The 72,089-nt window shown below is 33.2% G+C and overlaps 3 protein-coding genes across 4 annotated transcripts; 2 read left to right on the forward strand and 1 right to left on the reverse strand.

The window, feature by feature from the left end:
* The first annotated feature begins 785 nt into the window (after window positions 1-785).
* Window positions 786-3,626, forward strand: LOC134719332 (acanthoscurrin-1-like). Its single transcript, XM_063582341.1, has 3 exons — window positions 786-990; window positions 2,248-2,394; window positions 3,157-3,626. Exons 1-3 carry the CDS (start codon window positions 786-788, stop codon window positions 3,624-3,626), a joined length of 822 nt encoding a protein of 273 aa, XP_063438411.1.
* A 14,004-nt stretch (window positions 3,627-17,630) lies between these two features.
* LOC134719333 (uncharacterized) lies at window positions 17,631-20,392 on the forward strand. The gene is made up of 3 exons (XM_063582342.1): window positions 17,631-17,847; window positions 19,069-19,215; window positions 19,962-20,392. Exons 1-3 carry the CDS (start codon window positions 17,631-17,633, stop codon window positions 20,390-20,392), a joined length of 795 nt encoding a protein of 264 aa, XP_063438412.1.
* Window positions 20,393-38,778: 18,386 nt separating this feature from the next.
* On the reverse strand, window positions 38,779-42,545 carry LOC134719375 (uncharacterized). 2 transcript variants are annotated; one of them, XM_063582382.1, is made up of 3 exons: window positions 42,328-42,544; window positions 41,228-41,320; window positions 38,779-40,912 (listed from the first exon to the last, which is right to left on the reverse strand). In XM_063582382.1, exons 1-3 carry the CDS (start codon window positions 42,476-42,478, stop codon window positions 39,171-39,173), a joined length of 1,986 nt encoding a protein of 661 aa, XP_063438452.1. In that variant the 5' UTR covers window positions 42,479-42,544; the 3' UTR covers window positions 38,779-39,170. The 2 variants fall into 2 exon arrangements, with proteins under 2 accessions (XP_063438452.1, XP_063438451.1); XM_063582381.1 differs by having other exon boundaries at window positions 38,779-41,320; window positions 42,328-42,545.
* Between the last annotated feature and the right edge of the window lie 29,544 nt (window positions 42,546-72,089).

A 72,089-nucleotide genomic window follows, 5' to 3' on the forward strand; every position in this document is an offset into this window, starting at 1 on the left:
ATTGTTATTTTTTCATATTTTTTTAAACAAAAAATGTGCCAATGTTGAGAGAAACAAAAATCTAGAGAGAATTATTTCCCACACAATTTTCATTGGCTTATACCACGAAAACAAGCACACGGACCCTCAATTTTTTTCTGCTTTTTTAGATTCTCTATTTTTATACTTTAAATTTATAACAGTCTTTTAAAAAGCTTTTTATCTTTTAACAGAGTAGCGAACATCCATAAAGTAAACTCATAAGACCCCCGAGAATATTCATAACGTAGAGTGAACAAAACAAATGGGTTGGGATTTTAGGAAATCGTCAATTTGTTAAATTATCCAAATTCACTGGTTAGTGATTTGTCAAACATCTGATTTTGTAAATTACTGTAACATATATACTAACTCAAGCAAATATATGCCGCTTGGAAAATGCACAGATTTTAAAATAAGCCAGTAGGTGTCATAAACATGATAAAGACCGCTTCACCGTCCCAACTTCACCTCTACGTCCTTCAAATACTTGATTTTATCTTTTTTTTCTCTAAGAAAATACTGACAATGATGTAATGGACTTAAAAGTAATTAGGAATACATATTAAGAAAAAAATCAATCTTACTTTTTTATTTGATAAATGATTGCTATAAAAGCATGTCGATTCCCCAATGCTCTAGTAAGTTTAATTGATTAGTTATTATCAATCTTGATCAAAGCAGGTATCAAAACATCGAATAGTATAAAAACAGATATTAGCTGTTATACCACCACACTGGTTTAACATCGTCAAACCTCAGTCATCATGGCAATGATAACTTTGATTCTGGTGAGCTTGGTCGGAGCTGCATTTTGCACAAAAGGCGGCTATGGCGGCGGTGGATATGGCAGTGGTGGTGGTGGTGGCGGAGGTGGGGGAGGTGGCAGATCAGGCGGTGGTGACGGAGGCTTGACATTACTATTAGGAGGAGGTGGCTCCGGAGGAGGAGGGGGTGGCGGTGGAAAAGGAGGTCAGTCGGTATTTACGTAATTCTTTTTTTCTAATTGTCAGTACTTATTATTAGTACTGGTTGTTTGATTTATAACCAGAAAAGTAACTCCAAAGTGTATAACAGGAGTAATTCTCTTGTCATTTAATCATTTATCAATGTTTATTAAGACAATCATAAAGCAATGACATCTGTACTGTCTTGTAATAGATAAGGTGTCTTCCTCTACTTGGATTTTGAAATCCCAGAAAACTATCGGTCTAGATCTTTCATAAAATGTGTTAGTTTTGAGAGTAGGTAATACTATAAGATATATGGTTCGCTACTGACCCCGTACGGATCCATAGAGGGTTAGTAAAATCCATAGGTGTGAGGCCGGAGGCCGAGTCCCCTATGAATTTTATTCACCCTCTATGGATCCGTAGGGGGTCAGTAGTTAACCGTATAACGAATTTATCGGACGCTGGACTTTTTCTGCGGCGTTTTGTTGAAAAATAAACAATAAAACACAACAACATTAATGGATGACGTCGCCATTAACGCGTCATTAATCCCATATGAAACTTACTAACCCCATACGGTCTCATAGGGGGTCACCACGTGACGGCGTTTCACCAATCACAACGTGATAATTCATCTGTGGTCCGATAAATGTGTAAGAATTTTTATTTCAATGACATGTTTTATCATATTTATGGTTGTACTATACCAAAAAAAAACAACCCCGTTAACATTTGTTTGATTCATTTTATCCAACTTTGCCACATAAGGAGATGCAACCCAATTGTAAGGTAAAACCATTCAGCATGATCAGATAAAGCTGGTCTTACAATAGCATGAATAGAATATGTATGCAATTACCTATTTTATCATCTAGTAAGAAAACGGGTCCCGTGAACTCATATTTTCCTGTTCATATCTGAAAGCATAATATTAGCTGTCTTCTCATATTTTATCTAAATATAGGGTGTAGTGTTCATTTTATGGCAGAAAATTGGGGTGTCCATGCATAATCCGTACAAAACCAGTCAATTTTGCACCACATGTTTGTGCAAAAAATCCCCGGAATCCATTTTTTTTTTTTTTTTTATATAAAGTATGATATAACCTAATTTTTGGCAATTTTTTACAAAAAAATATGGATTATAATTCAGACTTTATCTTCCTTAAGAAGGGAAAGTAAACATTTTAATGAAAGTCATGCATAATTATCATACAATATCAAGACATGTTTACTATTTTACCTTGAAAATAAAAACAGGTTTTATCGTATAACAGGCTATGGTTCTGGATATGGCGGAAGCAGCGGATATAGTGTTGGATATGGCGGCGGTGGAAATGGTGCTGGAGGCATTGGTGGGGGGCTCTTATTATTAGGAGGAGGAGCCGGAGGAGGCGGTGGAGGGGGAGGAGGAGGAAAAGGAGGTAAGTTTGTTTTAAAGTAATTATTTTCATGAATTTAAAATGATTTAACACGGGTTGGCCCTTTATACTAAATAATTTACCTCGAGCAATATATATGTTCTAATAGGACAAATACAGCAATTTGTATAGTTTGAGGCGCATTAGGTGAAACCAAACATGTGATGTGCCCATAAATAAACGCACTTTTACATTGACGTAAATAACAGATCAAAAATTAATTAGTGACATGTTTGAACTAATTGTACTTGCATGTTTTATATGTTAAAAAAATGGCCTTCAACACAATTTAAGATCACTTGAATACGTTCCCTGATGATTTTCTGTTTCACAAGTGTGTATTTGTCCGTAAAAATGCTAAAATTTGGACATTATTATTCTATGACGTCGGGTATCTCATTCATAACAAATCGTATGAATTAAGGGTACAATCGGAACAGCCCAAATTATATTCTCATATTTTACTACATGTGTGTACTTGAAGGGTATGACAAACGATTTGTTTGATTACTTTATTAGTTTGGTATATAAGCAGACATCTTACTCTAAATAATATTCCTGATGTTTAACAGGAGTAAGATTTCCGACAAACGATTAATTGCAGCATTCAGATAGACATTTATCAAGCAATTGCATATGCTTTGCCTTATGTGAAAAACATCAAATATGTTCTTGTTCACAGACTAGTCAAGTAGTGTCACAAATTTATAAACATGGTTAATATATTATCGTAGAATTGAAATTGAAATCTTAATATTAATAAAGGTTATGGATACGGTGGTGAAAGCAGTGGAGGATACAGTGCTGGGTATGGAGGTGGTTGTGGTGGTGGCGGTTGTGGCGGAGGATTTGGATCAGGTCGTGGTGGCGGAGGATTGGTAGTAGGACAACTTGTATCTGTAATTAGTACTGGTGGTGGTGGCGGATCTGGTGGCGGTTCTGGATATGGTGGTTCCAGTGGTGGATACGGATATGGTGGTTCCAGTGGTGGATACGGATATGGTGGTTCAAGTGGTGGATATGGATATGGCGGTTCCAGTGGTGGATATGGTTATGGTGGTTCCAGTGGTGGATACGGAAATGGTGGTTCCAGTGGACCTGCAGTTATTGTTGTGTCAGGTGGAGGCTCCGGAGGAGGTTCCGGTGGAGGTTCCGGTTGGGCTTCCGGTGGAGGTTCCGGTTGGGCTTCCGGTGGAGGTTCCGGTGGGTCAGGTGGAAAAGGATATTCATACTAAACAATTGTTGTTTGACCGGACTTATCATGTTTAGAAAATGTTCGCGAATTTAACTGTAATTAAACATAAAATCATGCAGAATGTTCTTTGATATTCAATCATTTTTCAGTTATTTTACTGTTTATACATCCAATCGGTGAAAAAATTGCTCAAATAATTATGGAAAGCACTAATTTTTGCATGATGGTACATTTTGTGAACTGAGTAATTTAAGCTATGGAACCACACTTAAAATTCAATATGGCAACTTATTTCACAATGGCTGCCGTACGTTCTAAAATATTTTCCCGTTTTGCACAAATCACACTGGATTTGATGCTTAAAGCACAAAAATCTAAATATTTGAATGACTTGGTGTAGCAAGATTTAATTTTGATCTATCTTTCAAAATGGCGGCTTTTTTTTCAAAATGGCCGCCTTGAAAAAAAAGCGAATGATCATTATTGAGAATAGTCCTGAATATCATCATTTTATTGATGTAAAGTGTCATTTAGTATCTGTCCCAGGTCTGTCCTTTTTTATTTTGCCTTGCTTGTCATTTCATACATAAAGAAGAAGCTTTCATAAAACACTGCAGTAATAGCTAAATAAATGAAGAAGTTTCTGCAATGGACACATCATCTAAGCCAAATTTTGACCTTAGCAAGTACAACGCAAGTTTACCAAAAGTACACCAAAAAATCCATGCCTTGGGTCTTTCCCCAATTGTAGTTCGCATGAACCATCAACCGCACCAGTTCTGTTGAAAGTGTCTTTACCTTAAGTCAAACGTCATATGCAAAGGTCCTTGCCCTGCATGAGACAGTTCAAATTATTCAACAACAATCTCCATTTAAAAACATTCTATAAACCTGTAGTTCCAATCAAGGAAAGAAACAAAAGGCTTATGTGTCTTCTCACGCACACTTAGTATCTACTATGAGTCAATAATATGTAGTTCAGAGCAGCACACCATTAAAGAAACAATTGACTACAAATAGATTCTATCAAATTTCTCCAATGCTGAATCCAGTGCCTATACTAACGGTATCATCCCCGTCGAGTACCACATTTATCACTCCAATTATGACAACCTCGTCAGCTCCTGGAGCTCTAACAGACTTCCCATAACAGCAAGCTGTCTCCACTGACCGATCGATCCAGGAAAGGGCAGAGGAAATCAAAATAGTGTAACATTTCTTTTTCAGACTCCTCTTTGGAGAGAGAATATACCCAATGGCAATAAAATATTGATGCGAGAGACAGGAGCCTAAGCCCACAGCTAAAAAAATGCTAAAACTCAATTGAAGAAAATCTATGACTTGGGAGGATTTCATTTACATATTTGAACAAACTACCGGTAGATGACAGTTGGAAAAATATAAACAAATGTGTGTAAGCCCCAGATTGCCAGGCCAATGTTGGCTTTGAGTACGCTCGCAAGGTAAACCCAGATGAATATTCCAAGGCCATTACAAAATCATTCATTTGGAGCAGCGCTTCTGCAAGAAAGACGATCAAACCAGATTGGAACCGAAGCATTACGTCGAGGATGCAAAGCCCAAGAGTTTTCAAGGCATGTAATAGAGAGGAACCCAAAAACATTCAATAAATCGTTAAAAGAATTGAAAACCTTAATAGCAAACCAGATTGCGATATTTGTTAACAGTGCAAACGAGATTTCAACTCAGTACGTTTGCATAAAACGAACCATCACAGACCCGACAAACTTAAAAACTAATAAAAGTGCTGACGAGGAGTGCATTTTAGAACCATATTCGCTGAATTGTTGCGAATTTGTTTCGCACGTAGTTGGAAAACGAATTAGTTGCCCCTTAACCGTTTTAAGTTATGGCACTCATCTGATCCTCCTGCGGAAAGGTACATCTATTGATTACATAGAATAATTTGACGATGTAGTGGCTACGGCAGATAAAAACGCGATAAGTGACGAAAGACGTGGCATTGTAGTGACACGAAACAAGGTGCCATTCAGATGAGTTACCTACTTTATCACCAACCTATATTAATGTTCAATCGACTTGTTGCAACCTATATCAACCATTAAAACCGAAAGCGTTTAAAGAACAATTACAATAACATGTAACATATTGTTTAACATTTTGAATTTCACTATTTGTTTTTGTATATGCAGCCATATTTGCAAATGTATGTACGTGTTATAGAAATAACCAAGTTTTATATTTTAAAATTAATTGATAACAAATTAAAGAACATGAAGTCCATTTTTAAAGAACCATTACTTTAATTTTCGAAATGATATAGAATACTTTAAAACGTTTTCCGCCATCTTAAAAATGGCGGCCCTATTGGATTTTTCAGAGTGGGTACATAGCTGAAATCAAAGGGTATACTACCAAGATCTACTATGCAGAGTGTCATGCTTTCCTTATCAAGTGAATAATTCTGCTCCATATCTGCACAAATTTATTATGTTCGACGATTTCCAAGCTGTTTGTGAAACGGAAATACATTGGTATAACTTAGGGGATCGATCTTTTAATTACAGATATGCTAACTGTACTTTATTTTTCTTTTATTAACTTTAACCTTGTATTTCACATTTGAACTGTATAATTTGATGACGACGATTGTATTTACCCCATTTCCTCTCCACCTGTCCAGCCTTAAATAGGGCTGACAAATAAAAAAAAATGATTGAAAAAGCAGTATCTTTTAATCATACTCATTTATATTTTCGCCCATGGAACAACATTTATTTTTAAAAAAGAACTGATCTTTAAAAAATGTAAAATATTTTTCTCGAAACAGAAGAATGAAACTGCAGGAAAAAATAAACATTAATACAATAAAGAATACCCCGTTGTGAAAAAGTCCTCCTCTTAGGTCATCGTGTAAAATGAATGAATGAATGAATGAATCTTTAGTGCAAAGTATATACATGCTATGGCAAAATTCACAACATATACTACATAATATAAAACATGAATAGACAACAGAGAACAACAGTATAATACAATGACATATAAATTAAGTTATGAGACTATATAAGATCGAATATTCCATGCAGCATTAACATAATTACATTATTTGATCGTGACAGACTTACTAGAAGCTTGTAGTAAACTTAATATTTCAATATTATTAGGCCAATGACAATTATTATAGTACTTTAAAAAGAAACCACAAAAATACTGATCTCCCAGAAAAATTCAAATTAAATGGCAAAATCAAATGATACAACACACCAAACTAATGGACAACAACCACTTACATTAGTTGAATAACAATAAGCCACGCTAATACTTTAAAATACAGACATTAAGTGGAAACTGCCATTTTTATAACGTTTTCAAGAGTCTTGAGTTGTTAAAAGTATTGAAATATCATTTAAAGTTTACAAAACTTTATGCTTTTAACTGTTTAAAAAGTACAGTTTGAGAATGGTTTGTATTTCATTTTTAATTTAAAATGAAGTTCTGGATCGTTCTCTCTCAACCTTTTCATACTTCCAAGGGTACAATTTCTATATATTATATAGCCAAAAAAATGAAACCGGAAAAGTCTTCGTCAAAAACAAAGCTAAAGAACATGATTGCCATCTCTTTTCAAGACGTTTTATTTCATATCAAGGTAGACAGTGTGCATTAAAAAATTACTATAGTCATGAAACCAAACTGCTATACTGTCCTTTTCACCTGATGACACTTGTAACAGTGGTATGAAATCGCTGCTAATTAATATACTTGAATAATTCAATTGTGGATGTAACGCGTCTTTTGATTGACTGACATTGTTATGGTTAACAGCTGATAGACATATTTGTTTCCTGTTACCCTGACGTAATCAACGAATTTTCATGATTTACACCGGTTTAAAATTGAATTTATAATTAAATTACAAGAAATGACTGTTATATTTTTTTCTGTCTATTCAAATTACATAAACAATGTGGTGCACACTTTACAATAACACGCTATGCGGATTTTTCAGCTTTGACCAAGACTTTTATGTTTATTCTTCGTAGTAAAATTAATACATTACAGTCATTCCTAAAAGAGTTTGTTACGTGCAATAAACCGATCCACATTCTGACGAATTTATTGAGTTTGTGTCGCAACGGCCTGTTCAAGACCACAACAAACACATTTGATGAAAATGCAAATAATGTCAAACTGCCTTACATAACATCTAACACCGATTCGTATTAAAGAGTAGACATTGTATTTGACGCACTCTCAATGATTAGTTTAACAGCTATGACGAGAGGTACTGGGGGTAGACTGAAAGTTGTTGTATCTGGCAGAATGGTTTTAGAGTAGTTTTCTCTAGGAAGATAACAAAAAAAATACATTGTTAAAAATTCTTGCTTAACAGAATTGCATCTTGCCATTATGAAATTTGATGACAAATGTATTTACTAACTTTCCTCTCCACCCACATCTACCTGTCCAACCTTTAATAGGGCTGACAAATAAAAAAAAATGAAATTGATTTATTATTGTGTCAGGAGGAGGTTCCGGTTGGAGTTCAGGTGGAGGTTCCGGTTGGAGTTCTGGTGGAGGTTCCGATGGGTCAGGTGGAAAAGGATATTCATACTAAATAATGTTTGTTTGACCGGAATTATCATGTTTTAAATATATATAGTTTCTCCTTTTAGACTACAAAATGTACAATAAACAAATAATCATGAAGAATTTTCTTTGGTTATTAATTACAAATCAAACGGTTATCTTTATGTCAAGGTCAAATAACATACATAGAAATATAAACACTAAAAAGATTGCAGTACGTTTAACTCACACACTTGATTAAATGAAAATGATGTACTTCAACCAAACTTCAAGTTAGCTTTTCCTGTCGTGTTCGATGTACACATCATTTTATGTATACCATTTACCATTTGCTTTCCTTCATCAGATAGACTCAGTCAAAAACAAACACTACTAAACAGTGGTTTTTTAAGAGTCCTATTTGACTTAAATTATTCATCAAATTTTAAAACAGTTGGTCCTTAAAGATGCATTGAAAAAAAACCAATAAATAATAATTATAATGAAATTATTTTGTAATGATAATTTTCATTCAACGTTGAAAAACTTTTTGAGGGATTATAATCCACGTTCTACCAGTTTTTAATTAAGAAAGCCACCATTTATCAAAATATAAACATGATAGTCACATTTTGAGCCTCAATATCTTCTTTTTGTCTATAATGAAACCATTGTGAATCATACGAAAAGTAAAAATATGTTTAGTATTCATGTTTGACATCAAGATTAAACATATGATGTCAAATTGTTTAGATGCTAAAAACGATGCAACAGTTTCGCGAACCTTTTCAGTTAAGCCATTTTAAAGCCAAACGATGTATTAATTGACATGTAGTTTAATATGTGGCACTATAATGACGATGACTACATGTATATTGTATTTTAAGCCTGGCTTTTGTAAAAAGTGATTTTACTCTCGCAAATATCCGTTTACCTATCTCCGCTCCACGTCGCTAGGTAAACTCAATTTGCGACAGTAATATCTAGGTTTTACGAAGGCCAAGCTTTAAATACAATACAGTTATCTCCTATATATGAAAAAAAAATCATAAATTATCCCTGGTTTTCGTGAAGTTCGGTCTGTATTTTGTTTAGGTCTATGCTGTACATGTGTAAGGTAAACTGGTTGCGACCTTTGGTAATTTTTTTCCCCGTTAAATGACGTTTGAAATATGATAACAGCGTATGAGTTGTATTGCCTCTTTTGTTATTTGTTAGTCAATTTTTTCAAGTTTGATTTTATCATTGTATGTTATGCTCTACATTCTACAAATGAACGCCTTTGGACAATTTTTTTGGGACGTAAATTGTAGTTAATTATTACATGAGTATTAACGTCAGTCCTACCATGATTACTTGGTAAAACTATACAGTGTAACGTGTATCGACTCTTACAAGAAAGGCATGTGTTCAAATTCTTAGATCATTAACTGTCAAACACTATATAAATATGTTTATTTTACAAATAGTAGTTATATAAAAAAGAAGATGTGGTATGATTGCCAATGAGACAACTATCCACAAAATACCAAAATGACAAATACTGTAACCGTTGCAAATCATGAAAAAAGGTGAGTCATTACAGGATTCCTGCAAGCAGTTGAAGGATGGTTATTTACTAGTGTGTGAGGTTTACGAGTTTTTTTTTATGATACTTACGGTTTGTTTTTCTTTGTTCTGTAAATAAAATCAAGTGGCAATGGTTATCTAGAAGATTGTTGAGATATCTTATAATTTGGCTCATTATTCACGGATTATAAAAGTGTTTGCGAGTTGTTGCGAGTAATTAAGACAAATAGCGATCTTGTTACTGATGCTTGTATTTGTTATGAGTTGGTAATCGAAAAGACACTTAAAAATTGTGAATATGAAGGGATCGTTAAGCTTATTTTAAATGTTATAGTGATGGTTTAAAATGAGACAATTTTAGTCTACCAAAAGCTAAAAAAATCATCTATACACACAAAGCTTTAAACCATACAGCTTGTAAACAGTTCTTAAAAATGCTATTAATTTGCATGTTGTATTGTTTAAATCTTTTTGTGTTGATATTAATTGTTTGGTGTTGGGTTTTTTTGCGGGGAGGGGAAAGGGGGGGGCGATTACAAACCTAAAATTATTTCATATTAAAGGTGATCAATGCACGTAATAAATCTAAAAATATATTTGATTTGATTGGTTTTGTTTTAATTGACGCATGTTTTAAGCACAGCCTTTAGGTTATTTTCTGGCGGCCATATTATATTTGTGAAGGAAGCAGGAATGCCCGAAGAAAAACCACTGACCGTCAATGAGAAAACTGGATTCATAGTCAATGAAAATTGGAGTCGTGTGCACCCGCACAAACAAGGTTCAAATTCACAACCTAAGTGATGACTGGTTAGTCATTACAGTAGTAACTACTTAGACTACTGTGTCCCGAGGCCCCCTGGTTAATAGGGAAGTGTTGATACTTTTTAAGTTGACTGCACAAAGAGTATAAGAGGAAAACGATTTGTTCACTTTAAGGTCGTAGCTATTTCACATGCGCTTATAAATACAAATATGCTAATTTTGTAAATTACGAGTCGTTTATGATACTTACGGTTTGTTAATCTAAAACAATCATATATACGCAAAAAGCTTCAAACAATACACCTTGTAAACAGTTCTGGAAAATGCTTTTAATTTGCATGTTGTATTGTTTAAAGCTTGTTGTGTTTATATTAATTGTTTGGTGTTGGGGTCTTTTTTACGGGGAGGGAAAAAGGGGGGGGAGGATTGTTGCAAACCTAAAATTATTTCATAGAAGAGGTGATCGATGCACGTAAAAAATCTAAAAATATATTTGATTTGATTGGTTTTGTTTTAATTGACGCATGTTTTAAGCACAGTATTTAGGTTATTTTCGGGCGGCCAGATTATATTTGTGGAGGAAGCAGGAATGCCCGAAGAAAAACCACTGACCGTCAATGAGAAAACTGGATTTATAGTCACGGAAAATTGGAGTCGTGTGCACCCGCACAAACAGGGTTCAAATTCACAACCTCAGTTATGACTGGTTATTGATTACAGTAGTAACTACTCAGAATACTCGGTCCCGAGGCCCCCTGGATAATAGGGAAGGGTTGATACTTCTTAAGTTGACATCACAAAGAACAAAAGAAGGAAACAATTTGTGCACTTGAAGGTCGTAGCTATTTCACATTCGCTTATAATTACAAATATGCTGAACGTATTTAATTATTAAATTTAATAAAAAAAAAAACGTATCTTCACGTTTTCCCTCACATCTACGTGTACCTGTTCAAACCAAAATAGAGCTGAAAAATAAAATATGACATTTATATAAAAAAAGGGTGGATAGAAATTGAGCAAAGCCAATTTGATTATCAGCTTACAATGTACTGACTTTTCAAAAATCTTGAACATTAGTTTCGAGGTGGATGATATACCGTATAGCGGGTTATTTTCGCGGGTGTAAAATTTCGCGATTTTCATTGAATAAGGTATACGAAAAATTTTGGCGGTTATTATTTTGGCGGATTCAACATTTTTTAACATTACCTTTGCATGTACACTTTTAAATTGGAGGAAATTTATTTTGGCGATTTTGTTATATTCGCGAAAATAAGCAAAAAAGTACACGTCGCAAAAATAATCCGCTATACGGTATAAAGCAGGACAAAAAGAGAAATGGAACAGCAAGCAATTATGAAAAAAATATATAAATAGATAAAACGAAGAAAAAAGTACATTGCGATAATTGAACTGAACTATGTATACAACTTACAACAGTTGAATAACAAATATTATTGCATAGCAATTATAATATTTTCCACAGAAAGTAACCAAAAATTAACGTGCGATAAATTATAATATTACACTAGTTGAATAAATCTTAAAATTGCATGACGTCATCATCGACAAATATCTAGTTTAAACCAATTTCTGATTTCAAATATTATATTGCTATACTGTAAACGGGTTATTGCATGAATATTATACAATTAATGTCTTTTGTTGAGGTAAATATGCGGTTTTATTGACTTTTTAAAACTGATATTCACTGAGGTCGACGGCCGAAGTGAATATCAATTTTTCAAAAGTCAATTAAACCCCATATTTACCGAAACAATAGACAGTAACTGTTTTATTCCGTATTCCGAGAAAAGAATGTATTTGATGACAAATATTTACCAAAACAAATTTTACATGAAACAGTTTACCATAATGTTGCATATAAAAGCACGTGACGTTTGGCGCGGTGAAAAGCACTTCCTCAGGCGAATATGCTTGTGTATTCAAAATTCAATTCATATAGAGAAACCTACTAAAATAATGCCAATACGGAAAAAAACTCGTAAGCTCGTGCAATATGCCATTCTACTCGGGACAATATTCCCCAATATTCAATAACCCTATATTTACAGTTTATTATCATATGGTTATAAGAAATATTTTAGTTTCTTTATTTCCAAAGTTTCCCATCAGGTTTCCAGAGATAATTTCTGATTTTGTGCCAAAACTATTGGTTTTTAACGTTAAAATTACAGTTTCATAATTAGTTTTAATTTATTAAGATTTTCAAAGGCAGTTTGAAGAAGTTCACTGACAAAAATTAATACTAGTTCTTTGTCACCTGATCATCATGTCAACACAATGATGAATTAAATATAGGCATGCAGAATTCAATCAGGGTCAATGTCAATTTAAACCATATACATTTGTTTCTGTCCTGCATTTTGAACATGTACTTAAATCATTTATAAAAGAAAAAAACAGCGTAATCTGTTAAATTTGATTGTCGAAGGTGACATTTGTTTTTGTCTTTTATTTGATAAATGAATTGCAATTGAGTCTGTTGTATTATTTATGATACCTTTAGCATAAATTTCATAGAACTTACACGACTTTCGATAGTGCGTACACTTTTTACAAGAACACAATTTAATTTGCCTTGATACATGCAGAAATGTGATGATATAGAACGTCGATTCATGACAGTAGAAAAAAAAGAAAGATTAGATACAATCATCATCGATAAATGTCTCTCATTGATGATTTCAAATACAACTAGTAAGTATGCTGTATAATATAATTATTCAAATTAGTCCCAGCTTAGGGGGAGAGTTTGGATCCCGCTTACATGATTAACCCCGTACGGCGGTCAACAAAGAACAAATCCCATACCGCATTGCAGCTATAAAAGACTCCGATAAGAAAATATAAAACAATTCAAACAGGAAAACTAACGGCCGTATTTATATAAACAAAATAACGAAAAACAAATATGTAACACATAAACAAACGACAGCTACTGGATTAAAGCCAACTGACTTGGGACAGGCACATACATAAATAATATGGCGGGGTTAAACATGTTAGCGGGATTCCAACCTCCCCAAACCTGGGACAGTACAACATAAGGACGAACTATACAAATGTAAGTTGAAAAAGGCTTAACTCATCAGATGGACAAACATACAAGTGGACGTGGCCGTGTACTTATACACCCGACACAAAAACACACAATGATCTGAGGGTACTTGCAGTTATCTGACAGCTAGTTCAAAACCACTAACAATTAATACAAAAATCATGCATCTAAGACTAAACTATCAATCCGTACACATCCAACATCCAATGAATTTGTGGATTCAGTGTAAAGACGTCATAAACAGCCAGAGGAAGACATAATATTGTGCAATGCCAAATTACAGGTATCCACAGATTGTAAATCCATGAATATGTATATGTATATAACATACTAGAAATATTTAGTTAGCCTTTAATTTACTGATAACAACATCAATATGTTTACAATTTACCAATAAAACAAAAGTCAATGATCTTATTACAATGTTGAATAGCGTTTGAAATAAGTTTTCTACAGATACAACCAAACTTCATTCCAAATCTTAATATTTATGGGAAAACATTAGTATTGGTTCTAAGTAATTTATTGTAACGATATCCCTGATTTAATAATTTACTAGTAATACATAGATTGCATTCGTTTAAATCAAAAACGTCGCAACAGACACGGGCATAGCGAACGAGCTGTGAAATATAAACAATGTAAGATGGTGCCAATGGAACATCAACTTCTAAAAATAAAAAATTAACAATACGGAACGACAATTGTCTCTTTTGTCGTAAATTTTAGTGTGGAGTGTCCCGTTTACAACCGAGATATAATAATACAGAAAGGACAGTTTTTATCGAATAATGTGATTTATTTAAATTCAGTTCCTTGTGTTAAATTTCAGCAGTTGATTATTTAATGACACAATATTATCAAGATAACGGTAAGTGTTGTTGAATGTATTAATTAAATGCAATTTGGCAGGTCTTTGCTGAGTTTAGTCATAAACTGTGATTTGTAACAGTACAAAAAACAAGTCTGCTATTAAATGGACACAATAAGTGCCCATGGGGATACCGACAACCTGTCGATAAACTTTGTTGCCGAAACGTACATACATATTATAAAGGAGAAAATTAACATCTTCATTCATCTCATCAAACCTCCAGTAAGTATATCTAGCATATGTACCTTTCTCATTAGAGAAGAAGACTTTAAATGAGTTGCAGCAAATACATTTTCATTCAGCTTTACCAAACGACCTGATAACGTGTGTATAATAAGATTGTGTGGAAGTGTAGTGCAAAAAGTAGAAAAATCAAAACTGTCAACAGAATCAAAAGCACGTTATGTATCTCTTACATCCAAAGAATTGTGTACACTCCTAAAATGGTCAATACCACTATTCTATATATTTTATTACAATAGTGTATGCTAAGCTCTTTAATAGTAATTAATAAACAAGTTGAAAGCAGTGCAATTTTATCTAATATCTCTATGTTTACATATTTATCAACAGTCTTTTGGACGTTTATTTAGTATTCTATGTGTATGTATCAAGCAGCTCTCTTATAGAAGTTTATATGTTTACACATTTTGACCTGCTCTCTAATGGGAGTTTATCATAAATCTCTATGTTTACATATCTATCAGCTGTCTTATGGACGTTTATTTAATATCTCAATGTTTCCTTGTCGAACAGGATATTTTTGAGGTTTTAACATTTACATATATTTCTTTTTTGCAAAGTAAACATATATCACAATTCTTAAGTCTCGTGTCATTGCTTGATTATGCGTGGTTTGCTTTTAAAAAAGTCACATAAACCTTTACATTTGAATAGGGTTATTGTTGTCTTTATTTCAACATAATGATAAACTGTGTGAACTTCAATCATCGTATTGCACGACTCAATTAGGGTCAAACTCTTTCTTCTTCAAATGGACACACTATAGGTTATGTTATGTATCGTGTACTTTTAACATCAGGAAATTAGATGGCAATTTGTCAAATTCTGTTTGTAGAAAGTGACAAAATGTATTTGTCTTCTATTTGAATAAGGAAATGCATTTGATTTTGACCTGCATGATATTATAAGTTTTATGGTTCGCTACTGACCCCGTACGGATCCATAGAGGGTTAGTCAAATCCATAGGGGATGAGGCCGGAGGCCGAGTCCCCTATGAATTTCTATTCACCCTCTATGGATCCGTAGGGGGTCAATAATTAACAGTATAACGAATTTATCGGACGGTGGACTTTTTCTGCGGCGTATTGTTGAAAAATAAACAATGAAACACAATAACATTAATAGATGACGTCGCCATTAACGCGTCATGAACCCCATATGAAACTAACTAACCCCATACGGTCTCATAGGGGTCACCGCGTGACGGCGTTTAACCAGTCACAAAGTGATAATTCATCTAAAGTCCGATAAATATGTATATATTTTATAATCGATTGATGTTTAAAAGAACAGAAAATAGAAACAGGGAATGTCAAGGAAACGTTATTTTACTCTGCTTTACAAGTATGCAACTGTTAATAAACAAAAATGGTTATCACTTTAATATATTTCTTTAATTAACTAAAACATACAACTGATATTTAACTTTTGCATTTTTAATGCGCTGTACCTAGAATTTTGAAACGTAGACTGATATACGATAAGTGAACTTTGAAAATATAAAAAAAAACTTAGCACTCTGATATATAGATATAGGAAGATGTGGTGTGAGTGCCAATGAGACAACTCTCCATCCAAGTAACAATTTAAAAAGTAAACCATTATAGGTTAAAGCACTACCTTCAACACGGAGCCTTGGCTCACACCGAAAAACAAGCTATAAAAGGCCCCAAAATTACTAGTGTAAAACCATTCAAACGGAAAAACCAACGGTCTAATCTATATAAACAAAACGAGATAAACGAGAAACACGTATATATTACATAAACAAACGACAACTACTGTACAAAAAAGGGTGAAGGTTTGGATCCTTTAAAACGTTTAATCCCGCTGCAAATGTTTGCACCTGTTCTAAGTCAGGAATCTGATGTACAGTAGTTGTCGTTTGTTTATGTAATATATACGTGTTTCTCGTTTCTCGTTTTGTTTATATAGATTAGACCGTTGGTTTTCCCGTTTGAATGGTTTTACACTAGTAATTTTGGGACCCTTTATAGCTTGTTGTTCGGTGTGAGCCAAGGCTCCGTGTTGAAGGCCGTACTTTAACCTATAATGGTTTACTTTTTAAATTGTTATTTGGATGGAGAGTTGTCTCATTGGCACTCACACCACATCTTCCTATATCTATGTTTCTCTGAATTTCGTAACTAAAACAAACAACACAAATCAAAATGTCTACTTTTTTTTATTAAATGTACCTAGAATTTTGAAAAAAATAGTTTTGAGTAAATGAAATTGGTGAACTTTTAAAACATATATAAAACAAAAACCCATTGCTGTAATAGGTTTCTCTGATTTTAATAACGTAAATAGAATATCTTCAAATGAAACTAAGATCACTTACTTCAACAGATTATTTTGGACGTAAGAAATTATTTTGTTTTTTATCATTCTTAGCTCTTGGTCTTCATATTTGTCACTATCGCTGGTTATTTGTTGAAATATAACTTGACGGAATGAGTATGGATTTATAACTCAATGATCCGCTGTTAAATCAATGGACTTCTTTTCTCAGAATAACAATTATGATTCTTTAGGTTTACAAATGGTTTATACAAAACCCATTAACATGTTTTAGTCACTGAAATCACAAACATAATGTACCATATATACTAACTAAACAAAGCTGAACGTTGACTTTAAACTAGTCATAAGGCGGAATACAGACAACGTCTGTGTCTCAATTTCACCTGCATGTCCTTCAAATATTCGGTTAATTTATTTTATGCAAAAATGCTGACAATGATGTTATTTGATCAAGGATGGACTGAAAAGTTTTCAATTTAATAAATCATTGCTATAAAAGCATGTCGATTCACCAATGCTCTAGTAAGTTTAATCGATTAAACATTATCAATTATGATCAAAGAATTTTCAAAGAATTGAATAGTATAAATACACATCTTAGCAGTTGTATCACCACACTGGTTTAACATCGTCAAACCTCAGTCACCATGGTTAAGATAACTTTACTTCTTGTGTGCTTCGTCGGAGCTGCATATTGCACAAAAGGCGGCTATGGCAGCGGTGGATATGGCAGTGGTGGTGGTGGTGGAGGTGGCGGAGGAGGATTTGGATCAGGCGGTGGTGGCGGAGGCTTAACATTACTATTAGGAGGAGGAGGAGGCGGAGGAAGAGGAGGAGGAGGCGGCGGTGGTGGTGGAAAAGGAGGTCAGTTGGTATCTAAGTTATTCTGGGTTTTTTTCTGATTGTCAGGAGTGGATTGTTATAATTAAGTACTGGTAGTTTGATGTGTAACAAGTAAGGTAACTCAATATTGTGTTTTGACATCTAACGAACTGAAGCATGTGTACAGACAATAATCAAAGAAAGACATATGTATTGCCTTATAGAAGTTTAGGGATATATAACACATGACAGCATTTTCTTATACTTTTCCAGTACGAAGATTTTACGATGCCTTTCATAAATAAAAAAGTATGATAAACAGTATGGGTCACCAAGCTTTTTGTCAAGGCACGATATGCTCAAAATTGCAACAATTTAATTAAATTATTCATGAATAAAACATTTCTGGCCATAAAAAAGAAATCAAAGAAACACATTTTTTTGAAATAAAATAAGAGAAAACAAGGTGAGATAATATAACAAAAAATTTAAAAAAAATTGTATGACCGAACTAGTTTTCTTGATACAAGTAAAAAATTGAAAATTGCCCTATTTCTCCAATATACGTTTTGTAATGAAAGAGTTATCTCCCCTTAAACATGTTAAATGGGCTTATTATGAAAAAAAAAAATTCTTAAAGCACAACGATTTAGTATTTGTTCAAACATGTTCGATAATGCAATGAATAAGTAAGTTTTCTTTGTATATACCAATAATGTAACAGATAAATTGCAAATCGGTCTTCACATTTTGAGATTTGGGCAAATAATTAAACAGGTTATTTACTCTCTTTTTACAATTTAAAATGGCGTATACCTACCGTGCAAGGGTTGTATAGCCAGTCAAGGTCGTTAAAAACTTCCATTTGTTTTTGTAACTACCTTAAGGTGGTATCTAACACTACAGGGAGGTAACTCTATAAAGTCAGCTAAATGTTTTAATTTAATTACGTTGTGTTATAAAGGGAATATTAAGGTTCTCAATGATCAAATTAGGGGTTTGGCAAATTGATATATAACCAGTGTAATTTTTCTGACAAAACGGTTGGTTCCAAATTTTTCATTTTTTTTATATTTGTGTTTAAGGATTAAAGTAAATACATAGTCAAAATTTTATGAAAATTAAACGAGCAAAATTAATTTTAGTGAAAGTGTTTGGTACCACCTAAGTAAGACAAATTGCATGTTGCGTTTAGACTCGTCAATCATCATCATACATTTCTGTTAACACATGTTTACTATTTTACTTTGAAACGTATAACAGGTTATGGCTCAGGATATGGTGGAAGCAGTGGATATAGTGCTGGGTATGGCAGCGGTGGATCTGGTGCTGGAGGCATTGGTGCGGGGCTCTTGTTATCAGGAGGAGGAGGCGGAGGAGGAGGAGGCGGTGGAGGCGGAGGAAAAGGAGGTTAGTTAGTTTCAAAGTAAGTATTTACATATAATGATTTTACCACGGGTTGGCCCTTTATACTAAATATTTTTCGATCGATATATATGTTCTAATAGGACAAATACAGCAATTCGAAGCGTTTAAGGTGAATGCAAACATTTGATGTGCCCATAAAAAAAAATAATTTTACATTGACGTAAAGAACAGAGCCAAAATTAATTAGTGACATGTTTGAACTAATTTTACTTGCATCTCTTAAATGTTAAAAAAATGGCCATCAACACAATTTTAGATCACTTGAATACGTTCCCTAATGATTTCCTGTTTCACAAGTGTGCATTTGTCCGTACACATGCTAATATTTGGACATTATTTTATCTATGACGTCGGGTACCTCATTGATAACAAATCGTATGAAGTAGGAGTACGATCGGAACAGCCCAAATTATATATTCATATTTTACTACAGGTGTGTACTGAAAGGATATGACAAACGTCTTGTTAGATTACTTTCTGAGTTTGGTATATAAGCAGAAATCTTACTCTAAATAATATTCCTGATGTTTAACAGGAGTAATATTTCCGACAAACAATTAATTGCAACATTTAAATAGGCATTTATCAAGCAGTTGCATATGATTTGCCTTAATTGAGAAACATCAAATATGTTTTTGTTCACAGACTGGTCAAGTATTATCATACATTTATAAAAATGGTTAATACATTATCGCGGAATTGAAATTGAAGTTTTAATATTAATAAAGGTTATGGATACGGTGGTGGAAGCAGTGGAGGATACAGTGTTGGGTATGGAGGTGGTTGTAGTGGTGGCGGTTGTGGCGGAGGATTTGGATCAGGTGGTGGTGGCGGAGGATTGGTAGTAGGACAACTTGTATCTGTAATTGGAACTGGTGGTGGTGGCGGATCTGGAAATGGTGGTTCCAGTGGTGGATACGGATATGGTGGTTCCAGTGGTAGATACGGATATGGTGGTTCCAGTGGTGGATACGGATATGGTGGTTCCAATGGTGGATACGGAAATGGTGGTTCCAGTGGACCTGCATTTATTGTTGTGTCAGGTGGAGGCTCCGGAGGAGGTTCCGGTGGCGGTTCCGGTTGGGCGTCCGGTGGAGGTTCCGGTTGGGCTTTCGGTAGAAGTTCCGGTGGGTCAGGTGGAAAAGGATATTCATACTAAACAATGTTTGTTTGACCGGACTAATCATGTTTGAAACATGCATATTTTCTCCTTTTAGACTACAATAAACATATAATCATGCAGAATTTTTGTTGATTATCAATGACAAATCAATCGGTTATATTTATGTCTAGGTCAAACCTTAAAATATAAACACCAATACAGATCGCAGTAAGTTTTATTCACTCACTTGATTAAATGAAACATGTCAACTTCAAGCAGACAAGTTAGCTTTTCCTGTCGTGTTCGATGTAAACATCACCTTATGCATATCATTTACCATTTTCTTTCCTTCATCAGATAGACTCAGTCAAAAACAAACCATACCAATAATGGGTCCTATTCAACTTGACGATAAACGATTCGTCAAATTTTAAAACAGTTGGTCTTTAAAGATGCAATTAAAAAAATCAATAACTATTAATTATAATGCAATTAGTTTGCAACGATAATTTTTATTGGACGCTGACAAATATTTTGAGGGGTTATATTCCACGTCCGTAACTAATTAGTAAGTCACCATTTTGAAATCCGATTTTCTTGGGGTACGTAATTTAAAAAAAAAACACACATTGTGAGCCTTTCTTTTGTCGATATTGAAACCATTTTGAATCTACGAAAAGTAAAAATACGCTAAGCATTCAAATTTGACTTCCAGATTTTACATATGATGTCAATTTTTTTAGATGGTAAAGACGATGCAATTACCCAAGCGGCGTTAAATCAATAACGATAGTCATTTGATAACAGTGAATTTGTGAAAAGTACACTGGCTATCAACCGATCAAATCCCAGGATTTTTACATAAGGTGTAATTATAAGCAGGAAAAATGGAACAGCAAGAAATTATGACAAATAGATTTTAATAGATCGAAATGATAAACAAAAAAGGACATTTCGAGATTTAAACTAAACTCTTAATTCAGCGTAAAAACCACTTACAGCAATTGAATCTTATAGACAAAGACCTATATTTTTGTTTCGCAAGCCATTTCATGATTAACGTCTTTGTTACGGTATATTACAATTTGGTTATAAGAAGTATTCGAGTACGAACCAATCATAAAATAACTTGAGTTTCATTATTTCCTAAATTGGCCAGATGGTCAGAGTTAACTTCTGAGTTTGTGCCAAAACTATAGGTTTTTAACCTTGATATTCCAGTTTAATAATGAATTATAAACTATTGTAATTATCAAAGGGCCTTTGCAGTAGTTGTCTGATACCAATTGATCCTAGTTCTTTGTCACTTGATCGTCGTGTCAAAACATTGATAAATTGGATGTCAGGCTATGTCGTCTTTAGATTGAATATATCGATGCAAGATTTATTCAGGGTCAAGGTCAATATCATACACACTATATTCTGCAATGTGTACTTTTAACATTATACAAAGAAATTACATGGTAATCTGTCAAATTTGGATTGTCAATCGTGACATGTGTCTTTGTCTAATATTTGATTTATGAATTGTAATTGGTTTTGATGTATTTTTTTTATTTGATTGATGAATTGTAATTGGTTTTGATGATTTTTTTTTTTTTTTATTTGATTGATGAATTGTAATTGGTTTTGATGATTTTTTTTTATGGAAAAGCAATGCAATTGAATTTTTAATGAACAAACTGGAAAGGGTTAATATGTCAAAGACACCTCAAGTATGAAATTGCTGTGAACAACAAAATGCTTGTCACTTTAATGTGGTTCTCTAATTTGCATGACAAAGCTTTCCACACAGACAGTATGTTAATTGTTACATGTGTTAATTGATGTAAAAAAAATGTATCTAAAAATCTAAAATTGATAATGTTAGCACTAGACTTCCTAATTTTGATATCAAACAGATAACTATAATTTTATAGGAATTATTCATTATTGAGTGACACGGAAAAATAAACTCAAACAAGTACTTATCAACGAGGAAAATTCAGACGGAAATCAAGTGGCGAACAACTGTCATATTCCTGACTTAAAAACAATTGTCACATTACTGACCTGGCGGGTAAAACTGGAATTTATAGGTACACTCTAGACATACAACAAAACTGAGTAAAATATATTCATAAACATCTTTGTAAAAGTGCAAAGTAAGTTAGATAGACAGGTAATGTCAGGTTAACACTAGCATGCGTAGTAACAAAACTGACTAACCTATTGATTCCGGGTTATATTTGTAAACAATCTGTTTATCTGTGAACTAAATTTAACCTATTCTATATAGTTTGGATACATGATGGGTGACATTGTTGAGAAAGAAGATGCGATATTATTTGGAAAAACTCGCCTTGAGAATAGAGTGTTCACATTCTTTCAATTTAAGTTAAACGGTTTGTGATGTTCCATGTTTATTGATTCACTAATTATGGTTTGTTTTCCTACAGTTCAAATTATATGTGCCATCATATATAACAGTATTAAACTTGTCGAGGAGGACAATATATAAAAAGGAATATCAACTTTTCAAACTTGACCGATTATTCACATTGAAATATGATACATTCTGCAAGATGTTAACAAATATGTAATGCATATTTAAACAGAGGGTGCTTTTCACTTAAGGGCAAAGTACCTGAAAAACGATAGTGCATTAACCTTTAAAAAGCACGCATTGGCTAATTTGAATTGATACATGCTACTACAATATTGAGTGTAATGATATAGACCGTCAATTCATACCGATAGAAAGACAAAAATAATGTGCACATTTTTACTTCAAAATCTGGTTCCGCTACTAACATGACTTAAAGCAAAGGTCTTGATCAACATGCTTTTAAATATCGTTCACTTCTACTCACCCAATGCAATTTTCTGCTCACTTTATATTGTTTTTTAACATTGGTCGCATCTCTTTCATATTGTATTGTAAATCGTTGTTTGCAACAGGCCGGTCGGCCGACATGAAGACAACACAAAGATTAAGAGGGTTTACCAATCGTTTACCGTAAAGAAATGTTTCAGTTTTTAATAAAACTTGACTGATTAGATTTTAATTACCATCGAAAAGACGGACGATACCAGAGGGAGAGTCAAAGTCATAGATAAAAAATAATCTGACAACGCCACAACTAAAAATAAAAATACAAACAGACAAAAATAGTATAGAAGACACAACATAGAAAACTAAAGATTAAGCAACACGAACCCCACCAAATACTTGTGGTGATCGTAGGTGCTCCGGAAAGGTAAGCAGATCATGTTCCACGCGCGAGGGTTCAGAGTTGTTTCGAGAAAATCAAGTTTTAAGTTTTCAAACATTCTGGCAATTAGGGTTTTCGTCAGAGTGAGTTGATATTTGGCACAATTGTTGGGACGAAATAGTATTTTGTATTTTGCATTTGAATATAGAAGAAGAGTTCCATACATAAAAGGTAAAAAAAGTAGGTCAAAGCACATAGAACCGTTTTGCCCTAGGTAAAAATGACTGAACTAAGTAAGGCAAAAAGGTTCTAAATGCTTAAATTACCTGATATGTTTGTCATTTAACATGTCATAAGTAAACAAAATATCAAAGAGAGCTAATATTTTATTACAGGCATTTGTCTGGAACAGTATTTTATGTTTCATGTTCGTCATCATCCTCCATATCTGGCTCTGGTAACTTATCTTGGATGTATTTTCCACAGAGGTGATTCTCATAATAGGAGTGGTATGTAGATGGAATTACCCCACTGCTGCATAGAGATAGCAGATCTGCTTTTTTGGCCTCAAACATAGGCAATTTGGTATCATAGGCAGGTCCCAGCGTGATGCATAGCCTTCTTACGTCCCCGCAGTCCACTTTGTTGGACATTAACTCTCTGAAACTTTTCTTTATCAAAATAATAATTAAAGTACATGTAAATTGCGTCTGGGGATGCTTTATCTACCTTTATCCATTTAACAAGTAGCCCGTTTATTGTCTTATTGTCAACCGTCTTTTTCATGTTGTTGCACAATTTTTTGCGAAGAGATTTTAAGTCAGAGAAGTCCCGGAAATTCATTGGAATTACTATGTAAGGATTCTTCTTTCTAGCCATTGAAACAACTGTATCCCACAGTGAGAGATGATAGATCTGTGTATTCTTCTTTGCTCTTTCAACTGCAGAGTGAATGGAATCTGCTTCCATCTCTGAATGTCCACGCTCAAACAACTTGTGATTATTTTTTTCTATGCTATTGTGTTGTTTTAATGAGTACAAAATTGCAGATACAACATACTGATTTCTGTTTTGTCAACCACAGGTGTCTGAGTAAAATGTAACTTTCTTCAAATGAGTGTTCTTTTCTGCTACCGAATTTATATGCATGAGGATGCATGATCTTATTTCGTTTGAGCCCCGTCCTCCGTTAACTTTATCCCATAAATAACAGGTTCCTTTTCCATCCCAAAGTGAGTAAAAGGACAAATTGTAAGTTGAAAGACATCGTTAATAGTATAGATCTCCAACCATTGAACATGGAGTAGGTAATACTGCTTCTAAATCAAAAGTTGAAACAAAAAATGACTTGTTAGTTTTTGCTCTTTGCTTGTCCCTGACTTTTGATCCCTCGAACTTTCTTTGTTTCTTTGATGATGTACAAATTGTTCTTTGTCATCGTTATTTAGTTCTCCTCGCTGTTTGTTTCTCATAATAAACAATACATACAGAACATTGATCTTTCTTTGGTCTATGGAAGGCTAAGTTGTAATCTCTACAAAAGATATCCCTGTAGATATTTATCTTACATGGTTTCTTTCCTTTTTTCTTACACAGCTCTTCATACAAGTAGAACATCTTTCTCAGAGATAAATTTGCACTGAGATACTGCCTGTTAGAATCTTTTCTGGTGTAATGTGATGGAACTGTTGGGAAGGACTTTATATACAGTCCGCTAAAAGTTAAGCACCACCTACTTTTATTGCATCGATTTTTTTTCAAATTTAAAAAATCAATTATTCCTCGAAAAATAGAAAACAATCATATAGCAATTGTGCTAATGTATACCATAAACAAACCACAAATATAATTTTGGTCACTTATGGAGGTTCTATGCATGTAGGTTTTTCGTTCATAGAAATAGTGTAAATTACACAATTTAGAAATGGAATTTAAGTTCCACTGTGATCTTATTTTTTTACAACAATTAATTACCCAATATCATTAAAAATTTCTACACGTAATCTTTGGTATGGTCGACAAATTGATTGTCAACATTTGAGTCAATAGCATGTGTAGCAACCTCATTTCCGGTACAGTTTCATAACACGACGTATCTTTCTCGGTACAAGCCTTCAAAACTTTAGTTGGGGAAATCTGGTGCATTAAACAACAAATGCCACTTTTAAATCGACAAACTTTTGTAAAGGTGAATATCTGCGATTGAGATTTCCGACAATGGCATCTCAGACATGTTTTATAGGGTTTATGTATGGAGTCAAGGAAGGCCAAAAATTAGTGTAAATGGCTAGTTGCTCTTTGGACTCGGTTAAAATTTCTGCTCTGTGTGGTATAGCGTTGTTATTCAGGTACAAGGGTCTTGACAATGTTGACGCAAGTGGGGGATTATTAAAATGACGGACTACAACGTGTTAAGGCACCAAATCTCTGTATGTCTCTCCGTTTATAATACCCTGCAGAATCTGCATACCCACCTTATAACGGTATACGAAGCAACCCCGTACTTGAACACAACCAGCATTGAATGCAGTCCTTGTGCACACATTGTTTTTGGTCATAGGCCGTTTTTTCCTTTGCGAAATTCGTATTATGGCGTCTACTGGCAGTAAAGGAAACTGACTCCCATCTGACCAATGAGTGTTTTGTCAGGTTCTTATGTTCAAGCATTGATGGTCATTATCCCATTTAAACCTTACGGTAGAGTACCTGCTTGAAGGTACAGGTCTCTGTACACCACGACTTGCTCTTCGTTTGCCTCTATGAAGTCGACCGACCAATGTACGAACACTTACACGACCACCTGGCGAAACAGTGTACTTGTAAACGCACAGATGATCTTTGGTAAAAGGTTGCTTGGCTGGTTTATTGGAGTTCAATCTTTTTGGTCGTAATGAATTCAATTAGTGTATGTTAAAGGTAATTTATAACACTAAACATTAATATTTTTTTTGCAATAGTTAAAAAAGTATTGCCAGTTATATTTCGGTGGTGCTTAACTTTTGGCGGACTGTATATGTTCCCTTATATAATTTATGTCAATCTCTGGAGTTTTGTTTACAGATGGACTTTTTCCACGATTATCTATACCGACAAAGACTCCATGTTGTTTCTTTTTCAATGCATACTGTACATTTTTTTGGCTGATGTCTAAAGCTCCAAGAAAGAATGTTTTACAGATTCTTTCCCTTTTTTCATTAACTGTAAGGTGATAGGAATTTGAGTTCTCTTTCCTATTTGTTGTAGTTTTTGGGCCTTCTCTTGGTCTACATGTTGACAAAGAAAAGCCCGTTGTTTTTCATAGGAACCCATTGGGTAGTAAGTAGAAATATTTTATACGCATCGTCTTTTGAAATTTTATTAGAGTAACGAAATTTGCATCTAGAACAATCACGATACTTTACGGTCTTTTGAGCTTGCTGTTTTCCTGTTCTACCAATGTACGGTAAACCATGTACTCTGTTATGCTTTCTCTTATTTTTTATCCAGGCTTGTGGATTGCATTTCATCTTTCGGGAAAGTTGCTTCTTTACCGGACTTTTATAGTTCGCTCTTTTTCTAGGAGTGAAAATACTTCTTCTCTTGGAAACTTATGTTTTTCTTGATGGTGTTTTATTTAAGTTTTCATTTGTTGTTGAATTTTGTGTTTCCATCATTTTAACTGCATCATAATGTTCCTGACCAGTTATTCAGAAAAGTGCTACTTTTAGGAAATCTGTTCATGTACTATACTCGCCAAGATCTGGTAAAATGTCATACACAGAATTTGAAACTTTACTTGAATTGACACGTATTGGGTGTTTGTAGATGTTTGATAATGCTAAAGGCGTCATATCTGCTAAATCAGAATTTCAGTGGCCATTATAACTGAGATCATGCAGATTGTCATCATAACGTTTTGTCTTCTCTTCTTCTGATAATTGTTCATCAAAACTTAAAACAAATGCTGTAATGTACTCTCTCATGTTGAAGGTGTTCAACTGAATCTGTCCGTATCTTTCAACATTTAATTCAGAATTTCCTTCTTGTAATCCATGTAAAACTGCTTTTAAGAAGCAATTTCCATCAGCTGATATTGGTACTCTCTTCAAGTTGTTACTTAACAAAGGATTGTTCAGTCGGAAAGTATGATCAGTTTTATCTGTATATTCAAGACATCGTTTTGTCTTTTTTCTCTCTAAACGAGTAATTAATCTTACTATGATAATTGATATGGCTGTTTTTGGTGGACAAACAACCCTTTCTCTTTACCTGGCTTGATCTCAATGAATTTGAACCTGTTGACAATCGTAAAGCTGCATTATTTTTCAACTTCTTGGAAATGGTTTTTAGAGGCTGTTTCTGCAATATTTTCTTGTTTTTTGTAACATTAATCAATGGAATATTATCATCTGGGTCGTCTTTTGTTCTCTGTTTCTTATTCTTTAAATTTGAACCAGTAGACAAACTTTGTTAACGTTTTTTTCAGAATGGCGTTATAAGCTTGTAATCGCTCCTTATTTTTTGTTACATTAATCTAAGGTATACTGTCGTCTGGATCCGACTCCTCGGATGATTTATCACAGACTGTTGATGGTTTCTTCTTGTTACAGACTGCAGTATCAGCTGTTGATGTAGTGAATATCGATATAACAATCGTGTCATGTGTGTCAGTGCTGTTTTCAGTTGTTGGTGAAGTTTCTGTTTCTTCTGTGTCTTGATCAATGGTCTCTGAAATTGCTTTAAGATCTATATCTGACCAGTCTGACCAATCTATGTCAGAATCCATCTGAAATAATTTTAAAATTTCAAATCAATATTAATCTTATACATATTATGCAACTTAATAGAAGTTATATCCATGCTTAATTGTATTTATTTGTAAATATAAAAGTAATGATTTAGATGAAAATATCTGTATGCTTTGTTTTCAAATGCTTAATAGCAATCTTGTAAGTCTGGGATAATAATAAATAAACAAATAGGATGCTGACAGCAAGCATCTACTTCTTCAATATATTCATCATAAAAGCTTTTTAGATATCATTGCCTTTCCAATTTATGATCAATGTTATTATAAATATATACCCAATTTTTTCTAAAGACCCTCTTAATAAAATATATATTTTAGATACCTGTAAGCTTTTAGTCTGTTTATTTTATAATACTGAAATCTTCAATGTGTAATCTTCACAGTAACATAAATGAATTTAGGTTATTAAAAATAGACTACCCAATGAAGACCCTCATTACCTATTACAATATTATTCCAGTTAATTATTATTATATTAATCAATGAAATATCATATGCATATTATATTTTACATATATATTAATAAATTGAAAATGTATACATATTTATACATATTCATATAACTTTGATATAAATCTGTGAAACAAACTTACTTGTAAATTATATTTATTATTTTGTCTTCTAACATGTGTTTACTGGCGTAATTATGTGTGTTAATACTGAAACTGGTTCACATTCTACAGATAAGATTATCAAAATAAAAAAACTAGAAGTGGAATGAAATATAATCTCATATCCAAAAATATCACAGTATGTTTATCTTAATTATCTGTCTAATCTGTAGAGCAAAATGGTACTATCTGGCAGATAGAACCTTTTTGCACTTATGTCAATATAGATAAAACCTTTTTGCACAAATCAAACTTGACATTTGTAGATAAAACCTTTGAACATATTACTTTTTTCAATCTTATTATTTACTATATGACTTCAATATTTTTACAGATGATAAAAATTATAATTTCACTTATTTCTGCATATAAAACTGAAAAATTATGAGAAATACAGATAGAACCTTTTTGCTCTGAACCCTCGATGCGGTACCCATCGTGTTGCGTATGTCATTACACATTGGGAAATAGTCTAATTGGGTAGGTCACATTCGTAAAAAGAGAAAGGGTATTGTAGTTACGACAAAAGGGACATATCAGATATCAACTAATATCAGCGGTTATTCCATAACAGTCAACCAACTCGTAATGGTGTCCGTAAAATTTACGAAGGGATATTTCAAGGTCACCATTTGGAACTCAAGCCCGAGAATATCGTATCAATTGGGAGATATATACTCCGTATGTATGCGCTGCTGCAATGTTGCTACATAGAAATGGAACATTCACAATTGGGGAGCTGATATCATCTCTTTTGTCGTAAAGTGTTGTTTTCAACCAACCCTCATTGTCAATTGCTAGATGTAAGTCAATATACGAGACACATCTAGCTGTATCTGTAGTATCCTTTATCTTTAGTTCGATGGGATAGATTCGATTAAAACAGTCACCAAATTTTGTATTATTTAGTCAGAAAACATTATTCATATAGCAAAACGTAAAGTTAAAGGATATTGCAATCTTCTCATCTATCTTCCTCAGATGTTCCTGTATGAAGTCAGCCACATAATAATAAAGAAACAAGTCGACAAGAAGAGGAACACATTTGGTTTCAATTGGAATTCCAACAGTCTGTTGAAAAACACGTCCTCCGAACGTAACAAATATGTTGTCAATCAAGAAATCAAGCATCATGATCATTTCAGTTTAAAAGAATTCTTGGTTGGAATCAGAGTGAAAAATGTCCCTCGTTGATAGTATTTCAAATAAAACTTGTTATTACGTGTTTTATGCTGTATAATACAATTCAGTTATATTCTGTAAATTTACTTCAGGTACACCGACAAATCACTTCACTTCATATAATTTTCACCTCCGCATAGATTTATTAAATCGAAATTGAAATCAATATGTATATGTTTAAATGAATTCATTCACATCTCTTTTTTTTAAACGGAGGCAACTGGTATTGTATAACAAATTATAAACTACTCTGAATAGACAGAATAAAAGTTGAAGTTTCCAATAGGATAGTCCAATGTACAAATCATAAGTGAACGGTAAATTATATATCAGTTGATTTGACAGTCATGTTCAGTCTTCAACAGACTAAGACAGTCTTAAAACAACTGTTAATGGTATGGACAGTTGTTTTCTTAACAAGTATTAAAGGGTAATTAGTCGCATTTACAGTGGAGTTAAAATAAAAGGGACAAGTGAAGCTGGATGTAATGATGCAGCTTGATATGGTGAAAGAGATATATAAGAAGGTTAAGGTCAAGTTACAGTAAATGGGCTATGTCACAGATTTCAGTAAAATTTGGCATACATCTCTGGCTCGATGAATTTCAACTGAAAATCGAAATATTAATGCATTTTTTTCAATTATCATTATAAATATTACTGATTGAATTCTTACAAAATTGGTGAACATTTGTATAGAAAGCACATAAAATCGGCGAACCCCCTTATAAAATGTGTCTTAAAATCGCAAAATCTCTAATTATACTCCATAGATTTTTTTTTTAAAACTATATGTTGTTGATACATAAATTTCCGTTATAATGATGCAAAATAAAGATAGGGTCACCGACTTCATTTTTACGGTATACATCATTATAAGTTGCGTTCCTTGTGGAAAAATCCATCAAAACGTCCAAATAATCGTAACGTTATCGCGTTGCAGGCCGTAAAACGTTGATTTTTGACGTTTTTCACTACCAACAAGGTAACAAATTGATAATTAGACTAAAAACGAAGTCGGTGACCCTATGAATATTTTATATCATTAAAACAGAAATTTATGTGTCAACAATATATAGTTTTTTTTAAGAAAAGTCTATGGAGTAGAGATTTGACGATTTGAAGACAAATTTAAGAATTTTTTTGCCGATTGTATGTGCTTTCTATACAAATATTCACCCATAATAACAAAAAATCAATCTGCAATTTTTCAGAAAATTAAAGAGATAAATGTATTATTTTTTCGATTTTCAGTTGTAGTTCAACGTGCCAAGGTGGTTTGCAAATGTTTAGAAAAATCTGCAACATAGCCCATTTACTGTTCCTTGACCTTAACCTGATTATGGAGTCGAATCTGGATATGGAGGTGAATGTGGATATGGAAGTGAATGTGGATATTGAGGTGAATCTTGATATGGATGTGAATCTGGATATGGAAGAGAATCTGGATATGGATGTGAATGTGGAGATGGAAGTAAATCTGGATATGGAGGTGAATGTGAATATGGAAGAAAATCTGGATATGGAGGTGAATGTGATATGGCAGAAAATCTGGATATTGAGGTGAATGTGGATATGGAGGTGAATGTGGATATGGAGGTGAATCTGGATATGGAGGTGAATCTGGATATGGAAGAGAATCTGGATATGGAGGTGAATATGGTGATGGAAGTGAATCTGGATATGGAGGTGAATGTGGATATGGAATTAAATCTGGATATGGAGGTGAATGTGATACAGCAGAAAATATGGATATGGAGGTGAATGTGGATATGGCGGTGAATGTGGATATGGAGGTGAATGTGGATATTGAGGTGAATGTGGATATGGAAGTGAATCTGGATATGGAAGTAAATCTGAATATGAAGGTGAATGTGGATACGGAGGTGAATCTGGATATGGAGGTGAATGTGGATATGGAGGTGAATGTTGATATGTAAGTAAATGTGATTATGGAGGTGAATGTGGATATGGAGGTGAATATGGATATGGAGGTCAATATTGATATGGAGGTGAATGTTGATATGGAGGTGAATCTGGATTTGGAGGTGAATGTGGATATGGAAGTAAATCTGGATATGGAGGTGAATGTGGATATGGAGGTGAATCTGGATATGGAGGTGAATTTGAATATGGAGGTGAATGTGGATATGGAGCTGAATGAGGATATGGAAGTAAATCTGGATATGGAGGCGAATGTGGATATGAAAGTGAATCTGGATATGTAGGTGAATGTGAAGTAAATCTTGATATGGAGGTGAATGTGGATATGGAAGGAAATGTGGATATGGAGGTGAATGCGGATATGGAGGTGAATATGTATATGGAAGTAAATCTAGATATGGAGGTGAATGTGGATATGAAAGTGAATCTGGATATGAAAGTGAATCTGCATATAGAGGTGAATCTTGATATGGAAGTTAATCTGGATATGGCGAAAGAAAATTCAAAAGTCTTTTCCTTTTATCTTTAAACATTATCTTCTAGACTTGCTCTTAATTATCCTCATTTAAAGCATCTTTATACTTACATGAGGTGTGACTTACTCGTGACTTGTGATTTAAAATATAATTGTAGACTTTAAGCACTCATAAACTGCTCTGAAATACTTTTATTAATATGCATATTTTTTTCGATTTTCAGTTGTAGTTCAACGTGCCAAGGTGGTTTGCAAATTTTTTGAAAAATCTGCAACATAGCCCATTTACTGTTCCTTGACCCTAACCTGATTATGGAGTCGAATCTGGATATGGAGGTGAATGTGGATATGGAAGTGAATGTGGATATTGAGGTGAATATTGATATGGATGTGAATCTGGATATGGAAGAGAATTTGGATATGGATGTGAATGTGGAGATGGAAGTAAATCTGGATATGGAGGTGAATGTGAATATGGAAGTAAATCTGGATATGGAGGTGAATGTGATATGGCAGAAAATCTGGATATTGAGGTGATTGTGGATATGAAGGTGAATGTGGATATGGAGGTGAATCTGGATTTGGAGGTGAATCTGGATATGGAGGTGAATCTGGATATGGAAGAGAATCTGGATATGGAAGAGAATCTGGATATGGAGGTGAATATGGTGATGGAAGTGAATCTGGATATGGAGGTGAATGTGGATATGGAATTAAATCTGGATATGGAGGTGAATGTGATACAGCAGAAAATATGGACATGGAGTTGAATGTGGATATGGAGGTGAATGTGGATATGGAGGTGAATGTGGATATGGCAGTGAAATTGGATATGGAAGTAAATCTGAATATGAAGGTGAATGTGGATACGGAGGTGAATCTGGATATGGAGGCGAATGTGGATATGGAGGTGAATGTTGATATGGAAGTGAATGTGGATATGGAGGTGAATGTGGATATGGAGGTGAATATGGATATGGAGGTCAATCTTGATATGGAGGTGAATGTTGATATGGAGGTGAATCTGGATATGGAGGTGAATGTGGATATGGAGGTGAATGTGGATATGAAAGTAAATCTGGATATGGAGGTGAATGTGGATATGGAGGTGAATCTGGATATGGAGGTGAATTTGAATATGGCGGTGAATGTGGATATGGAGCTGAATGAGGATATGGAACTAAATCTGGATATGGAGGCGAATGTGGATATGAAAGTGAATCTGGATATGTAGGTGAATGTGAAGTAAATCTTGATATGGAGGTGAATGTGGATATGGAAGGAAATGTGGATATGGAGGTGAATGCGGATATGGAGGTGAATATGTATATGGAAGTAAATCTAGATATGGAGGTGAATGTGGATATGAAAGTGAATCTGGATATGAAAGTGAATCTGCATATAGAGGTGAATCTGGATATGGAAGTTAATCTGGATATGGCGAAAGAAAATTAAAAAGTCTTGTCCTTTTATCTTTAAACATTATCTTCTAGACTTGCTCTTAATTATCCTCATTTAAAGCATTTTTATACTTACATGAGGTGTGACTTACTCGTGACTTGTGATTTAAAATATAATTGTAGACTTTAAGCACTCATAAACTGCTCTGAAATACTTTTATTAAAATGCATATTTTTTTCCTTTTAAAAAAATGAAGACCAATAAGAGATTATTCGCAACTTCAAGATTATAAACCATTTCAATAATGTTCCATTGTTTTAGGCTTTTATAATAACCGTAGAACTTGCATGAACTCAATGAGACAATATGTATTCTTTTAAAGTTTTATCATGCAATGATTGCAACACATTTCCTTTTATTTCAAATTATGATGACTTTACATTCAGAGTTTCTCGCTGCATTGAAGACCTATTGGTGACTTTCTGCTGTTGTATGTTGTGTATGGTCGGGTTGTTGTATCTTTGACACATTCCCTATTTCAATTCTCAATTTTATAGTAAAAATAATACACAGTCTATTAGCTTTAGTATCAAAATATAGTCAGTAAAAGTATGAGGAATTATTTTGATAATTTTCACTTGTAAATATTATAATGTAGTGCTTAAAGTAATAATAAGATATAGGATAGTTTGTACATGTAAAGTGTCAACAAAGGGAGTTAACTCGTAGATAATTATCGGCAACGCTTCGTCAGAAATATCTACATATGGAAGTATTACATTTGCGTATTACTCATCAAATATTTTAACTTTCTACTAGAGAACAAATGATATGTTACATTCAAGGATATGATTTTCGTTCAATACTTCATAGTAAAAATGGTACAGTTTTAGCTCTTAAACAAGTTCTTTTGGAAAATTGCATCGTTAATATTAACAGAAATGCAACCTATAAATAAGCTGTCTGACGGCAATTTGATTATTATATTCATGTGTACATATCTATCAGCTGTCTCACAGAAGTTTATCTTATATCGTTATGTTTACATATAGTATTAGAATGCCGACAGTTTGATGAAAACCCCGTTCTCCGAAGGTAACACATATGTTGTCAATCAAGAAATCAAGCATCTGGATAAGTTTTAATCAAATAGTTTTTTTGTTTGAATCAGAGAGATACTTTACAAAAAAGATCTATCCATCCATATGACAAGATACTTGTATCTACATTGGCTATTTATACATGAAACAAAGCAATACCGACTCTTTCAATTTTTTAGTATCCACATCTGATTCATTCAACCTCTATAATAGTCAGCTTCCCAATAACTTTGAAGCCCGGCTCAATGGTTGCTGATAAAATAGATATTTGTACTGTATAAAGAGATTTCATGGAGCACTTAGAAGACCCAGCAATATGTTGTTGTTTGTAAGGACACTTACGTAGTTTAGGAATCCAATACAGCGCAGAAAGATCCAGTTCTTCATATGTGGCTGAAATTCCAAAGGAACATAGAAAAGATCTATGATTTTCATGTTTATTTCTTTGGTAAGTGTCGTGATGGTATATGTTGAGTTTCCAAGTGAATTGTCAATAACTCATTTGTTTATCAAGCAGTCAATATAATGAGTTTTACTCACAAAAACGATATTGTTTTGTGTGTTATCTGCGGGTATAACAACATACTTTTCACTTTCTTTTAAGATTGACGTAGCATAGGCATTGATAGACCCATTCAGTTTATCAATTCTAATTTGTATCAATGACCTAACAGACTTGATACATTTTGAAAGAGTGTCTACGTCTTCCCTCTAACGCTAAGCCCATTGTCTGGTATAATTCTCGACTGAATCCATCAAAATTGTGAAGTTGTATTTCCAAATGATAGATTTAGGCCCACGATATGTCGGACCTTTCCAGAAAAAAATACTCAGAGAAGTGTTATTGACAATGTTAAGGCCACCGGTAATAACGTGACCAGCCGGATTATATGTGAATTACGAACTAGCACAGGTGCATTAAGGAGATTTATACTTGAAGTTATTCATTTTAAATTTTAGTTGCAATATGTTTTATATAGGGAAACAGAATGGTTTGTACAGACTGATCTTTGAAATAAATGCGGTTGAACTAATTTAAGATGAGGGATATTGCCTAAATTGACGCCCTCGATACCTTTGTTGGCAAAGGAAAGATTTAGAAAAGATCTTTTCTCTTTTTCATCTTTTCCAAACTGGTTTGAAAAGTCAGTGACTTGCAATATTTGAAATTATAGCTGTAAGTTTGTATTGGTTTGAATAAGGGTCTTTTAAAGTGGTTTACAAACATAAATTAAACAGATAATGAAGTGTAAAGGGGCAATGTTTAAGTTGTATGTGAATATGATGAATACCTAACGGCTTTTGTATAAAGGGCAACACGTCAATAATAGAGACACCATGCATTCTACGCCAAGGAGTAGAGTAACAACATGTTCACCACATTTACCGAGCTACACGAAGGAGTACAAAGAATACATATACCATCATTTATTTCACTGTGATCATATGGTCTCACAGTGCCCAGTCCTTTTTCTCTCCGGAGAGGAATTGCAAGATCAGGTTGAATGGAATTCTAGGAAATAATTTCGTTTGCATTCAGGTTAAATCTGATATATGACCGCAATAACGTTTGTTTAGCCTTCCTTTCGTTTCACCGAAGTACAACAATCCGCAAAGGTTACTCTCTAATTAATGTTAACATTTACATATATTTGTATTTTACAGTGGAAACAGCTGTCCACACTATCAAATCTTGTGCCATTGATACATTTTCCTGTCCTGATAATGCTTATGTTGCGTTTTAAGAATCCATTTAAAACCTTTACATTTAAATATGATAATATAATGTGTATGTAAGCACTTCTGTAAACTTATTACAGTACTGGTTCGAAGTTAACTTATATCAATAGCGGAAATGTTTCCAAGTTATTTTTTTGGCAGACATAAAAAAAACAATCCTAGGACCAAGATAACTAGATTTTGGTCCTAGGACTGGTCAGAACAGTCCTAAATCCGGTCACAGGTTACCTTTGACCATTCCAAATATCAAGTTAACTTACTGTGCATATTAGGACTGCACCTATCTGTAGTGATACACTGGATGACTCGTCAATCTTCGTATCATTCAATTAGGGTCATTATCATTCTTCTTTAAAAGGACACGCTGGTGGTTATGTTACACACCGTTTTCTTTTAATATCAGAACATTAAATGGCAATCTGTCACATTGTGATTGTCAAAAGTGACAAATGCATTATTTTTTTATTTGATTAAGGAAATGCAATTGGTTTTGAAAGGTATGAGATATACTGGTATGTAGATATATATATTCTGGGGGAAAATATTGAACGGGGAATGTCAAGGAAACCTTACTTCACTATGCTGTGACAAATATGCAACTGATCATTAAAACGTTCAATTCCGCTGCAAATGTTTGCACCTGTCATAAGTCAGTAATATAGTGTACATCAGCTGTCGTCCTCTCATGTACTTGTTTAAGGCCGTACCTTGACCTTTAAAGGTTTACTTTTATAAATTGTTACTTGGATGGAGAGTTGTCGCATTAGCACTCATATCACATCTTCCTATATATATGACAGTTGCATCAACTTCCATCATATTGCCAAACAATAATTAAAATACAAAATAAAGATTTAAATAGAAAAAAATTGAAAATAGTTGTATGACAGTCAACATATTTTAAGGAGTCTCAGAGTTACTCATTTATTCGGAGTTGTTTGTGTAGAAAATTGATTGCATTGGTATTGATTGTCACGGTTTGATGATTGTCACGGTTTGATGATTGTCACGGTTTGATGATTGTCAGGGTTTGATAGTGAGACGAGTGTCGTTAATTGGGTTGCAATATATTGACAATTCTTATTGGATGTTTTCTATACAGCTACCATAGCATCACATACGTTTGTATTGAAATTATATCTCAGAATTTGACAATAATCACCAAGTTTATATGTGCATTTCACAAAAAGACAAGTTGAGGTTATAGTGACAGACATTGTTTGGACAAAAATGGTGAAACACACTAAATTAAATTGAGAAGTGATTGGGAGGTTTGTATTAATGTCAATATTGCGACTGGATTGGTATAGCAATATCATGAAATATGAATCGAAAATCGTTATAATTAACACGCTTTTTTTTTAAATGCACTAAGAAATGCCCGCAATATATCTGAATTTACAGTTACTTATTATTTTTCTTTATATGACGTTAGTATCATGTTACAAACTGATATATTTTTCAAAATGGAAAACAAAATTACAAAAAGAAATATTTATCATTTTCTTTTATACTAAAAGCCAATCGCTCTTAAATATCCAAAACGTGTGTTTTTAACATCCTTATTTCGCAATACTTATTCTACGAGTAAATCAGAAAGTTTAATTTGCGGATTTGGCATAATTGATTTAATTCGTTTTTCCCCTACAATTTTGTTAATAACTCCCAGCATTCATCGTTTGTTGTTCGAAACAACCAGTCACTATTCAAATTGCAGGAGAGTAAAATATAAAAAAAACAAGTGTATTTACTCAGTAAGAGGTGTATTCTAAGGTTATATATAAAAAAAATCGCACGTGCATATTTAATTATAAGAAAACATTAGCATTTCATTGGTCAACCAAATCGCTCTGATTGTTTTTAGATATGTGTAATAGTGATACGGCACACGAGTTAATATAATCAAGTATAGATATTCGTACGGCCTTAAACAATGAACAAAGCCCATACCGCATAGTTAGCTATAAAAGGCTCCGAAATTACAATGTAAAATAAGTCAAAAGAGAAAACAGACGGCCGAATATATGTATTAAAAATGAACGAAAACCACACATAACATATAAACATACGCCAATCAATGAATTGCAAGCTTAAGTTGTTAAACTACAAAAGGATCATACATTAACCTCACTGTACATAGTCATGCAAGTTAAATGTTAACAATACTAATGTGAAAGAGTTTCTTTCTTGTTATATCGATTATCACGGATTGACTTTAAACTTTGAAATAAGATGTCCGTTAATCAGGAAAACTTGTCTTGGTACTATAATTCGTGTTTGGCACTGATAATTTGAGAGAATAATGAGTGAATATGTTTTTATTTGAGTTTTGTTACCAGCTATATTAAAAAATAGTCAACTTTATAAAATCATAAACAGTACTGTATGGCTGTACAAATTTAGTATGGAGTACTTTTTTTCCTATATCCACCGCCATTACGAGCGTATCCGTTTCCATATCCAACTCCATTTCCACCTCCATTTCCAGCTCCTCCGCCATTTCCATAACTACCATAACCAACTTTTGAACCTCCGTATCCATATCCGCCTACATGTCCATAACCACCATAATCTACTTTTGATCCTCCGTTTCCATTTCCGCCTCCATTTCCATTTCCGCCACCATTTCCATTTCCACCTCCATTTCCATTTCCGCCTCCATTTCCATTTCCGCCTCCATTTCCATTTCCGCCACCATTTCCATTTCCGCCTCCATTTCCATTTCCGCCTCCATTTCCATTTCCGCCTCCATTTCCATTTCCACCTCCATTTCCAGCTCTTCCGCCATATCCTACTTTTGATCCTCTGTATCCGTATCCGCCTGTATGTCCATAACCACCATAATCTACTTTTGATCCTCCGTTTCCATTTACGCCTCCATTTCCATTTCCGCCACCATTTCCATTTCCACCTCCATTTCCATTTCCGCCTCCATTTCCATTTCCGCCACCATTTCCATTTCCTCCTCCGTTTCCATTTCCGCCTCCATTTCCATTTCCGCCACCATTTCCATTTCCACCTCCATTTCCATTTCCGCCTCCATTTCCATTTCCGCCACCATTTCCATTTCCGCCTCCATTTCCATTTCCAGCTCCTCCACCATTTGCAGCTCCTCCGCCATTTACATAACAAACAAAACCTCCTCCATTTCCATTTCCAACTCCATTTCCAGCACCACCGCCATTTCCAGCTCCTCCGCCATTTCCAGCTCCGCCGCCATATCCTACTTTTGATCCTCCGTATCCATATCCATCTCCATTTCCATAACCGCCATAACTATTTTTTGATCCTCCGTTGCCATTTCCGCCTCCATTTCCATTTCCACCTCCGTTGCCATTTCCGCCTCCATTTCCATTTCCGCCTCCATTTCCGTCTCCATTTCCATTTCCTCCTCCATTTCCATTTCCACCTCCGTTGCCATTTCCGCCTCCATTTCCGCCTCCATTTCCATTTCCGCCTCCATTTCCATTTCCGCCTCCATTTGCAGCAACTCCGCCATTTCCAGCTCCTCCACCATTTCCAGCTCCTCCTCCTCCATTTCCAGCTCCGCCGCCATATCCTGCTTTTGATCCTCCATATCCATATCCGCCTCCATTTCCATAACTGCCATAACTATTTTTTGATCCTCCGTTTCCATTTCCGCCTCCATTTCCATTTCCGCCTGCATTTCCATTTCCGCCTGCATTTCCATTTCCACCCCCATTTCCATTTCCACCTCCATTTCCAGCTCCTCCACCATTTCCAGCTCCTGCACCATTTCCGCCTGCATTTCCATTTCCACCCCCATTTCCATTTCCACCTCCATTTCCAGCTCCTCCACCATTTCCAGCTCCTCCACCATTTCCAGCTCCTCCACCATTTCCAGCTCCGCCGCCGTATCCATAACTACCATAACTACCATAACCTAATTTTGATCCTCCATAGCCATATCCGCCCCCATTTCCATAACCACCATAACCTACTATTGATCCTCCGTTTCCATTTCCGCCTCCATTTCCATTTCCGCCTCCATTTCCAGTTCCGCCACCATTTCCATTTCCATTTCCATTTCCATTTCCACCTCCATTTCCATTTCCGCCCTCATTCCCATTTACACCTCCATTTACAGCATCACCGCCATTTCCAGCTACACCACCATAACCTACTTTTGATCCTCCGTATCCATATCCGCCTCCACTTCCATAACCACCATAACCTACTGTTGATCCTCCATTTCCATTTCCGCCTCCATTTACATTTCCGCCTCCATTTCCATTTCCGCCTCCATTTCCATTTCCGCCTCCATTTCCATTTCCGCCTCCATTTCCATTTCCGCCTCCATTTCCATTTCCGCCTCCATCTCCATTTCCATTTCCACCTCCATTTACAGCTTCTCCGCCACTTCCAGCTCCTCCGCCATTTCCAGCTCCTCCGCCATTTCCAGCTCCGCCGCCATTTCCAGCTGCTTCGCCATAACCTACTTTTGATCCTCCGTATCCATAGCCGCTGCGACCGCCATACTCAACAATATAACTGCCGCTGTGTCCATTCCCATATCCTGTGCCATAACCTTGAAGTGTAAACGCTAAAATTTCAAATTTCAGGGAAACATAGAAACGATTCATCAAAAACAGGCGCTGATGAATACATTTTAGACAAACGTTTTATGTTTGCTCACTTACATTACAAAAAATATTGTTTTAATGTTGTAAATACACATGATGCATGAAATCAAATTATCAGGATTATTGGTCCTGTTATACATGCTACTCCATAGAGTAACTTTTCTTGTTATGCAACAGACTATTAATTAAGTTCGGACATTTAAAAAAAAGAATAACTATAATTTGATCGTGCATTCTTTTCCGTCTCCTACTCCTCTTTCAGACGTGTGTCTGGTGCAGATACAAATTTAATCCTGGAATCTATGATAAGTTTATTTACAACCACTAGGTCGATGTCTCTGCTTGTTGCGTTTAATTATGTGCTGACATGAATTATCAATGATGTGGTCATATTTATAAATTAACTATTTACACTACTTTAAATCCTGGTATATATGATGAGCTTGTTTCTAGTGCCCCTCCCACTGACTCCATACTAAACGCTATCACCTTTGTCGCTTCCATCATCATATCCTGGGCCATAACCGTAAATCATATATTACTGTGTTTAGTTTAAACATATTTATTTATAGTGGATTGGGAAACAAGTTTTGCAACTTATATTAATCCCTTTCCACTTTGCAGGTGCGAGTTCTATTCTGCCTTGTAGCGGCATTAGCCTACACTTTTTCGAAATCAACAAGGGTGTATTTAACGTGCAAGAGATATGTCTCTCTCTCTTTTAACACGGGTCAGCCATTTATCGTCCCCTTCCGACGGACTATCATCGTTTCCTCAAGACCATACTCGCAAATGGTGTCGAGGGAGAGCCGAAATTTGAGTTCCTTAAATTTTCTTCCCAAACGGGAATCGAACCAGGAACCTTTGTGATAGGAGTCCGATGCCATTACTGCGTAATATGGTGGTAACATAAAAAAAAGTTTAAAACAAAAATACTGTAATATTCACAAACCTCCACCACTACCGCCAGATCCAGATCCTCCGCCACCGACACTTGCACCACCGGCGCCATACACAACACTGTACCCTCTACCGTTTCCATATGGGCCATGGCAAAATGTAGCTCCCACAAAACTCAACAGCAGAAAAGTAAACATAGTCATGGTGACTGAGGTTTGACGATTGTAACTATGTGTGCTGATACGACGGCTGCGATCTGTATTTATACTCATTGGTGTAGAAGTGATGTATGCAGAACAATTAAACTTGATTGAGCATGCGCAATTTAGCATGACTTATGACAGCCATTCGTTTAAAGAAAAATAAAAAATGAGCTCTTCTAATTAAATATTTTTCTACTTTTTTTTTAATCCTTTGAAGAAATTATATTGTTACTGTATTGTATCACATAATGATTCTAAATATAAACCTACTGGCCTTATGGTATTAAATCGTTCACGTGGTTCTTTGAACAACACCGTCGTTGTCTGATTAAAAGATTGATGAATCAAGGTTAACCAAAGAGGATCTTTGTTTCTTACAAAAAGTGTATCCAATTTTTATTCAGCCCTGATGGATAATATTCATAGGATAGTTCACATAAAATACTAAAGTGATTACATGTTTTATTCGATATCAACAGTTTAGACAGTGATATTTTCAATTGTTGAACTGACTTTACATCTAGCTTACTATGCACTTCACCGAGAAGATATATACAATATAATGCATGTACTGTCAACTACTGTGAATGTATTTATTTTTGAGAGTATCAATTTTGATGTATACCTGAAATCTGGAATATTCGTGGATATTTAATTTCGTTGTCTTGTCAATCTCTGTACACAGAGCCTATTGAAAATTTGCTATTCGTTTAACATTTGAATTCGTGGTTCATCTTTACCCACATAAACCACGAACATTAGTATCCAACGAATACTAATGAATCCACATTATTAATAGTTAGTATTGACGTCTTTATCAGGTTTGCAGGTTTACAGGGACATCTTAGTTAGTTGCTTTGTTTTATGCGTTTGTATATTTGATTTTCTTTTGTAAAAACACTGGTGTTGAATATCTGGAATATAATTCTCAAATCAGGTTTAACTCGACATGCCTGTACAAAGTTAGAAATGTGATAATTGTTTCATGTTCATTTCGGATACTTTCATGATCAAGTTATATATAGATATCATGTATACAACTGCAATACAATTGTATTGATCTATTTGATTATCTCACAATTTCTTCAATAAAAACAGCACTTGTAATTCTTTAGATATTAAGAAGCCTATTGCTCATTTTCATTTTGTTTACCTTCATAATAATTTTAAACTTCTAGTTATTAGTATTTGTCTGATATTAGAATCATTTTTTTTTATTATATTAAACTCAGAGAAACAGACAATGATGACTCTTTTGGTATTTGAACCAATATTAAGAATTCTAATAAATGAAGTCTCTTTGACACATTATCAATTTTAATGCTTTAACCTATTTTACATCAATCATATAATTAATTTCAAAACAATGTTCAAATAAATTGAACACAAATAAAAGAGTTCATTTTGATAATCGTAGTTTAGCAAATTTTCATGTGTTTCCTCTGTCTGGTGCTACCACAATTCGCCGTTTCAGAATCTAATGCATTTTGGATAATATTTTCAAAAGCGTACACCAAAACGTTTTGATTGGTTTAAAACGTAATACACAATGGAAATTCAACCAATGACGTAACGTTATTTCCCTTTAGGGGTACGAACAATGAAATTACCCATGATGCTTTAGATTATGAAACGGCGAATTTTTTGTATACTTATTAAAATATATGAATGTGACAGTACATTCCTATGAGAGACGAAAAATACCAGAGAGACAGTAAAACTAATAAACCGAATATAAACTGACAACGCCATGGCTAAAAATGAAAAATACAAACAGACACACAATAGTACACTAAACTGAGGAGCCAAACAAAACAATATTTAACCTTCTTTTTAAAACCAAGAATATGTGATATGATTGAGAATGAGACAACTACTCATACAGGAAAAACGACATAATGAATAACGAACAAAAATGATCACAAAAACAACGTCTGCATTACAGGTTTTAACTTTGAACATCTCATAAAACAATTACAAAATGTTTAAAATACCCACCGATCCCTCAATCCTTGGAGGGTGATGTTACAATACATCATAAGGACACCTTAACAAAAAGTTGAAAAAGGATACCGATATAATTGCATCAACACAGAGTTGTCGTGGTAGGGTAACACAGACAAGAAAGACAGATATGCGAGTACTCACAGTTACTGACATTCAGTTCAAGGTCACATGAAAACCATGTTACTTTGGACACAATATCAATCAGTACACATTCGTCATCAGCATTCAGACAAAAACATAAAGGTATGCATTGGCAGAGCCAAGGACTTCCATATATATAAAGGAAGATGTGGTATGAGTTTTAATGAGACAACTCACCATTCAAGTCACAATATGTAAAAGAAAAACCATTATAGGTCAAAGAATGGCTCACACCGAAAAAAAAGATACATAGTTTAGAATGAACATCCAATTTGACATAGCGGTCATCTTAGTTGAACAATCTATGGCAAACTAGATGATTCTAATTTTGATTTTTTTTAATTTCCAACACATCAGTAGCAATATATCAACTTCATCTTCATTTGGGATATTCTGCATGTTGGAGCTTTCAATTAATACTTATATTTTGTAAATCGTCATCAGTCTCTGAGGATTATGTTGATGGTGCGTATCAACTTCACAAACAATACACAATGGAATTGAGTTTGATCTTGGTATTGACGTTGTTTATAATATTGCTATAATCTTCATTTATCTGTGTTAATTGTATGATTGACGTGGCTCGGTTCTAATACAGCATTGTGCTATGGAAATGTTTTGTATTGTCTTTCGTTTTTGTGCTTGTGTGCTTAGTGTCAATTTATTCATTTTTGTGTTACTTTGTTGACATATTTTATTCATAATTAAGATTAATATTAGAATAATAACATCATGTTGACTGATGCACTCTTATTTTTGACATTTTCACCTAAAAAGTTTTTAACCTATTGTTGTCAATCAAATGGAATTTTATGCCACTGTCATACAAGTGAGAAGTTAATGAAGCTATGCCACCAGGTATAATCTACCACTTTATAAGTTAACATATGCAATTTCTAAAGGTTTTGGTTCGCTTTTGAAGTGAATTGATACATTTGGAACTTACGTTGCCTTTAGATAATAGTTGCGAGGATTATGAGTAATTTATGATTATTATAACTTGAAACGTTACTTGGTATATCTTGACAGTGTGTATGCCATGTAAACCCTTTATTTGAATAACTACACTCATGTCATTTTGCTGAGTTGTCAATGGTTACCGGTCTCATAAACGTATGCTCATCATTTAAATATTCATAAGAAGGGTTGATAAATCAAATAACAAAACACAAATAGTTTATACACGCGTTACCTATTAAACCATTTACGAAAAATGTACATTTGAATATACACTTTCACTCTGTTAAACGATCAATAACTTTAATATGTTAAAAACTTAAATAGCAGAACCATACATCAATTGTAATTATAATTCACTTAACAAGTATGTCTGTATACCAAGTTCTTTAACTAAAACAAATTCAGAAATGTTTAACCAACATATCTTTACAAGGACATAGTGTTCCTCTTGTATCAAGTGGAAGAAAACAAATACATATTGATCCGGATCTGTCGACGATGACCTGTTATATCTTATTTGTCTGAAAACTACTGTCCGTTTCAACAGGCAATACTGAAAAAAACCAGTATCAACATAATAAAAGAAAAAATAATGATCTTTAGGAGTTGATGCATTTGGATGCAACCCCCCCTAAACAAATCCCAAACCTAACAAAAACTGTCGTATATCTAAATACTACATGTTTATGCATTCGTGTATGCATTGATAATGCGTAATTAGTGCTGCAAAAAGTAAAGAATGCGTGGAAACCTTGAGTTTCAAAACTTATATTTTCACTGATTTAGTCATTAAAAAAAGCTCCATTTCAAGCTCAAACATGAAAAATCTATCAAATATGCCAAAAATGTTACTTTTGAGCTCGATTTTGTCAAAAATGAATGTGGCTGCATCCGTGTTCATCCTCAACTTTTAAGCATGTTATGTATTATCATCAAATACAACGTATCTTTCAATATTATGAATGAACGCGAATGCGGCTACTTTCATTAAACACGGAAACCGTCTAAAATTTAGCTAAACTGCTATAATTGTGAAGATTTCAGTAAAATGGATGCTAGTACCCAATATATTGTGCATTGCATAGTAAAAACAGACCATATTTATGTAGCAGAAGCATACTACTTTAAAAAAAAGAATAAAAGATTGCATTTTCACAATTGTGTAACACTGCTATATTTTGGGGCCAAAAAGGGGTCTTACTGAACCTACTCCTTTTGAAAATATACTAACGTTTACCATCTGAGAACAATATGAATATTTCAAAGAAAGTGAACCACAAAATCGGAAAGGTGTCATTGGATTCATAGAAGTTCATCACACAATAGTTTTATTATTGAAACACTTTATATTCTTATTGATAATAGAAGATGATTAAAACAGTTGGCAGATTTTATAGTTATCTCCCTGTAGTGTTATGTACCACAGTAATAATATCATCTCATGTACACCGTGATTTTATTAGACTTTTGACCAGCAGAAAAATTACATGTCATACATCATATTTTTTTAATAATCAACTTAATTTAGTGTAGCTTTGAAGGTATATTTATAGATTATGTCCTATTACTTTAACACATGCAACCAAGGAACATGCTATCAATCTTCTCATGGACATATTGGTTTAGTTGCTCTCTTGCGGTTACGATTTTAAATAGAATAGTGATCGGTCAGGCATATATTTAGTTTCTGAAGTATGCAAGGTATCTGTTTCCTTAAATTTTAAACTAGAATAAAAACAATTATGTGTTGCTAAAATATTTCACTGTTTTTTTTTATTTCAATTTCTATAATCAATCGTATACATATATGTATAATTGGTACTGAATAACAAAAATATTCATTGTTCACTGTTCTACTTCTTATCACCATTGTTCCCCAATTGAAACAGGAAACAAAATTGTCCACGTACTTTCTTAACCGAACAGCATAGTCTTCAGAACCTGCATGTAACCACGATGAATACAGATATGATGTTCATACTCAAGTCGAACTAAAACTAACACATCACAGACGACAAACAGTTCAAAGAATCATCAAAAGATAAAAAAATATACAAAATACAACAAATAAGTAACCAGATAATGACCACCATAATTCGGTAATATCAGATGCAAATGTTAGAATAGCAGGAGATGGTTACCAGGATTATAATTTGATACGACAGACGCGCGTGTAGTCTACGTAAGACACATAAAGTGAAGCTCAGATCAAAATCAAAACTTAAAAAGCCAAACAATTATAAAGTTGGAAACTATTAAGGACCGAAAATAACAAAACGTTGTGTCAAAGACGGCTCAGGCAATCTACTTCTGGGATAAGAAAATCGTTAGTTTTCCAAATATTCAACGTTTTGTTAACTGGTAATTTTTAAAAATTACCATATTTAAAAATTACCATATAATTGATATTCGTGTTAACACCAAAGTGCTGACTACTGGTATGGTGATACTGCATGTGTAAACATAAAACGGATAAGTAATCGATAGCAAACGATCTATAAATTCGTAAATAATTTGCTAACCATTAAGATTCTTAAGTCATGTGTGATTAGGTCTAGATATAGTTATAGCTTAATGTTTTAAATAAATTTTAGATTGTGTTAACTTAAAAGTTATGAAAAATATGAAAACATCAAATTCATTGCATCTCATTCGGGTAACACAAATGACTGAATTACAATACCGCTATTAATCGAATATAACACTTGTAATGACCGAATAACACTTGAAATGTAATATAAGAACATATCGGTGACTTTTAAAGTCACAAGAAACCTGAAATATGCATATGTTTTTTTTTATAACTAAATGGATAGTTTTCAGTATACAACTTATGAAGATATACTTTTTCTGAGGAAAATTTCTTCAATTTGTCAACATTTTAAAGAAGTTTACTTATTTTCAATTGCTTGCTTCTAGGACGCAATTCGCCGACATATTTTCCGTATGCAAAGTGACCCGATCGTAACCCTCCTCGTAAAGATCCGGTGATCGCAATACGCATGGATCTGTCATTAAAATAAACCAATATCTCATTATACATGTTAAACACGTGCTCAATACCCATGCTGTTTGTGATTTGTTTACTATAACGTAACAATCGGTAGAACTCGGCTTGAAAACACTGCAGTAATTTGTGCTGGAAGCAACTCCGAAAATGTATTACCTTTCCAATCTTCCGTCTGAAATCTTACGGCCATTTCGGTTTTTAAAAAGTCAACAACATGGAAGCGCAATACTTCGACGGAAGTATTCCTCTGTATTTTCACTTTCTGTAATTTGCTCTAGGCCTCTGTCAACCTGTTATTCTAGGTCTTGTAATTTCGGTACCAATATGCTCTGCGACCTTTTCTGAATCTTTAAGCCACACAGAACTTTCTTCTTCAATGTTATTTTTATTTAATATTGTTAAAGGCAGTTTAAATATCTTGGTCTCTTTTCTGTAATTTAATAGAGAGAGGTTTGATTGTTTCTAAGCAGATTTTAACAGCTATAAATGCACTTATAAATGATGATGTCTTTACTGTACTCAAAATGCCTTGAGCTTTTGTTCTTGTTTCCCTGTCCCAACTCCATGGGCCATTTTGTAATTCTACTAAGTCAATTTCCACGGGGTTCAGCATATCTATAATTTACATATAAACAATGAAAACAAACAATGACAACACTTTGATTGAACTATTTAGATCAAATATCTTAATTTATCCTAAAATAACTTTTATATTTACCACCAAGTCACCACGAAATCACTTTTTGAGACTGATCTGAATGAAAGCCAGCATATATTACTTATTCACGGTCACACATTCATTTTTTTAACAATTCATAATTTTATTGTATTAAACATTATTATATTATTCAAAGACATTAGCGGACTTTTACATTGTCAATACTGATATTATTTTTGTCATTGCACCCGCGTTTCTTTTCCATTCGATTTTTATGCGTTTTGTTATTTGTTTTTACCATGTGATAATGGACTTTCGAATTGATTTTCCTTTAAGTTCAGTATTTTTGTGATTTTACATTTTACTCTTTGCGTGATTGGAAATAATTCATGTAATGAAAAAAGGGGGTTGCCCTGGCAGTAGGGTGAAACGACGTGGCGTCTGTCTAGCCATTTTATCATAAACGAAAAAAAGAACTAAACTGATGTCTCCATTGACATACTATTGTATAGGCAGTTCCCATTTCCCCTGGTTTTAATTGCAATACAGGTATAATCATCTGGTGTTAATGCACTTGATAAAGTGTCTAACAAAAACCATTAAAGGAGGTACAATGTATTCGCCGACGTACTCCTGTCTTGTAATACCGTTTTACATTCTTGAAACATATTTTCTATTTCATTGTCACTTTAAAAACTTATCAAACATCGTAAGTTTTGCAAGTCATCCGCAAATGGCAAACGGACTAAGTTTAAATTCCGTAATATTGACTTTCACGATAATGCATACTGTTTTTTTTTTTAAAGAATGGTTAATATGTTAATACGATTATTAAAATTAACCTGTGAAAAAGAAAAAACGAAACAAACAAAATTCGTCAAAAAAGAATTCGTCAAAAAATATTATCTCCCTTTGGTGCCAAATTTCATTTATTTGACATTAAAATTGATATATGTTTTTTTAACACATCGGTGACCTATAATTTGTATATCAACTTAATGATTGTAAAATTTCAGCAATGTTTGTAGTTATGTTATTTTTTAATTTCGATATTACTCTATTTCTACTATTAGTTCATCAGAAACGAAGGACATTTACAAATGTGCATGCTTTTTTCGGAGGCAGATTGTGAGCTTCATTGAACGGTGACCCCACTTTTTTTCTTTTTTATTCCATTTTTCTATTTAGTATATGATAAATTTCATGTATAACAAAAATATAGCGAAATTCTATATTTTAACAAAATTATACCCGCTACCCCCCCCCCCCTTCTTTAAACATATTTAAGATTTAGAATTTAATATATTCTAAGTTCTTAGGATACACAGTTTTTTAAATTTGTTTAAAAAAAAACAATGCTTAAAATACTTTGCTGGAACTTTACTTATACAAACGCATAAACGATTCAAAGAAAGGTATCCTAGAACCAAATTATATTCTCTTAAAAAGAATTCGTTTACGGACAAATTATCGCCAATTATTTGAAAATTAAGTCTTATAGTCAGATATGAGTGAAGACTTTATTGTGAATGCGTCTTGCCTAATCTATTGATAAGACTTATACTAATTGCATATGCGTGAAATGATGTGTGTTGTAGGGCAGGTTCGCATGAAATCCTTTCAAAATTTTGATTAGTTTCATGTTAATAAACATTTTAAGTTTCAAGTTGTAATTTGATAGTGTTTTTTGTATTTTAGTGGCTTTTTCTTGCTTTTGTTTCTTTGTTTTGTTTTTGTGTTTGTTGCTTTATTTTTTTTGTTTGTGATGCTTTGTTTTTTTTTTTCTTAAATTTGTCTGTTCTTCTTCGTTTTTTTTTTTTGTTGCTTTTTTTGGTTTGGTTGCTTTATTTTGTTTGTGTAACTTTGTTTTGCTTAGTTTTGCTATGTTTTGATTTTATTGCTGTGACGTTGTAGGAGCTAACCACTATAAACAAAATTGATGACAAATCAGACAACTCTCCACAAGAATCCAAATGACAGAAATATTTAACAACTATAGGTCACCGTACGGGCTTCAACAGTGAGCAAAGCTTTTACCGCATAGTCAGCTATATACAAGTCCCCCAATAAAAAAAATGTAAAACAATTCAAAAGAGAAAACGAACTACATAATGTATGTAGTATGTTTTTTAATATCCTTTTGGTTTCTTAACTAACATGTATGTAGACGAGTTTAACCAATCTTAACTTGTCATAAATGTAACCAAACATATACACATGAAAGAAACAAACACCTCAACTAAAGACTATTTGACTCGTTGAATTTTTATCAAATTTTAAAAATGAATCAACTGTTACCGTGTGAAAATAATATTAACATTTCAAAGAATGTGAACTACACACTTTATCGGAATAGTGTCATTCAATACATAGCATTTGAAATACAGTGTTTTTATTATTGGAAAACTTTATATTTTCATTAATGATAAAAGGTAATTATAACGGTCGGCATATTTTATAGTTATCGCCCTGCAGTGCCATGCACAACCGTAATGATATACTTTTCTGCAAACCTTGATTTTTTTTTACTTTAGACCAGCCGAAAAAAATACAGGTGATACGTTTTTTCTTTTAATAATTAACTTACTTAAGTATATCTTTGAAGGTATATTTATAGATTCTGTCCTATTACTATGACACATTCAACCAAGGAAAATGCCATCAATCTTCTCATGGACATATTGGTTTGATTGCACTTTCGCGGTTACGATGTAAAATAGAATAGTGAGCGGTCAGTCATATATTAGGATTCTGACGTTTGTAAGGTATCTGTTTCCTTAAATTTATATATTAGAACACAAACAATTGTCTGGTGTTGGAATACTGCTTTTTTTTTTATTACATTTCAATACATCAATCGTATATAATTGGTACTGAATAACAAAAGTATGTATTGTTTACTATCCTACTACTTGTCATCATTGTTCTCCCAATGAAACAGGAAACAAATTGTGCACGTGTTATCTTAACTGAACAGCATAGTCTTCAAAACCTGCATGTAATCACGACGGATACATATATTATTGTCATACTCAAGTCGAACTAAAACTAACACATCACAGACGGCAAACAGTTAAAAGAATTATCATAAGATAAACAATATACAAAATACAAAACAACAAGTAACCAGGAAATGACCACCATATATCGGTGATATCAGATGCTAATGTTAGAATAGCAGTAGTTGGTTATCAAGGTACCAGGGTAATAATTTTTAAAGGGAATTAAAGTACAAATGGAAACGGCTGTATCAAAAATATACAAGTGGTGTTCCCATATAAAATAATACACTTGCTGTCATTATATCTATCGTAAATTAAGAAAAACAAAATTATCATAAAAGCTTGAAACAGCAAAAAGTTAAGACAGACAAAATATGTGCACTCTCAACTATCATGCCAAATAATTCCACAACATATCATTTTGCATTTGTAGTACATGTAGTAACATCCCATCTCAATGTAAAAAGTCAATCTTAAAATTGGTTTGTTGGGTGGAATCATAAAACAATACTTATACCAAATGTGAGACTTTGCCTTTGTGGTATGGAAACTTGTGGTATAATTTCAAAGAGATTCATACACCATTCCATGCGTTATTGTGAGTAAACTAGAAGAATGCTTATGTGTGCATTCCCTCCCCTCCCCCCCCCCCCCCCAATTCCTAATCTGTTTGGACCATAACGCCCAAAATAAATCCCAACATTTTTTGTGTCATAAATCTAAAGTTTAAATTTCATATATTTCTATTTACTTATACTAAAGTTAGGTTTATAGCCTTATGCTTTAAATAAATTCTAAATTTTGTTAACTGAAAAGTTATGAAAAGTATTAAAACATCAAATATATTGCATCTCATTCGGGTAAAACGATTGATTGAATTACAATACCGCTATTAATCGAGTATAACACTTGTAATGATAGAATAACACTTGCAATGTAATATAAGATGACTTTTTAACATCGATTTACGACGATTATCAAATAATATAATACTATAAATGGTTTTTTTTATATAAAAAAAGATTAACAGTTTGCAGGTTATAATTCAACAACACTTACCGTTATCTTGATGATATTTTTTTCGTTAAATAATCAAGAATTTTCTAAATATACTGCTGCAATTAACCCCAAGGAACTTACTTTAAATAATTCATATTTATTCGGTAATAACTGTCCTCTCCTGGATTTAGATATTTCGGTTTTTAACGGAAAACTCCACACTAAAATTTACGACAAAAGAGACGATTTGTTGTTCCCTATTGTTAATTTTCCATTTTTAGAGTGTGGTGTTCCTTTGGCACCATCCTACGGTGTTTACATTTCACAACTTGTTCGCTATGCCCGTGTCTGTTGTGACGTTTTTTATTTTAACGAACGCAAACTGTGTATTACTGGTAAATTATTAAACCAGGAATATTGTTACCATAAATTACTTAAAACCTTTACTATTTTTTTCCATAGATATAAAGATTTGGTTTTGAAGTTTTGTTGTACCGGTAGAAAAATTATTTCAAACGGGATAGCACATGCTTGTTTTACGGAAATGTTGTTAACCGTATCCGGTCATTTAGAAATGATCCATGTAAACTTGTCGCTCCTTTAAATAAACTTATTCTAAAAGGTTACCTATTCAACACAGTAATACGATCATTGAATTTTTTTTTTTGGTATAAATATTGATTTCGTTCTCAGTAAATTAAAAGCTAACTAAATATAACAAGTATTTTATAGACAAATGCATATTCATGGATCTACAGTCTGTCGATACCTGTAACTTGGCATTGCACAAGGTCGTGTTTTTTTCTGGCTGTTTATAAAGTATTTCTGAATCCTTTGGATGTTGGATATGCACGGATTGATAGTTTTTTTATTAGTTGTAAGTGGCTTTGAACTAACTGTCAGGTAACTGCGAGTATTCTCAGATCTGCTCATTTGTGTCGGGATGTATAAGTACCCGTCCACGTCTACTTGTATTTTTGTCCATCTGACGAGTTAAGCCTTTTCAACTGATTTGTATGGTTCGTTCTTATGTTGTACTGTTATACCACTGTCCCAGGTTAGGGGAAGGGTTGGGATCCCACTAACATGTTTAAGCCCGCCACATTAGTTATGTGCCTGTCCCAATTCAGGAGCCTGTAAATCAGTGGTTGTCGTTTGTGTGTGTGTTACGTATTTGTTTTTCGTTCATTTTCATTATATAAATAAGGCCGTTAGTTTTCTCGTTTATATTGTTTTACATTGTCTATTTGGGGCCTTTTTAGCTGACTATGCGGTATAGGCTTTGCTCATTGTTGAAGGGCGTACGGTGACCTATAGTTGTTAATGTCTGTGTCATCTTGCTCTTTTGTGGATAGTTGTCTCATTGGCCATCATACCACATTTTCTTTTTTATAGTTCATAAAGATTATTATATATATAGTGTGTAAATCCAACATGCCAGCCATTGTGCTTTGTTACCATTATTGTTTGTACAAACTATATTTATAATGATCTAAATGAACGAACCTGCTTTCTACATACCTCTGTAAACTTATAAAATACACTATTACATAATCAATTTTTAAAAATCATTAATAAGTATGTTTTTATATTAAAATTATAAGTGTTATTCGGTCATTTGAGGCACCGACGCCATTGACAGGAAAATATCGTCAAAATATGTGTTGTAGGGCAGACTTATTCTAATTGTTTATGCGTGAAATGATATGGGTTGTAGGACAGGCTCGTATGAGATCATTATGAGTAAAATGATATGTGGTGTAAGACAGGATCGTATGAGATCCTTATAGGTAAAATCATATGTCTTGTAGGGTAGGCTCGTATAAGATATGTATGGGTCCAATTGTATGTATTGTAGGGCAGGCTCGACTGAAATCATTATGAGTATAATGATGTGCGTTGTATGGTAGGCTCGTACGAGATCATTATGAGTAAAATTATATGTGTTGTAGGGCAGGCTAGTATGAGATCGTTATGGGTAAAATTATATGTGTTGTAGGACGGGGTCGTATGAGATGATTTGGGGTAAAATTATATGTGTTGTAGGACAGGCGCGTATGAGATCATTATGAGTAAAATTATATGTGATGTAGGGTAGGCTCCTATGTTATCACTATGAGTAAAATGATATGTGTTGTAAGGCAGGCTAGTATGAGATCATTATGGGTAAAATTATATGTGTTGTAGGACAGACTCGTATGAGATCACGATGGGTAAAATGATATGTTTTGTAGAACTGGTTCGTATGAGGTCATTCGCATATTTTAGTTAGTGTCATGTTAGTAAAAATTCTAAATTTCAAGTTGTGATTTGACTGTGTTGTTGTATTTGGGAACTTTGTTTTTTTTGTTGTTGCTTTGATTTGCTTTTGCTGCTGCGACGTTGTGGGATTGTCGTATAACCATTTTGAAAACAGAATATGTCGTATGATGCAAATGAGGTAACTCTCCTCAAGAGAGCAAATGATAGACTAAAATAACAAGTGTAGGTCACCGTTCGACCTATAACGGTGTACTAAACCCATGCTAAAAAAAATCGAAATCATAAAATGTAAAACAATTCAAGCGAGAAAACTAATAAACTAGTTTTGAATATCCCATTGGTTTCCAACCTCTAATGTATGAAGACGAAATAAACCACTCTGAACAAAAATGTACCTATAAAAGAAACTTAAGGTGGTAAGAAAAACCTTAACTTAAATATATTTGGCTTGTTTAATTTTCAGAATATTTTGAAAATGTATCAACTTTGACCCATTTAATTTTTTTTTTAAATAACGTAAACCATACACTTAATCTGAAACAAAGTATAATAAGCCATACAAGTAATCAACAGCAAGATATCAACACATGTTTTAATAATTTGCTAACCCTTACGTTTGATTAAATAGGAAATGAGAAAAGAAAAACGTGTTTTAACATATTTTCATACATATTTTTTTATAAAATTTTAACATTCAAACATTTTCTTTAAATGGTCCTATACCTTTATTGGGATTTCATTGATACAATATATTCGATTGTGATTATTAAATGTAAAAAAAAGGAAATAATTTTTATGTGATTTTCTTGGTTTGTATTTAAAAAAAAACATTAACACAGAAATTAGTTATGAGATTGTAATACACAATTTCAATGCAAAGTAAAGTGACGAAGTCGCAAGTCGATATTGTTAATGAATACATTACTCGTCTAGATAACAGAAACAATTAAAAGATCGATCTATGTTCATTTAATCAAACCACTAAAAATGTATTTTGTCTACGAGCAGCTCATCAATTGCGCTTGCATGTGAGTTTGTAAGTAAGGCCATGAAATATACCCACGAATGATGATTAATGCAAGGACAACATACAATCAGCTGTGCAAAAAACCTGGTAAACCAAAGTCATCGATAGTTTGTAGATCCATGAATGTGTATATGTATATTACAATAATATTAAGTTTGCTTTTAATTTACTAATAACACAATCAATATTAATACTAATGAAAATAATATTCAGTGAACTTACTACCGTGTTGAATTAGTAACCTTTTATGATTAGTTTACTTATAAGATCGATAAGATTACTAGGAACGTTTCTAAATTTCCGCGCACTGTAAACATAATTTCCGTAAGGATGAGATTGTGCTCTCTCGTTTGGAAGGTACGACAAAACTTCATAACCAAATCTTTATATCTAGGGAAGAATTAAGTAAAAAGTAATTTGCGGAAACGAAGTCCCTGGCTCAATAATTAAGCAGTTACCCTTGGAATACATTCGTTAAAATGCAAAACATCAAAACAAATACGGGCATAACAAATAAGTTGTAAAATATAAACACCATAAGAAGGTGCCAAATAATACTGTTCAACCTCCATTACCGTTGGTCCTTCAATTTGTTTAGTTTGAGCGACACTGATAAGGCTTGTGAAGATAAAACGCGTATGGCGTGATAATAGTGACATCATTAAGATTTTAGAAATTAACCATACCAGACGTATGTTCTTATCTGATACTATTTTAAACACGCCAAAATATTCAACATTTTAATTAAATCAAAATAAATTCAAATCAAAGTTTTCAAGTTGAATAACGGTTATTTTCATTTAATGTTTATTGTCACAAGAAAAATCCAAATTCGACAAGCTACTACAAGCGGAGGGTCTAGATCCATGCAATGTGCCATGGTGACACTGGCACTGCATTGCTGTGTCTGATAGAAAACAATCGGAATGAACTTCGTGGCAAGAACCACCGGACTTTCCTTTGCACTTGCAACATGTATTACAGTCAAGCCATAGGTGTCCAGTTGCAGCAGAACTCCATCCAGTGCATCTCGACCATGTTTCCCAACAACCACCTTTGGTCTGCTTCAATTCAAGCACAAAAACCAGCAAGCAAAGTGAATATACAAACAACTTCATTCTCTGAAATAGATTAAGAATATAGGATACATTTATTTATTTACTACTGTATAAAATAAGCATGGTCATGTTAAATTATAAAGATCTGTTAATCATGTACCCTATACATTACCGGACGCATATTTTAGACATACAGTCAATTACTCATAAAAATTAGATTATGTTATCCTATATTTACCCAGCAATATCTTCAAGTTACATGTACAACATGTCATATGTAAATTTACAAACTTGAAAACACTAGTAAAATTTATACATTGTTATCAATTAGGAATATCTACAATGTTTTCATGTATTTGCAACTTTTCAATTTCACACCAGTATACTGTTTTCTAGTGAGGCACATTGTAAACTTCCTGTCTATTATAGTTACGGAGGTTTCAAACTGCCAGTTTAACATTCTAAATATAAAGTGCAAACATATCTAAGCCCACTTAAATGACGGCAATACCCCACTGGTATTCAATGTCCAAAACGTTCGATGAAAGTTAAGATTAACGGTATCCCAAAAAAATCCTAGAAAAATATCATCCTCGATACAGACGGAGGCTTAAATTATCATTGTTTAGCTAAATATCGTCAAAAACATCAGATCTCTAAATATAATATTTTGCAGATAGTTAATTCATTTAAAGATATGAAACGAAACCAAAAGGACGGTTTTACAATACATTTATAATACCTAACTGGCACTCTGGGCCCTGCGTGAACATAGAGTACAGGAAATGTACCCAAATTCCGTAAGTTTTTTTTTTTTTTTTTTTTTTTTTTTTATAAATATTTCTATTGATATTTGTAAACTTTTTTCGAGTGATCGATCTTTGAAATATAATATATAAAATTTCATCTTTGATGTCGTTCATTGATAAAAAAATATATGTTTCATAAAGACAACTATGCCACTTTCATAAGGGTTTATTTTCGAGAGCAACTAGAATTTCGATAGATTGACGGGTCATACAAAGATTTCCTGCTTAAATGTGCACTCCTCTGAGCTAATGTTACCAGATAATTTTGTTTATGATGTTCAACTTAATTTGAGTATCCAACCGACAGCTTGCAGCCCGTAAGATATTTAATATTGAATATATCTAATATCGAACCGGCCGCTAACTTATCATGTATACGTAAATATGTGGGTGTGAATTAAATAATTACTCAGAAAACCAGCAACGTAATTAAATGTTCTTTTGCTGATTTTTTTTAATCTATCAAAACATTTTGACAAGATAGTTTTTAATGTTGTTTTTTTATTCAATCATACTTATTATTTACACACTCTTCACTAATTATACAAAATTGTCTAGTATAATATCGCAGTTTTCAAATATTCCCTACAATATCACACTTATAAAGTTAATTCTTTCAACATATTGACTTCTCACTCTGATTACATTTAATTAAAATCAAAATTTACAGATTGTTTCCATCCAAACAAAACTAATAATTCTTATAAATACAGATATGCTTAAATGAAAACAAAGATTTTTTTATTCGAATAGATTCCAATGTATTGACACATTCAATTTAATTTTAGCATTGTGAGTTAATACATCTTAGACTTTTTTTTGTCTAAATTGAACATCAAACTATAATGTCAAGTCATGGAATAGTCGAAATTAAAAAAAAAGTAAAAAAGCTTACTCATATATAAATTAGATCATTTTTGTGAAGTATGTATGTTAGTCACATTTACATTGAGTTCACATATTAAGATATGTTTCGTCTTTTATTTTGCAGGAGAACATGTAAACTCGCATATTTTTTTATTCAAAAGATGCATGAGTTTGATGGTACCGGCATTATACATTTGAAAGGCTACATATACGTTTATATAAAGCATTTGAAAAAGACACACTTACCGTTTAAAGTATCACTGCAGAGTTTTAGTTAGATAGGTTACATAAAGCTGCCCGTGCAATGTTTATATATGTTTATATATAATCCTTATCTCATGAAGTCTAAATAATGATCGTGCTTATCATGTAATAGTTTTGCGTCTTAACAAAACAACAAGCACCTGTTACATAGATATGCAAATATTTAAAGTTGAATCAGTTTGATTAAATTGAAATCTAGTTTTGTACCGCTATTCATATTGCATTTATTTAGGATTTTCTGATTCTAATTTTCCTCCGAGTTCTTTTTTTTTTGATATTTTACTTTAATTCTTTTTTATTCATTACCCCTTTCAAAACTTCATTTTCTGTTCAATGTAAGTTTGGAAACCACTTCCACAAACCCTATTTAAACCGATACAAACTTACAGCTATCAGTTCAGATATTGCAAACCAGTGCGCAGAGGGAAAAGAGAAAAGATATTTTCTAAAAAAATCTAATGACAGCAAAGGTCTCGATGTGGTCAATATCCTTCTTCATAAATCAATTCTATCAAAAATATGTAAGGATCAATCTGTACCTATCATTTCTTAACCCTATAACAACTAAAATATTCAATTAAAAATACGTTTTGCCGGATCTCAATATTGACGACTTCAAGTCTTAACCTCCTGATTGCACCTGTTCTAGTTCCTTTTCACATATTTTCAGGTAGGCCACGTTATTACCGGTGACCTCAAAATTGTCATTAACACTTCACTGCAAATTATTTCATCAAAAGGACCGAAACATCGTGAGCTTAAATCCATCAATTTGAAATACAACTCTACTATAATGATGGATTAAGCCGAAGATAATGCCGATCATTGTTAATTAACGCGAGAAAGAAGACATAGATACTCTTTCTGAATGGATTGAGGCTATATTGTCGTTGATATAAATCAGGATTATAAAACTGAATGGGTCTATGACAAAAACCGTGCTACGTTAAAGTGTCCAAACCCGATTGTAGCAAATTACTTGTCCTACATCCATGACAAATATGTTGTTGTCTTAGATGCCTCTCAGATAAAAAAGCAACTAACAACATTTTTTCGCATTCAAATCGCATTACAAAAACTTGCTTAAAAAAAAACCAATGTATGGAAAGTTCACTTGTAAACACAACGTATACCCTCACCATGGAGTTGACATGTCGGTTCTATTTTCTTTTGAAATGCAACCAATGAGGAAACACTGTTTCTACCATCATTGTGTTGGATACCTAAACTACATAATTGTCCTTATAAACAACGGTATATTGCTGGGTCTTCCAAGTGCTACACAGTTATTCTTTCTTAATTATCAACATCTTGTTTGAACAGCGGTATACTACTGTTGCCTTTATTTATCTGCAATTCAAGGCGGTCTTCGGATTTATGGTGAATATGCCTATTCAAGAGGTTGCGTCAGTCAAATGTGGATACTTAAAAATTCCAAAGAGTACATACAATCCAAGATTATTATAGCCCATTGCCTGGCATAATCCTCGACCGAATCCGTCAAAATTTTAAAGTTGTATTTCCTATTGATGGATTGAGGCTCACGATATTTCGGACCTTTCGATAACACAATTCGTAGAGAAGTGTTATTAACAATGTTAAAGTCACCGGTAATAACGTGGCCATTATCTAAGGGAAGGATTCATCATACTTTGTAAAAAATCATTCTGATCGATTTTGATCGACGTGTTTTTTTACCGACTTGTATATATTTGGTTGATGTATAAGCTCTCAATTATGACGACTTTCTATGTATACCAAGGACATTTATCCTGTTGAACTTAATTTAGATAAAACTAATACTAACAATGACCACTGCCCTTTCCTCGATCTTGATATTTATATCATTAACGGAAAGCTTAATACAAAAATTCATGATAAAAGAGATGATTTTTCATTTTCTATTGTTAATTATCCATTTTTAGATGGTGTTATATATCTCAACTTGTACGATTCGCTAATATATGTAACAACGTATTATATTTTACCGAGATAAATTTATGTATTACTGAAAAATTATTACACCAGGGTTTTCGATATTACAAACTAGTCAAAACATTTATTAAATTTTATCATCGGTATTAGGAAATAATTCGTAAATATAACTCAGCATATAGACATCTTATACGTTCAAGTATTTCATATCCAATCTTTTATTGTAATATTCTTTACAAGGCACACAATTGTCAGTATTGACCTCAAAAGCTTACATAACCTTTAAACATAATTATAACGTATAATTCGGAGTTTAGTATGACATCAATTATCACTCTACAAGTATACATATTTTTGAAGGGGCCAGCTGAAGGACGCCTCCGAGTACAGGAGTTTCTCGCTACATTGAAGACCCATTGGTAGCCATCGGACGTTGTCTGCTCTATGGTCGGGTTGTTGTCGCTTTGATATATAACCCATTTCCTTTCTCATTTTTATTGTAACTTAATCATTATGATAACAATCGAGAATGGAAATGGGGAATGTATCAAAGAGACAACAACCCGACCATAGAAAAAAAACCTGGTGTAATAATTTTTCAGTAATACATACATTCCTCTCGTTAAAATCTTAAACATTGTTACATACACAAGCGAATCGTACAAGTTGAGATATATAAACACCGTAAGATGGTGATAATGTTTACCCATAATGAAAGCATACGAGCCTACTCAACACCACATATCATTTCACGCATATGCAATTAGTAAAAAGCAAAAAGTCATATCAATTGATATCAAAGGGACAGTCAAACTTATAGATAAAAAATAAACTAGGAACGCCATGACGAAAACGGAAAGACAAACAGACTTATAATAGTACACAAGAAACAACAAAGAACACGAATCCCACCAAAAGCTCGGGGTTATCTTATATGTACTGTACCGGATGGTTAATTATATACTGCTCCATATGTCTCTTTATTACAAACCCGAAAAATAGTCTACTTCGGTAGTTCACATGGGTATTGTAGTTACATTTAAAGGAACATCCATTGTATATGATATCATCTGTGACACGGTTATTCCATAGTAGTCAACCAACTCGTAATGGCGTACGTAAAGTTTACCAATGGATGATTTCAACTTCAACATTGAGAACTCTTAATGTTATTGCTTCCTTGTGATCAGCTATTTGTAATAAAGGAAACTATGATCGAACATACTAGCCCAGGAATATCGTATCAATTTGGAGATATATACTCTGTATGCAAGCGCTGCTGGAATGTTGTTAAATAGAAACGGAAAGTTCACAATTAGGAAGTATAAAGTAATCTCTTTTGTCAAAAAGTATTGTTTCAACCGACGTGCATTGTCATTTCTAGATATAAGTCAAGATAAGAGACATAAGTAGCTGTATCTGTTGTATCCTTTATCTCTAGTTCGATGGGATAGATGCATTAACAAAGTCACAAAATTTATATAGTAGAAAGTGAAGTTAAATAATATTGCTAACTTCTTATCTTCCTTCACGTCAGCCTCATTATGATAAAAATTTATGATAAAAGAGATGATTTTTCATTTCCTATCGTTAATTATCCATTGTTAGATGGTGACGTTCCCTTGTCACCATCTTACGGTGTTTATATATCTCAATTTGTAAGATTCGCTCGTGTATTTTTTTTTTAAATTGTTATTTGGATGGAGAGCTGTCTCATTGGCACTCACACCACATCTTCCTATATCTATGTAACAATGTTTTAGATTTTAAAGAGGGAAATGTATGTACTAAAATTATTACACCAGGGTTTTCGATATCACAAACTTGTCTAAACATTCACTAAATTTTATTATTGGTATAGGGACAGCATTCGTAGATATAGCTCAACATGCAGACTTCTTATACGTTTAGGTATTTCACATTCAATTTTTATGGAAATATTCTTTATAAAGCACAAACATGTCAGTATTCACCGCAGAAACTAACTAAACCTTTAAATACACTTATTAAGAAGGGATATAGTTACGATACTATTGTCAGGTCATTAAAGATTGCTTATGTTGGCGTTAATATTGATTCACTTATAGGGTCTTAACGTCGGAACTAAACACATTTATTCAAAGTCCAGTTGTTGACATGACACGGGCTATGATCTTCTCATATATGTTATGATGGTATGATACTAAACCCCTAGCGGAAAGGATTTTGCCTGATATTCATCATGTTCATCAGTTTAATTGAAGTCTGGAGCTGGCATGTCAGTTAACTACTGGTAGTCTGTTGTTATTTATGTATAATTGTCATTTTGTTTATTTTCTTTGGTTACATCTTCTGACATCGGACTCGGACCTCTCTTGAACTGAATTGTAATGTGCGTATTTGTATGCGTTTACTTTTCTACATTGGTTAGAGGTATAGGGGGAGGGTTGAGATCTCACAAACATGTTTAACCCCGCCGCATTTTTGCGCCTGTTCAAAGTCAGAAGCCTCTGGCCTTTGTTAGTCTTATATTATTTTTATTTTGGTTTCGTGTGTACAATTTGTAAATTAGTATTGCGTTCATTATCACTGAACTAGTATATATTTGTTTAGGAGCCAGCTGAAGGACGCCTCTGGGTGCGGGAATTTTTCGCTACATTGAAGACCTGTTGGTGACCTTCTGCTGTTGTTTTTTTATTTGATCGGGTTGTTGTCTCTTTGACACATTCCCCATGTCCATTCTTAATTTCATTTTGAATATACTTTGGTTTCCTAACTCGCATGTATAAAGGCGACTTTAATTGATTTTAACTTGTCATCAAAATGAATATGCCAAGGAACGTGAACCACACACTGTATCGGAAAATTGTCATTGGATGCATGGCATTTTGAAAAACAATAATTTTATTATTGAAATACATTATATTTTTATTAATTATCGAAGGTGATTTAAACGGTCGGCAGATTTTATAATTATTTTCCTCTAGTGTATTGCACCACTTTAAAGGTATACTCTCCTGTAAACCTTGATTTTTATTAGACTTTTGACCATCAGACAGATACAAGTCATACATCATATTGTTTTTTAATAATTAACTTAATTTAGTATAACTTTTAAGGTATATTTATAGATGCTGTCCTATTACTATAACACATTCAACAAGGAATATGCAATCAATCTTCTCATGGACATATTGGTTTGCTTGCACTTTTGCGGTTACGATGTAAAATAGAATAGTGATCGGTCAGTCATATATTTAGTTTCTGAAGTCTGTAAGATTTCTGTTCCCTTCAATATATTAACTATATAGAATGAAAACAATTGTATGGTGTTAAAATATAGCACTGTTTTTTTTAATTCAATTTCTATAAATTATTCGTATATAAAAAAGTAAAATCACAAAAATACTGAACTCAGAGGAAAATCATTTTAGAAAGTCCATAATCACATGGCAAAATCAAAAAAACAAAACGCATTAAAACGAATGGACAAGAACTGTCATAATTGGTACTGAATACAAAAAAGTAGGTACTGAGTTCAGTTTTTTTGTGATTTTACTTTTTACTATCCTACTACTTATCATCATAGTTCTCCAACTGAAACAGGAAACAAAATTGTGCACGTATTATCTTAACTGAACAGCATAGTCTTCATAACATGCATGATATCACGATGGATACAGATATAATTGTCATACTCAAGTGATGCTCAAGTCGAACGTAAACTAACACATCACGGACGACAAACAATTCGAAAAATTATCATATGATAAACAATATACAAAATACAACAAATAAATAACCAGGAAATGATCACCATATTTCGGTGATATCAGATGCTAATGTTAGAATGGATAAAAAAATTAAGGAATTATTTCGATTCTAATAGGACAATAAAGTATTTTAATACATGTAGGTCGAAGCGTACGAAAATACCGTAAAAATGTTTGGCTTTTTCCGTTTCCTCCCCGAGGAGTTTCTGCATTACATTTCATATTTGATAAGTTTAAAAACTATGAGCAGGGTAAATATATGTTGTTTTATAAAATTGTAATAATAAAAATGTATGCTAGCTGCTTAAATGTATACATTTTAAAGGATAGCGATGGAAATAACGTAAATATACACAGTAAGTTCGTGCTCATGTGTCAAACATATTTTTTAATGCTCATTAGAACACGGCTTTGTTTACAAAGCGTAATAAGGACGTCATATTAGAATCCGTAGTTGATTTATGTACAAAGTTTTGTTAACAGGAAATTTATAAAAACGATCATACAATTGATATTCGTGTCAACACAAACGTGCTGATTATTGGGCTGGTGAAACCCTTGGGGACGAAATGGACAGATCCTGCGCGTGTAAACATAAAATGATATAACATATAAGTAATCGACAGCAAACGATCAATACATTCGAAAAGAAGAATGTGTGTTAAGCTAAGGCATTTGTGATTAAGTTTATATATAGTTATTGCTTAATGCTTTGAATAAATTCTAAATTTCGTCAACTGAAAAGTCATGGAAAATATTAAAACATCAAATATATTGCATCTCATTCGGGTTACACGATTGACTGAATTACAATACCGCTATTAATGGAACATAACCAGTTTAATGACGGAATAACACTTGAAAGTTTATATAAGAATATATTGGTGACTTTTATACATCGATTCACGACGATTGTCCAGTAATATTTATAGATTATTACATGGCATTTTCCATATGGCCCTGGTATCAGCCCTAGACTCCCATATCAAGCCAGAGGGCTTTAGCCCGAAAGCTTGATATGGGTCGTGGGCTAATACCATGGACCATATGGAAAATGACATGTAATAATCTATTTATCACATATTTTCAAGCAGGAGAAAACAAATAGCTTTCACCAAATTATGTTTGATATTTCATCAAAAATCAAAAAGATATTTAACGAAAAAAATAAATAAATGTATCACTGTGAGTTAGTTAAAAGAAAGTTCGTATCACAATATGTTAACACGTTTCACCTGTCAAACAGATGACGAGAAATGTATATTTGAAAATAAACGTTCTCTCTGTTAACTGATCTATAACTGTAACATGCATACAACTTGATTAACTATATTCACACCATACATCAATTGTAATTATAATTCATTTCCCAAGTATGCATATAATATGTCCTTTAACTAAATCAAATTCAGCAATGTTTAACCGACATATCTTTATAAGGACACATTGTTCCTCTTGTATTTTCTGGATGAAAACAGATATATAGTGAACTTGATCTGTCGACGATGATCTGTTGCCTATCATTTGCCTGTGCACCACTGGCTTAAATGTCCTGTTTCCAAAGTCCAGTAAATTGTCCATGTATACAGGTTATACTGAAGTAACATTATATAATGGCAACATTATCAAGGAAAAGAATAAAAAAACTATATCCCAATTAAATCCTGTAGAGCTGATTTGTTTAAGGAGGAAACCGTGATACCAAGAAAGAAAAAAGCATCCGACCCTTGTTAGAAATGTGAATAATGTCCACACGTTGTAATCGTTTTTAAATATAATTCAGTGACCTTGTTAGACTGAATACTAACTCATAAAAGCTTTAGAAAGAAAATGTCAGTTAACATGCGAACGTGAACATTTTAACGTTGTTGTTTTTTAGATATTGTCGCTTTTCAACATCAAACTAGATTGCCAATGACCTTTCTAGATGAAATAAAAAGATTGAGATAATGAAATTAAAAACTTTTTTATTTCATTGTTTCTATGTTTAGTTATCAAGTACACGAATTTAAAGATTTTTTGTTCTTATTTAAACTACTGCGTCACATATTTCTCTTTACAAGAAAATGCTATAAAGTAAGATGATTTGGTGTGATTGCCAAAGTAGACATCTGAATATATATTGTTTAGTATATTTCGTCAACGTTGTGATTATTTAAAATTATAACTATTTTAATATAAGCATCACTGATGGGTCTTATGTAGATGAAACGCGCGTCCGGAGTATTAAATTTTAATTCTGGTACCTTTCATAACTATATTCATATATACATATCTAACATAACCCAAATGACGCAAATGTTTCCAATTAGAGGTCACCGTATGACTGCCAACATCGGAACCAAGCTCCAAAAAAAAAAGCTTAAAGATCCGCCATGACAATTCAATTATTTTAGATAGATATGATATAAACGGACGGTTTGAATAAAGATGAATGTAGAGCATCGGATGTAATTTAATGGCAGAATTTTTTGTATTCATTTATTTTGGTGCTTTTATAGATTTTCCTTGTAGTCGTTCAACATCATAGTAAGAAATGAGAAACATCAAGCTTAAAAATTAATCATGAAACAATGTAAATTTTTGAATAATGATCGTGTTGTTTTGCTGGATTGTCGCCCGTGAATTGAAAAATAAATTTTAACAATTTTATTGTTTAAAAAACATCCCAACATTATCTAACAAACCAATACAGGTAACGTTAATGAATAAGTATATGTACTCTTCTACATGGTCCTCATTACATTATTAGTTATAACTGTATTATGTTTATGGTATGGTACATCAAATGCATATCCAGCCATTTTCAAAAGGGGGTTCCAGAACTCAATAATTTGAAAACATGGGGGCTCCAAGAAATTCAATTAGCTATGTTCGGGAAAATCTGTTAATGTACAAGCAGTGTCAAATTGTGCTTGCAGCAACTTAAATAAACCTTGTTTCCAGGTCCTTCCGGTGAAAAATTAATGCACGACATACAAATGCAACCTAAAATCAAGAACAATTTCTCTTATGTAAAGACAATTACGTTTACGTGGAAATTTCGTAAACTGAGTCATTTACTGGTCGTAGATTAACTTTAAATATACTAGTAAATTCAACTTGAACATGAATCATATAAGATTTCTAATACACAACACAAAATTCAATGCCAACTTCAACAAGCATATACACTACATAACACAAACGTTTTAATGATTTCATAAATGGTAGATAGTTTAAACAATATTATTTTCTTAATTTTCCTTTTGAAAAAAAACTGACTGAGCCACAATCTCAATAATATCGTGTTTTAAAAATGTAAAATTGTTCATTTTTTTTTTGTCTCTATCATCATGATCATATGCTTATGCTTTATTTCTGTTAAAAAATACATTTCTCAAACATCCTTCTTGAATTTTTGAAATGAAAAGTTGGAAGATCTCCCCATCATCGATTTTAAAATCCTGATAGTGAACATTCATCATAACCTTCCCTGACAGGCATTCTTTGCCCATAGTGTTGCATAAGTATGTTTTTGTTCTCCGGAGAGTTGAAAAAAAAACGCTCGGCTTCATAAGACGATATGGGCAAGATGCATGCTACGGTTAGAAGACGTTTCTTATTAGGGAGAACGTATTCATCTATTGTTTTCAAACAATCATGTAGACTCCCTGGATAGGCATACTCAAATGTCATCCCATAATCTCTTCTACAACAATATCTTATCCCTAGGTGCAGATGGTGTAGGTAAATCGACCCCAAAGCATAAGACTTGTGACAAAATCATCTGCACATTCTAACTGTGTAATTTGTGCTGGAAGAAACTCAAAAAATGTATTACCTTTCCGATCTTCCGTCTGAAATCTTACGGCCATTTCGGATTTTAAAAAGTCACAAAATGGAATCGCAATATTTCGACGGAAGCATTCCTCTGTATTGTCACTTTCTGCATTTCCTCTATGACTCAGTCGACCTGTTATTCTAGGTATTGTAATGTCGGTACCAATATGCCCGGCAGTCTTTTCTGAATCTCTAAGCCACACAGAAAATTCTTCTTCCATGTTCTGGCGCAAGTTTGCAATTGATTCTTGTATTTTATCAATGCTGTTATCCTCGGGGTTCAGCATACCTTCAAATGTTTTGCATTGACATTAATATATCAACGTTTACCCTCTTAGAAAAATATGAATATTTCAAAGAACACAAACTAAACACTGTATTTGAAAAGTGTCATTGGATACATAGCAGTTTGAAATACAATAGTTTTATTATTGAAACACTTTATATTCTTATTGATAATAGAAGGTAATTAAAACAGTTGCCAGATTTTATAGTTATCTCCCTGTAGTGTTATGTACCACAGTAATGATATCATCTCATGTACACCTTGATTTTATTAGACTTTTGACCAGCAGAAAAATTACATGTCATACATCATAATTTTTTAATAATTAACTTAATTTAGTGTAGCTTTGAAGGTATATTTATAGATTCTGTCCTAATACTTTAACACATTCAACCAAGGAACATGCTATCAATCTTCTCATGGACATATTGGTTTAATTGCTCTCTTGTGGTTACGATTTTAAATAGAATAGTGATCCTACTTCTTATTACCATTGTTCTCCAATTGAAACAGGAAACAAAATTGTGCACTTAACTAAACAGTATAGTCTTCAGAACCTGCATGTAACCACGATGAATACAGATATGATTTTCATACTCAAGTCGAACTAAAACTAACACATCACAAACGACAAACAGTTCAAAGAATCATGATAAGATAAAACATATACAAAATACAACAAATAAGTAACCAGATATTGACCACCATAATTCGGTGATATCAGATGCAAATGTAAGAATATCAGTAGATGGTTATCAAGGTACCAGGATTATAATTTGATACGACAGACGCACGTATCAAGGTACCAGGATTATAATTTGATACGACAGACGCACGTGTAGTCTACGTAAGACACATAAAGTGAAGCTCAGATCAAAATCAAAACTTAAAAAGCCAAACAATTATAAAGTTGGAGACCATTAAGGACCGAAAATAACAAAACGTCGTGTCAAAGACGGCTCAGGCAATCTACTTCTGGGATAAGAAAATCGTTAGTTTTCCAAATATTTAACGTTTTGTTAACTGGTATTTTTTAAAAATTACCATATTTAAAAGTTACCATATAAATGATATTCGTGTAATCACCAAAGTGCTGACTACTGGTCTGGTGATACTGCATGTGTAAACATAAAACGGATAAGTAATCGATCTATAAATTCGTAAATAATTTGCTAACCATTAAGATTGATTAAGTAGGAAGAATGTGTTTTCAGCTTAAGTCATGTGTGATTAGGTCTAGATATAGTTATATCTTAATGTATTAAATGAATGTTAGATTGTGTTTACTTAAAAGTTATGAAAAATATTAAAACATCAAATTCATTGCATCTCATTCGGGTAACACAAATGACTGAATTACAATACCGCTATTAATCGAATATAACACTTGTAATGACCGAATAACACTTGAAATTTAATATAAGAACATATCGGTGACTTTTAAAGTCATAAGAAACCTCAAATATGCATATGTTTTTTTTTTATAACTAAATGGATAGTTTTCATTATACAACTTATGTAGATATCCTTTTTTTGAGGAAAATTCTTCAATTTGTCAACATTTTAAAGAAGTTTACTTATTTTCAATTGCTTGCTTCTAGGAAGCAATTCGCCGACATATTTTCCGTATGCATAGTGACCCGATCGTAACCCTCCTCGTAAAGATCCGGTGATCGCAATACGCATGGATCTGTCATTGAAATAAACCAATATCTCATTATACATGTTAAACACGTGCTCAATACCCATGCTTTTTGTGATTTGTTTACTATAAGGTAACAATCGCTAGAACTCGGCTTCAAAACACTGCAGTAATTTGTGCTGGAAGCAACTCCGAAAATGTATTACCTTTCCAATCTTCCGTCTGAAATCTTACGGCCATTTCGGTTTTTAAAAAGTCACAACATGGAATCGCAATATTTCGACGGAAGTATTCCTCTGTATTGTCACTTTCTGTAATTTGCTTTAAGCCTCTGTCAACCTGTTATTCTAGGTCTTGTAATTTCGGTACCAATATGCTCTGCGATCTTTTCTGAATCTTTAAGCCACACAGAACATCCTTCTTCAATGTTAAGGGTCAAGTTTGCAATTGATTCTTTTATTTTTTTTTAATATTGTTAAAGGCAGTATAAATACCTTTGTCTCTTTTTTGTAATTTAATAGAGAGAGGTTTGATTGTTTCTAAGCAGATTTTAACAGTTATAAATGCACTTATAAATGACGATGTCTTTACTGTACTCAAAATGTCTTGAGCTTTTGTTCTTGTTTCCCTTTCCCAAATCCATGGGCCATTTTGTAATTCTACTAAGTCCACTTCCACGGTGTTCAGCATATCTATAATTAACATACAAACAATGAAAACAAACAATGAAAACACTTTGATTGAACTATTTAGATCAAATATCTTAATTTATACTAAAATAACTTTTATATTTACCACCAAGTCACCAGGAAAAAACTTTTTGAGACTGATCTGAATAAAAGCCAGCATATATGACTTATTCACAGTGACACATTCATTTTTTTCAACAGTTCATAATTTTATTATATTAAACATTATTATATTATTCAAAGACATTAGCGGACTTAAATTTACATTGTCAATACTGATATATTTTTTGTCATTGCACCCGCGTTTCTTTTCCATTCGATTTTTATGCGTTTTGTTATTTGTTTTTACCATGTGATAATGGACTTTCGAATTGATTTTCCTTTAAGTTCAGTATTTTTGTGATTTTACCTTTTACTCTTT

This window comes from Mytilus trossulus, chromosome 5 (assembly GCF_036588685.1).
Source record: "Mytilus trossulus isolate FHL-02 chromosome 5, PNRI_Mtr1.1.1.hap1, whole genome shotgun sequence".
Classification (NCBI taxonomy): Eukaryota; Metazoa; Mollusca; class Bivalvia; order Mytilida; family Mytilidae; genus Mytilus; species Mytilus trossulus.

Excerpts from the sequence above, each read along its gene's own strand:
- LOC134719332 (XM_063582341.1), top strand. The coding sequence starts at position 786 with ATGGCAATGATAACTTTGATTCTGGTGAGCTTGGTCGGAGCTGCATTT. Across the intron at positions 991-2,247 it reads GGGTGGCGGTGGAAAAGGAG|GCTATGGTTCTGGATATGGC; the intron begins GTCAGTCGGTAT and ends ATCGTATAACAG. Across the intron at positions 2,395-3,156 it reads GGGAGGAGGAGGAAAAGGAG|GTTATGGATACGGTGGTGAA; the intron begins GTAAGTTTGTTT and ends ATATTAATAAAG.
- LOC134719333 (XM_063582342.1), top strand. The coding sequence starts at position 17,631 with ATGGTTAAGATAACTTTACTTCTTGTGTGCTTCGTCGGAGCTGCATAT. Across the intron at positions 17,848-19,068 it reads CGGTGGTGGTGGAAAAGGAG|GTTATGGCTCAGGATATGGT; the intron begins GTCAGTTGGTAT and ends AACGTATAACAG. Across the intron at positions 19,216-19,961 it reads TGGAGGCGGAGGAAAAGGAG|GTTATGGATACGGTGGTGGA; the intron begins GTTAGTTAGTTT and ends ATATTAATAAAG.
- LOC134719375 (XM_063582381.1), bottom strand. The coding sequence starts at position 42,478 with ATGACTATGTTTACTTTTCTGCTGTTGAGTTTTGTGGGAGCTACATTT. Across the intron at positions 41,321-42,327 it reads ATCTGGCGGTAGTGGTGGAG|GTTATGGCACAGGATATGGG; the intron begins GTTTGTGAATAT and ends TTACACTTCAAG.